Source organism: Epinephelus moara, chromosome 9 (genome assembly GCF_006386435.1).
Source record: "Epinephelus moara isolate mb chromosome 9, YSFRI_EMoa_1.0, whole genome shotgun sequence".
In the NCBI taxonomy this organism is placed as follows: domain Eukaryota; kingdom Metazoa; phylum Chordata; class Actinopteri; order Perciformes; family Serranidae; genus Epinephelus; species Epinephelus moara.
The window spans coordinates 11537155-11608889 of NC_065514.1; the positions used below are offsets into that span (position 1 = coordinate 11537155).

The 71735-nt window shown below is 41.9% G+C and overlaps 5 protein-coding genes across 5 annotated transcripts in view; 2 read left to right on the top strand and 3 right to left on the bottom strand.

Moving 5' to 3' along the window:
* Window positions 1–3971, bottom strand: part of ehmt1b (euchromatic histone-lysine N-methyltransferase 1b) — a 40304-nt gene extending 36333 nt beyond the window's left edge. Inside the window, exon 1 of the mRNA XM_050053136.1 lies at window positions 3935–3971. Coding sequence (XP_049909093.1) covers window positions 3935–3955 — 21 coding nt within the window. The 5' untranslated portion in view covers window positions 3956–3971. The remainder of the gene's footprint in view (window positions 1–3934) is intronic.
* Window positions 3972–9505: 5534 nt separating this feature from the next.
* On the top strand, window positions 9506–12546 carry ssna1 (Sjogren syndrome nuclear autoantigen 1). Its single transcript, XM_050053142.1, has 3 exons — window positions 9506–9851; window positions 11195–11394; window positions 12310–12546. Exons 1-3 carry the CDS (start codon window positions 9800–9802, stop codon window positions 12400–12402), a joined length of 345 nt encoding a protein of 114 aa, XP_049909099.1. The 5' UTR covers window positions 9506–9799; the 3' UTR covers window positions 12403–12546.
* Window positions 12547–15574: 3028 nt separating this feature from the next.
* tprn (taperin) lies at window positions 15575–52091 on the bottom strand. The gene is made up of 4 exons (XM_050053139.1): window positions 49722–52091; window positions 20296–20497; window positions 17484–17608; window positions 15575–17161 (listed from the first exon to the last, which is right to left on the bottom strand). Exons 1-4 carry the CDS (start codon window positions 51891–51893, stop codon window positions 17099–17101), a joined length of 2562 nt encoding a protein of 853 aa, XP_049909096.1. The 5' UTR covers window positions 51894–52091; the 3' UTR covers window positions 15575–17098.
* A 2467-nt stretch (window positions 52092–54558) lies between these two features.
* On the bottom strand, window positions 54559–57009 carry tmem203 (transmembrane protein 203). The gene is made up of 2 exons (XM_050053141.1): window positions 56878–57009; window positions 54559–56401 (listed from the first exon to the last, which is right to left on the bottom strand). Exon 2 carries the CDS (start codon window positions 56126–56128, stop codon window positions 55712–55714), a length of 417 nt encoding a protein of 138 aa, XP_049909098.1. The 5' UTR covers window positions 56129–56401; window positions 56878–57009; the 3' UTR covers window positions 54559–55711.
* Window positions 57010–58706: 1697 nt separating this feature from the next.
* On the top strand, window positions 58707–67067 carry alad (aminolevulinate dehydratase). Its single transcript, XM_050053140.1, has 12 exons — window positions 58707–58805; window positions 59520–59645; window positions 59865–59915; window positions 60452–60548; window positions 61302–61437; window positions 61547–61630; window positions 62206–62294; window positions 63304–63359; window positions 63449–63536; window positions 63629–63715; window positions 63886–64015; window positions 66517–67067. The coding sequence occupies exons 2-12, from the start codon at window positions 59527–59529 to the stop codon at window positions 66573–66575; spliced, it is 996 nt and encodes a 331-aa protein (XP_049909097.1). The 5' UTR covers window positions 58707–58805; window positions 59520–59526; the 3' UTR covers window positions 66576–67067.
* Window positions 67068–71735: the final 4668 nt, after the last annotated feature.

The following is a 71735-nucleotide window of genomic DNA, read 5'->3' on the forward strand; positions in this document are numbered from 1 at the left end:
GGATTTCATACCTTTAATCTTTCGTGCCAAGGTTGTCAACAGTGCAGTTGCTGAACAGGTTTTTCTGTTGTTGTTTTAAGACGAAGACCATGACATGAGTACAGTTGCGAGTATTTGTTGGTTATGGGACACTTGCCTCATTCGACTCTATGGCCTATGTTCATGTTTTCATCAGTTTTGTGACTATACTGATTGGGGATGTCCCCAATCCCAGTCTGAAGTCATTTAATATTAGGTATCTGCCAATGGCAATCCGATGCTTATATCTGGCACGGCTGTAGCCTACTTGAACCTTGTTTCTCACAACTTCCTTGATCCAAATAGCCCACTAAAGGTCCTGGATCAAATCTATAGTCGATAAGGTGAAATCAGTCAGTGCCAATGTAAATGAGTGGCTGCTACCTGAATTTTTAAACACAGAGCATACCAGTATTTCTGAATGTTTTGCTCATCCCAGACTGTGATGCACTGCCTTCCATATCATTCACTCACGCTTTTTAGTCCACTGAATTGCAATACCAAAGAATAACTGGTAAGTGGTAAGCTAAATGGTTCTTCATTTCCATCAGTATAACAATGTGAAACTATAACCTTAACAGTGACATACAAGTACTGATTTGTAGAAACTTCGAAAGAAACCTACATAGAAGATAACAAATACAATTCTAATGTGAACTGAAGTTTTTCCCTAACCCCTCGGGATCAAGCAAACTGCATCATATCAACCATTCTTCATGCATGGTTCTGCTTAGTGGGTGGCACATGGTCATCTACATGACAGTTTGCAATTACAGGAAAATATTTCTGATAGTTGTCGGTTTCTTTCAAGAAGTCATGTGTCAGTCAGCACCATCATACCCGTACAATACTCGGGAGACGCCTGAGAGGAAATGATATCAGATGAGTGGAATCTATCACAAGGCCAATAATGACCATTTCACCTCAACTACAGGAGCCCAAAGCCCTACTTGCACATTCAACCAAGCCTCTTCTCGTGCTATGTTTCCTGTCTCAATGCACTCATGATCTGAATGCTGAATGAAACACACACACACACACACTGTACGGTACACTGAGGGACCAGGAAATGAAAAACACCTGTCCTACATAGTGCAAAACTTTAAAGAACCCTGCATATTCTTTAAGTTAAAATATAAGTACTAGTACGGCAAATTGCTTCATATGCATGGTAGAGTGTTGTCAAACATTAAAGATAGTACTGTAAATTTACTGTGAAAGAACTTGCTGTTAATGTGCCGCTAATCAGGCTATGGGGAGCGGACTGCTATCTTTGTGGACAATGCAAATGAAGTCTGTTCAAACGGTCACACAGGAAAGCGTCTACCACTTTCTTTGTAGTTTCAAGAAGTGAAATAAACACTTAAACCTCAGTGGCTAGCAAACATTTTAACTTTTGTGATGGCTGATTAAAATAAACAGCACGCCTTGACACAAATTCTCTGCATCGAGCATTTGCCAGCAAGGGGCAGCAACGAAGTGAAGCATACTGCTCAAAGATAAGGCTGACATTGGTTCAGAGGCCTAATTGTATGCATGTATGCATTAAGAGGCAGGCAGACTGTTACAAGGGTAGATAGATAGATAGATAGATAGATAGATGTATTAACATGCTGGGCAATTCCTCCTCAGTCTACCATCTCATTAATTTACTGACCAATCAATTCAGCAGGACTCATCATCACACATTGTCAACAATTTGCATTGAGCTAATATTTTGGTAGAGAATAGTTCCAGTGAAAACTGATGACTGTGGGGTCTGTTTATTTCTGGGACAGGGTTACTAAGAACACATGTAGCTGCATTTTTTTAACGCTTAAGTGAAAATCCATTTGCTTCCATTGTGGTGGTAGAATGAGTCTTAAAACTGGGAAATGAGCTAGCATTTTCACACTTCCTCTTGCCTCATTTTGAAGTCAATGGGTTCTTTGAATTAGTTGTTGGTCAAATAAGGTCTGCGGTTAACACAAGCTTGAGAGATTTTTACATTTTGTTCTACGACATGAAATGCGTCAGTAAATACTCCTTACAAACTGAGGATGGTGAGCTCTGTTTATTTCAGGGACAGGGTTTCTAAAAACGCATCAGTGAAAATCCATTCGCCTCCATTGTGGTGGTGGAATGAGTCCTACAACCCAGAAATGAGTTAGCATTTTCGCACTTCCTCTTGCCTCATTTTGAAGTCAATGGGTTCTTTGAATTAGTTATTGGTTAAATACGGTCAGCGGTTAACACAAGACCTACAAACATCAGTAAATACCCCACTCATGAATCTGAATCTTTAAGCAGTTGCTAATAAGTGGCTAAATGAGACTACAGAACATTGTCACGCCCAACACGGCTTCACAGCCTCATTGTGGTGGTGATGCTGACGTCATACGACTATAGTGAAAGTCATTGATAGCCTAGTGTTAGCTTTTTTTCTTCTGGCGATTGCATGTATGCTTCAAAAATCATAAAAGTGGTGTTCAAATGACAGTCTTCAATAATCTTAAATCCAATGGATCCATTGGCTTTTGGTCAAGGGAACCAGGGTGGTGTTAACTTCCGAGCTGGCCTACAAATTAACGCCATCCCTGCAGCACTGTATTATCTAAAAATATCAACAGATAAAACCAAGGCTATCTACATGGCTAGAATACTACTAAAGGTGTGTGGGGAAATGGGGAAATGTGCTTTTTAATTGGGTGAACTGACCCTTTAAAACCACCTATTGCATCTATGTGCCAAAGTCATCAACATATCAAACAAGACAAAGTTGTGAATGCAAAAGGAAGTGGCTGCACAGCTCAGTGCCCCACACCTTTTCTTTTCCACTCTACTACACTTCATGATACTCCCAACACTGCTGAGCAGATAATCTCAACGCAGCTCGAGCGACCTCTGTCGACCAGGACCGGATGTTATCTCTCCAAAAGAAAAAAAAAAGAAAAAGAAACAAAGACTGGAGGACTGATAGATTTGCACACTTGTGTGTCATTGTAGCCAAGTGATCAGTTTATCTACTCCATCTTTACTGATGAAACCTCCATAAAACAACAATGCAACTTGATACAGCCTCCTCTGGACTGCTTTATACCGACTGAAAGCCATGATCACAACTGCAGATAGCTAACAAAGACATGCCTGCACCAGAGGAATAATTCCTGTGAAAAGTTTAATGTGTAGCAATGATAATGCAAAGAGCATCAAATCCGGTTTGAGACCTGGCGCCATATGTTTACAGTGGGAGGTTGTAGGCAGCAGTGCCACTGTTGCCTTCATTTGACTGCATCAATTATCATGTAGCTAACAGACTGCACAGCATAAAGGAGGATAACACAATCTGCCAACCGCTTATACGTGTTGTTACAAATAAGATAAAGACCAGCCTCTGTCGTTGAAAGAAGATTTTACCCTCGGGAATCAGTTTTTGTGGGGATATGAGAAAGTGTGCCCTGTCTGCTAACTAGCACGGTTGCTAACAGCTAGCTAAACAGCAGTGTACAAATTAGCCGCCAGTGAGCCGGTGACAGACAATACGGCTACAAACACGAATAACACGGGCTTCAAAGGTATGCATTATCTATCTGCAGTTTATTTTGAACCGCTAAAGCTGGGCAGAAGCAGGACACTGACGTGAGCCAGGACCATGGATAACTAAAGCCAGGATTAAGGAGACAACGCGCCAGAACTCATCATTCAGGTTCCGGGGCGCAGCATCTTCCTGCACATTCAGTTGCCCTCCGGTCCAGCACAAAAGCAAGAGACTGCGGGCTGGCAGCGGGCACTTTACGACAAAACGACACCCCGGCACCGACAATCCGCTCGTTAACAAGCGGGTTTCTGGCTGCCGGGCCGGAACACATTTTCCAAGGCCCGGAAAACAATGTGAAAGTAAAAACAAGCCTGGCGTAGATAACGCTCACACACTCACCTCGGGTCCAACCGAAGCCATGGTGCCTGGACGTAAACTCCGCCCACCCGCGGTTACGTCACATATATTGATTTGCAGACGGTGTACTAATACCACACCTGGGATTATCATTGTCAATAAAAATAACAATAATAACAACTCTTAGATAATAAAACTACAGATAAGAAAACTATGTGGTAAAAGCATCCAACACACTGAAAATGATTCATCTAAATATTAGATTTTAGCAATAAAACAAGTCAAAATGTCTGCTATTAACTCCCATTAATATAAATGCTAGCTGGGCTTTTCTGAGTAGGGACACACTTTATAGTCTTTCACTTCTATTTTACCACAATTATTTTTCTTTACTAGTAACCAAGCTATTACATTACACTCAAAACTGTGAAAAATATTTAACTAATTGTGGGCTGTGAAACCAAACAGTCAGTGTTGGGGAGTAAATCTGTTGTTTTTCTGTTGTGGTTCAAAGTGCGTCTCCACAAAAACCAAACTCCGCATTTTCATTTCAAACGTCAAGTCCGTCTTGTTTTATGGGGCAGAAACATGGAGGACCACAAAAGTCACCACCAACAAATTGCAAGCCTTTCTTTCTTTTTCTTTTGATGTTTTTTTTTTTTTTTTTTTTCAGGAACAAAGTTACAGTTACCAACTGACAAGACAAAATCAAATCAAGAAAAAAGTAAAATTGAAATGGACACTATGTACAATGACAGGACAATAGAAAGTGGAAAAGAAAATAATAATAATAAATGAATCAATAAAATACATAATGCAATAATCGGAGCTACAGAGAGAGACAAAGGGTAGCATCAAGGCTCATAAATCATGCCAAGTCAAGCTCCAATGCAGGGAAATTAGTCAACCTGGTGTGCTGGGAGATTTTCCATATAAAATAAAAATGGTTGCCATATTTTGTAAAAAGTCTTTCTTCTTTTCTGCATCCAGTAAGTTATTTTCTCAATGGGCACACAGCTATTGATTTCACAAAGCCACATTGTAATTGGAAGGGGGGCGTCTGATTTCCACTTTATCGCAATACATTTCTTAGCAATTGTCAAAAGGATTCCTGTAAGTTTCTTAGCATAATTTGTCTCAAGATTGGAATTAGTAAAGTTCCCTAGTAAATTGTATCAGCCTCCACCTATAGCGTTTAAAGTAGAGGTGACCCCATCTCTGCACACGTTCCTCCATAACTGCTCCTCAATACTTATTCCCAGGTCCTTCTCCCATTTAAGCCTTGATCTATCTATATCTGGTATTGATAAAGTCAACATAAGAGCTGTGTACACCCTTGAGATAATTCTAAATAATGGTTGGCCAGCATGACACAGATGCTCAACTGGAGACATGGGAGGTAAATTCCAATCTCCTTTTTGATTGGCTCTAATAAAGTCACGTAACTGGAGTGTTCTAGGCGGCGAATACCTTTCCACTGCAAGCCTTTCTAAACAGATGCTTAAGACACATCCTGGGAATATACCTGCCAAATACAATAACAAACAAAGAGCTCTGGCAAACCACACAACAAGAACCACTTGAAGCACAAGTCAAACGCAGGAAATGGGGCTGGACTGGGCACACCTTGAGGAAACCTCCCTCCAACACAACCAGACAGTCCTTATCCTGGAACCCACAGGGGAAAAGAAAGCCGGGAAGACCAAAGAACACCTGGAGAAGGTCTGTCGAGGCAGAACTCAAGGACTCAAGAACATCCTGGAAGGAAGCAGAGAAGATCGCCCAACACTGAACAAGCTGGAGAAAGTTCATGAATGACCTAAAGCCTAATTTGCAGACATTTTTCAGCTTTATTGCCCATTTAAAACATTAATTAGAGACATTACTCTGACGCAGATACATTACTTACTGTATTTCAATTAATAGCCTGGGCTGTTATTTGCTTAAATCACTGAAATCAACAGGCCTATATTTGGACAGGCGTCTGTTTGGGACAGGCCTTTGATTCCTTTCACACAAATCAGGGAGAGTGACAGTTTTGACACTTGAGAATACTGGCACGTTGCATACTGTCACAACACCACTTTATCCTGTTAAAACAATACTCACAACTTGAATTCATTTTTGTTAAAAAAATTCATTTGATCCAAGGACCATTATCAATCTAAGAATATGAATAAGTTACAGGGTAAATTACTCATACTATGGACACATAATTTGAGTTAGTCAACAACCTGCTTTTATACATCAGGAGAACGTCTTTATACTTCTATGACGATAAAGATCTGAGCCCTGCTTTTTAATCACCCTCCATTGTTCACATGTAAACCAGTTAAACCTGAGGTGCAGCTACCAACTGGCCTGAGATGAACCAAGCTCGTCTATGGGACAGATTTCCATGGTAATTTAAGTCCGGTTTATCTAAATCTGCTTCATAGAATTGGATCTCTTGATAAAAGGCCTGACCTCATGAGGTCAGTCAGGTTTAACTGGAAATCCTGCTCTCTGACGCTCTGCACTCTTTACTCAGCGCTGTGTCACACCAACATGTGTCCTCCTTTAGCCTTCACCCAATAACTGTTACACTCTCAAGATGTATGAATTCCTCTTTCTCACCTGTGGTTAGGCTTGATGACTGTTAATTCCCCTTTTTGTTCAAGTCTTCATGACTGGAATGAAACTAACCTGGTCTTGTTTCTTTACATGATTCAGTCCTTATCAATAGACAAATATTTCTTTATGTAGCAGCACACAGAAACTGTTCTGACAGATAGGTCAAACTTAAACACACAAAGTAGCCGACAGTATAACTCTAAATACTCAAATTAAATATAAAATATTAATTTGGACAAACTGGAAAGACAGAGGGAATAATTACACTGACAGCAGTATAGATTAGTAAAATAACTAGGACATCTTGTGAAAAATCAAAAGTAAAAAAAATGATGGCTCAAGCTGATCCAGAGAAACTGTTTCATGCATTCATATCACCTAGGGGACTGTAAGTATTGCTAGAACATTTTGGCTATAATACTAATGTAGGCCTACTTTGACTGGTACAGTTTGAAATACACATCTCAAGGCAATTGAATCGAACGCCACTGGATTTAGTTTTGTCAAAACTAAGTAAACTAAAATTGCCTTGAGATAACTATGACCTGGATAAATGAGAATATCCACAGGCATTTGAAATACACGACTTTTTCTTGTTACATCGTGGTATACTTTACACAAGTTAAGATGTTATAATTATGATAAGTTATTCTATGTGTTTGTCAGTGGATGTGATGTGATGCACATTTTGCTTGTGATTTAATGTGCTTTATACAGTGGAGGGAAAGCACGTAAGCTACATTTACTCAAGTTCTCCACTTAAGTACAATTTTGAGGTATTTGTACCTTACTTAAGTGTTTCCATTTTCTTGCACTCAAACTCAACAACAGCTCTAAGACAATATTGTCCTTTTTTTCTCTACACATATTTGCTTACTTAAGTGACGAGTTACTTTGAAGATTCAATATAAAATAAAATACAATCAACATATAAATCATAATAGAAAAACCTATGCAGTCTAATACAGTAAATCCAGGGGCGTAAATGTAGACAGTGCAGGCAGTGCGGTTGCACTGGGGCCCATGGGGTGGAGTGGCCCGACTGCCACCTGGAAATACGCCCGTGTTCAAAGAAGAACTCACATTAAAACAAAAATTGTGCTATTTTTCCATACATGCCCTAAATAAGGCAAACCCATCTCCATCATGGTTTTCTGGTTTTGTAAAACAGTGTCAATCTATAACAAATTATAAACTTATTCTACATAAACTATTTAAAAAACTATAATTTACCAATAAAAAACTATCAAGTGAAACTAATAATTTCCTATTTTCTTTTGTAGATTTGTCTTATACAGATATATGTAATGATGATTGCTGTATAATATGTCCAATATCAAGTATCTGCAAGTGGACGTAACGTAAAAGCGGCAGTAAGACACACTGTTGCTAAAATATATATACACCTAAAACTGTGTGTGTGTGTGTGCTTCATAACTTGTAACTAGGGCATAATAGGGCCCCTCATAATAAGCGTGCACTGGGGCCCATTGTAACTACCTCACACCACTGAGTAAATCCCCCTCATGAGGGCTCTAATGTTCAGTTTTATACTAACAGGTGTTTCAGTGATTTTGTTCACCCCAACAGGAACACCTCTCTATGTATAGCAACACAATGCAACAGCACAACAAACTATTTTCCAAATTGACCATAAAGTTAAACCAATGCCTTTCAAAAAAACAGTTTAAAAACCTAAACATTAAAACCTCCATGACGGCAGGGTTTATTACTGTTGTATTAGAGAGCATTAGTAGAAGCCAGGGCGACATCAGGTACCTCACAAGAAAACCACCAAAAACTTGGGAACTTCAAACACATCAAGAAGTGACATGTTCATCAATGTAACCTAGCCTATACTCACTACAAAAGGTAATTCAGCTTTTCTGCCGTGCTTTCCCTCTTCGTTTTGCTGCCTGTTTTTTTTTTATATTACAGGGTGGCACACAATCACATAAGGCATAATCTTATGGCACCCGTAAGCCTAAAACATGCTGGATTTACTTTAATTTTAGCTTTATTATTTTTTGTCCAATTTTGTCTGAATATTGTGACAATAAATGTTGAAATGCAAGTTAATAAAACACAACATCCTACAACCATTTTTTATTGTTAGACCCTTATTGTTTCAGCTGTAGGACTCTTACTACCAAATGGGAAGAGTCAACATGCAAGTTCTGAGACCTGTGGACTTTTGAATCTTTGGTGCGCCCATACCAGTTATCTCAGACCAATAAAAGTCATTGTTACATGTAAGCACATTTGTATTTACAGTGCAGTGTCTGGTGACTTCCTGCTCATATTTAAACAGCCCAAGATGTAACCTTATTTGTCCCATTTTACCTGATGTCACAAATTACCTGACTTTACCTTACATGTACCTAATAACAAGCTACATCAGTAGTATTTAGTATCACCTTCATCAGCTGCATGTTAAAGTAATGTACACATAAATGCATCAATAACTATCGTCTAATACTATAATTATTTATAAATGGGCCTGTTTAAGGAGTGTGATTAGTTTTGGCACGTTTTGATTTGATGCTCATACATTTGTACTTTTACGTTAGTAATATTTTAAATGCATGACTTTTTGTATTTAGTATTTTATTTTTAGCATTGCTACTTTTACTAAAACGACAGTGGTTCCTCCACCAGTGGCTAAATAAAATAAAATAAAATGACATAAAATGACATAAAATGAAATGAAATAAAATTAAATTAAATATAAAAATACCTCGCATTTTTCAGTCTCGACCCGAGACACTGTTCAGCAACTGTCAGAAGGGGGCGCAAGCATAGCAAACTAGATGTGAAGCACCTTGATACAAAAGAAGAAGCAGCAAGTTTGCCCCGCCCTACTCTCACTCTGATTGGCTAGTCGTCGTTGCATTCGTTAGTTGGATTGGTCAGGTTCAGGCACAAGGAGTGCGATTGGTCAGGATTAGGTAAGAATATTACAGCGAGCCAATCAGAGGGGGAGTACGGCAGAGTAGGGCGGGTCATACCTTCGCCATTCCCAAACTGTCCGTAACGTAACCGGTAGTATCTTGGTTCAGTTGTCCCGGGAAATCTGCCATGTACGAGTACTTTGTTTAAACACTTTTCTGTGGAGAGGCGCTTATATCTGTACATGTTTGATCCCTGAGGCGTTGAGCTTAGCTAGACAGATGACAAGCTAGCCGACCGCGAGTATTTAGATAACAAGTAACTAGCAACTAGCTAGCTTAAGCGGTAAATTATCTAGCCGCGGTTGAAGCTTAGCAGGTCGGCGGACATTAGTTAAAATCCAACATGACCCAACAAGCTGCTGCTCTGCAGACCTACAACAATGAACTTGTCAAGTGTAAGTGATCTTTATTTTATCTTGCCGGTAAACTCATTGTATAGCTTAGTAGTTACTGTAAAACGTGTAATGCAGGTAGTGATTAACTGCAGGTGACAGTTGTGGGGTCTGTAAAGGTCAGTATACGTCTGAATAGTCTCCCCTTAGACCACAAAGACTCACTGGGTAACTTAACTTAACCTACACTGTGATGTTACAAGTGTAGCTTCACTTACTGTGATGTTACAGCTCTCCTTGAACTGTTACTGAAGCTGCTTTTACCGGCAGGCAGGATAGTACAGTACAATCTGATTAACCTGTACAGATTATGCTCTCCATCACCTGGAAATCAGCCTTTAACCCTCTGCAGACCATACTAGTGATGCTAATGGCAAACAGCTATCATTATTTAATACCTGGAGTAGGTTTGACAAATGTGTTGGTCGTTTCCCACCAACAGAATGACCATACCTGACAGCCAAAGTGATTTTTGCTTCTGAGAAGGAAACATGAACAAAGGAGCACTTGACACCTGTCAGATCATGTGTGTCTGGTCTGTGGCAGGTTGCCAGACTCCATCTGAAGGTTGAATTCTACTTTATGAATGAAGTTCTTTTTAAAAAGCAATGAACCCTTGTGGTCATATATAAATATATGTACATAACATTGCGCAAAATATCAATCAGCAGCTTTAGTACAGGCATTTCTAGATAGAAGTATCAGACCTCTATCTAGAGATGCGGCTAACAATTATTTTCCCAATCAACTAATGTGCTGATTGTTATTTTGATTAACACTTTAAAACCTGGATCATTATCAGTTTTCTTGTGCAAATTGGTTTGAGCAGCTTTGCAAGAAATATGTTCTAGTATATGTTCAGCCATGCAAAAACATAAAAAGAACGAGATGTAGAACTTGGTAATTATTAAATAATGAACATAATAATAAAACACATTGTTGCAGCATGTCCTGATAATATTAAAAAAAATGTAATTAAAATTACAATAAAATCATTACTTTTTTACTTTTCTTTTTTGCATGTTTTCAGGCAATTTGCTTGTTATTCTTTTTTTTTTTCCTACCTTTTCTTTTTTGGTGCATTTTCAGGTAATTTCGTAGATACTGAAGTTACCACTTGTAACTTTTGACTAATAGTTTGCTAATTTTTGTGCTGTTACTTAAATGGCTCATTGTCTTCTCCCTGTGTTTTGGGAAAAAATCTAACCAATTTGCGCAGGTTTCAGCGGGTTAAACATGTAACCTGTTAAATCATAAATCCATCATCCCAGGCTCAGTATTATCCATCACTGACCTGAGCTGATCCAGTGTTGCTCCTTTGTAATAAACCTTTTTGTCTCCATCAGGTATTGAAGACCTGTGCTCCAAGCGGGAGGAGCTGAACCGACAGATCAAGCAGGAGGAAGAGGAGAAGGAACGGCTGCAGCATGACATCCGCATCCTCTCAGAGAAGCTGAGCAGAGTCAACGAGAGCCTGGCACAGAGACTCGCCGCCCGCGCCACTTTCGACCGCACCATCGCTGAGACCGAGGCTGCATACACCAAGGTGTGTGTCTTGTAATCGTTGAGCCACACTGAAATATGTCACTCACTGGACACTGAAGCTTTTGGGACCATTTTATAATTTATTTTATATTCTCTCAGTGTCATCTCGTAAATGAAAATCTGCTCGTTACCTGGTGACTCAATGACAGATAATTGTATTGCATAGCTGTTAAAAGACAATAATGAGATGAGAAGATAAACAGATACAGCGCTAGATGTGTTGTCATGTTTGATGAAGAACAAGTGTGAAGAAAGCTGCAGATTTCAGCTTCAAGGCTGGTTAGCTTTGCTTGGCTGTATTAATCAGATTGCTTAGCTGTGTAGGGTTGTGTTGAGTGTGTGGGTCCAGGTGAAGAGCGAGGTGACTCTGGGACACTACTGAGACACCAACATTCAAGTAGAAATTCTGACAACTGTGTAGGCTCTGTGCGTAGGCTCTGCTGCACAAGTATAAATCCCCCTTAAGCAAATGCAAAGTAGATAAAAGGCCAGGTCACACTACCAAGTGTCTGACAGCACAGTCTGATACTCACTACAGCCTCAGACATCGTACATACTGGGTGTCCATAGCAATGCTCACACAACATTTGGCACATTTCACCATGTGTATTAATGGACTGACTCTGCTGCCTCTTGGTACACCAGTATTTCCTCTCTGTGGTTTGTACTTTAGTCAGTGGTGCATCATGTTGTCCTCCTGCAGCAGTTTCATCTCACACAGGCACGTCCCACTTACTGATGCTGAACTCCCTGAGCACCCCCACTAATCACTGCAAACACTCCAAAGCTGCTCTTATTAAAGAACAACAGTCAGCTGAGCCTGGTCCCCTTTTTAAATTACGCTTACAGCGCATACCGCACCGTCAGCTCTACGTCCTTTAGCTCATGTTTTTACTTCTTCTCTCTCCGCCTACAGATCTTGGAGAGTTCCCAGTCTCTTCTGAGTGTCCTGAAGCAGGAGGCAGGAAACCTCAGTAAAGCCACAGAGCCTCGGAGGAAGGATCACTAATGGCAGGGAGAGGTCACTGAACTCTTGTTTTGACCACAACGGCGCACTTGACTCTGCACTTTTAACTGTTTATACTCCACGCTGGACCAGTTGTGATTGATTTATTGTGAGCTCCTTATTCTAATAAATGTGTTTCTAATCACTGCCATGACTCCTGCTTTTGGACACGACAGACAACAGTGTTGTAAATGACACATACAGTATTTACATTTGTTCAAGTCTTCTATTTATTGAGCTTTCATTTGTACAGGTATGACATCACTTTGTTTTTTTTTTTTGTTTGTTTTATTTGCCCCAATCATTGACAATAACTTTACAGTAAGCACATCTGCTGCGATGTAAGATTTACAGACGAGGGGGGGAAAGTAAAAGGGGGAACAAGATGGAGCTTCTACCACAGAGTCTCTACAGTGTGACCAACACAAACTGCTCACTTTGCAACAGGAGTAGGCAGATGGGAAAACACTGCGGCGAGAGACCGCGTGCACGCTTCAGAAGTCGTCTGTTTTACGTCCCACTAGTGGCCATCAGAAAAGTTTTCGCTGGTGTCTTTTAAGACAATTTGTGAGGATTCCCACAATCCACTCTGCCTTTTTTTTGGTCCTTCAGTTCACAGAAAGACAGAGAGCTAATGATTCCCACAAAGAGTGAATGTCCTCTTTGGGGTTTTGGACATTGAAGGCAGCGGTTACCACAGATGGATCCATGGGTGTGTCACGTGACTGTAGCCACAGCTTCACAGCAGGTCCAAGTCAGGCTTCAATGGGCCAAATATAAGAAGCAAACCAGTGTGTTCTGGGACTTTTAGCTCTTTAATTGCAAATCATGTGCACTTCTGTTTTTTTTCTGACTGTGTTGTTCCTACTGTGTCCAGCAGCCATTGGTTTCCATTCATTTCCTCATTGTATGCTAACTCTGAGTCAGCCCCTCCGGGTTGTTGCAGCTGCAACAATTAACATGAATTCAATCAATCCCCATGAATTCTGCACAACCTATCGTAATTTCCTGTGAGTTTCACTCAACATTTACCAACAGAAATTACTGCTAAAGACAGCGCAAGGCCATTTCCTGATGTTACGCATGCATGCAGTGTTGTGGAGGAACACACACTAAAGTCATCAGCTGACAAACAGTTTTCTACCCCAGAACATGCTCGGAGAATGGCTGAAACGTGTTGACAACGCACAAGACAAATTACCACGACAAATCCAGATCTAATGCACATGTAACGTTAGTGTTGTATCAGTCACAGACTTAGGACAGTGCAGTTTTATTCTCACTGGAACAAGTTGCCTTCAATTTTTAATGATTTTTTTTTTTAAAAATTGCAACTATTTTTGCAATTTTCACCTGCTTCCACAATTTCGTTGCAAAAAATGTTACATGCGTCGCACTTTTACAGACAAGCTGCTGTGAAATCAGGCGTTTGGGCCTCAGCAATCAAAAAAGAAAACAAAAAAAGCCTGCATTCTGGAGGGACTGTGACTTGTATAATTCATCACAGTTAACGTCAACTCTGCACTTATTTTTGTTAGTTACCCTACATCCTGATGATGTTTAGTAATATGGTTTACATGCAGCTTAAGGGCTAGATGTTACACATCAGCACTTTTTGGTACTGACCGAAACGTATCTGTAGCGCCGACAACAGAGTATGGAAAGCTGGCTCAGTTTCATAGTCTTGTTAACCTTTGTTTAATTGGACGATTTAAACTAAAGTTTTGCCATTTTTTACAATATCTTAAGAAATTTAGTCTTAAAAAGGTGTTTTGTTAGGGATTATCAAGATTTTTCACTTTGGTACGGAAACACTAATTGTGATGATTGCCAGTCTGACTGCAGGATGATGCAATGATAACTGGACCTTACACAAATCAAACGCGGGTTGTCTGGTAAGCACTGTTTCCGAAGACCAATCTGACTTCAAAATGTCAGCACACTACATCAGAGAGTCATTCATTCATTTTCCGTATCCTCTTAGGGGTCATGCGAGGGCTGGAGCCTATCCCAGCTGACATTTGAGCGAGAGGCAGGGTACACCCCTAAGAGTCACTGATTAACCTGCATGTCTTTGGACTGTGGGAGGAAGCTGGAGTACCTGGAGGAAACCCACGCTGACACAGGGTGAACATGCAAACTTCGCAGAGAAGGGCTCCCTGACCCTGGGTTCAAACCAGGAACACTCTTGCTGTGAGGCGACAGAGCTAACCACTGGTGAGTATCACTCAGACAATATCAGGACATTCAGATGTGGAATTTCAAAATAAAAGCCCATAAAATGTCATATATCAGCTGTGTTGTCTCCAAAATCAGATTAGACGTGGATTTTCATATCATATGAGATTAAGTGGAAACCAATGGACATCTGGAACTTCTCAACCACAGTAGCACAGTTTGAAAATGTGATTTGTACCAACACCAGCATAACCACTGATGCAGTCCTTCAAAAATAGTGTACATCACAGTGTGACACATCAGATCAACTTGCCAACAACGACAAAAAACAATGACTTTAAGGGGATTTTCATTTCAAAGATGAAGCCTTGGACCTGTGTGTGAAACTACACCTGGGCTACAGTTTGTGGTCACAGCGACAAGGCCGACAATCATAAGACTTTTGATGCAAGGCTGTGGCAGACAGAGTACAAAAAGTGGACATGGCATTCATCGGCAGTGCATTCATCATGTACGGCTGAAGAGTTCTGTTTCAAAAATGCTATTTTGTCATGTTGATTAAATAAAAAAAAATCCATACCTGCAGTCTGAAAAACTCCTCTATGTCTACTGTATCTGACGTACAATCAATGGTTGTTAACACTAGGTGTTAATAGTGGCTTCTATTCAAAACAAAACTCTTCAATTTGTTCTTTTAAGAGCACATATCCTCCGTCGCCTACTCTGTTCCTTCTCATGAGGTGCAAAACAAAGCTAAAAGCAAAGACAGTGCAAAGACATTAAACATCCAAGACTCCAGACGAAACGGAGAACTCCTAAATTCATCAGACAAAGACGAAACGTCTCCTAACAGCAACCTGGACTGAACAAACTTCATTTGATTGGTGAAAGGAAAAGAAACTGACAGGAGTAAGAAACAGAATCGTCATACGTATGAAAAATATGGTGGAAACTGTACAACAATACTGGCCGAAGGGGTCGAGAGAATGAGTGTGAGGCTGTTACAGCAACACTTTAATCACTTGGCATTATGAGTTTAAAAAAAAAAAAAAAGGAATCATCTGGAAACTTGGTGCATCCTTGTATATAAAACAAAATGAATTAAAAAAATCACAACATATTCCTTCACACGCACGCACAATCTTGCATTCGCTCTCACAAACACGCCATTTTATGGATGATCATAATCGTTGTTGCCTTCGTCACGGCCGATGGACCGGCTTCCTTCTCTGTGGAATGTGAAAGTACATGAGGTCCGACTGGAAAACAACGACGACGACAAAAGAAAAAAAAAAGGTCGGGCAGGGCTGTGTGCACCCCACGCCAGCAAATTTGTCTTTACAAAAATGTTATTTTTTGTACATGAGCAGGTCTCAGACATGCAAACTTCAACTTTAAGCAGGAATAAATACACGAAAAAAAGGTGTCAGGGAGGTCTAACAGCTTCTCATAAACGTGACACAGATACCTTGATAGGGAATATACAGAAACATTCTACAGTATGATGGTTCCTGTTTGTCACCAGCAATACGGACGTACAGACATTATTGGCCAAGGTCACTTTTTTCAAGCGTGTGATCAGAAATCTCGCTGCTGACTGACAGACATCGTCCCTGGGGTGCATATGTTCCCTCCCTTGTCACAAAGAAAGGGAAGTGTGTTGAAGTTTGCTCGCCTCTACTTGAACGTCCAGCAGCTTCCGTACAGCATAGTTTGCCAGAAAACGTACAAAAACTAAAAGGCATACAGAAGCTTTACAGTAAAGGAACCAACCGAGCTGTTGGCCGAAATCAAAACATGCATACAAAAACAAAAAAAAGACAAAAAACTACAATTGTGGCACCCTTTCACCTTTTTTTTTTTTTGTTTCTGTGTGTTTGACTGTGCCGGCGATTTACACAAGCAGACGCGTCCTCATGACACGTTTCCATGCTAACACTGAACTCTGTCACCGTGGCGTTACCTACACGTGGGCACTGGCGGCTTCCTGTTCGTTTTAAGGAGTTTGGTCACTCGCTTTCCTTCGCTTGTCTCCCAAAAACCTGAAATGTCCAAGACGTTGGAAGCAGAGAATCACAGGAGGGATGTGACGCCAGCGGACGTCTAGCAGAGTCTGGAGAGGAAGGCAGACGTCTGTCTAGATTCTGACAATTGATATGAGGATGAGGAGGGAGGCTGACAGATCAACTGTCCCAAAATCGTCAGGGAAACACAGTCCAGCTGCTTTTGGATTAAAGAAGGAAGGTGGGATTCGAACACCCCGCCACCCAGCTGATCTGCTCTGATATGCGGTTGAAGACGTGGCGTGTGGTGGTTCCGTGGCAGGAAATCAGCCCCAAACACAAACAAAGACACAAACAAAATACTATGTTTCCTGTGTGATCAGGAAGATGTGCTTAGAGACGGCTGGAGTGTAGAGCTGGAGGCAGTTGAGGCCCAGGTGTGACGGACCGCGCTGGGCTCCGGCTGCAGGCTGGTCCCACAGGTGTGATGCTACTGTGCAGCTGATTGGTCCGACGGGTCAGAAGTAAAGAGCGGGCTCGCTGCTGTAGTCAGACAGGGAGGAGCTGTCTGCCGGTGTGAGCTGGGGAGAAAAGGCAAAGGTTAAATGTGCTCTGAAACGTGAAGGTGACGTCATTATGAAGCAGATTTCTTGTCTGTCGTGTCCCTTGATAATTGTTTTTGCAGTGTACTCTACGTTCTGCAGGTTAAACAGGAGAGTTTGTGCTTAAAATGATAAATGTGCTGCTTTTCTCTGCTGTATATCACAGTGAATTAACTGTTGGTGCGGGCTGTTGATCTGACTTGTGAAGTTCAAATTAAAGGACACAGTGACTGGTACTCGACTCTAAAACAGAAAGAGTGTGAACATGATGCGTTTGAGGAACGCAGGAGTTCTCTCTCACCATAACTTCCTCTGTCATCTGTGTCTGCTGGGAAGTGGTGTCCTCCTGGTAAACGCTCTCATCGTGTTTGTGCTCTTGCCAGGCGCTGAAGTCCACAGAGTGCTTGGGAATGTAGCTGGAAAGGTCTGCAGGCGATAAAGAGACATAGGTGTTACTGAAATGTTAATAACCTTTTTAGCTTACAGCAGATGAGTGACTTAAATTCCTTTTTCCCCCGTCATAGAAGTGTTTATTGGTAACAGAAAGTAGGTTCAGACAGCGACAGCATGCTTATTAATACTGCATATGTTAAAATTTTATGCTCTGTTCAACAGCCAGCTACAGCTCACTGTGTGCATACATGAGCAAACTGCAGCATTTCTTCCATCGTGTTATTTAGCCTCCAGAATAATATCAATGTTTTAAAAAATGGCTGCTGTTCCTCTTTACACTGAGAGTTTCGCACAAAGACAGGAAGTTTCATCGATAAGGAGTTCATATACACAGACTCTGGCTTTGAGCTTCTTTGTCCTTCAGCATCCACAGAGGACTGTGTTTCCTTTATTCTTTTTGTTTCTTTCATACGTTTCTGTGTCTTTTAGGTGACTTTTTGTGTTTTGTTTTTTTATTCAGTTTGAAAATTTTAATCTGAACATTTCCTGTTTTTTTTCTGTCTTAGAGTGTGTTTGGTTATTTTTTTTAGTGACTCAGATATGTAGTGTTTGGGATTTTTTACAGTGTGAAAATAAACTTGTCAGCTCTCTGGTTGACAAACTGTACTGGAGACTAAACTCTAAATGAGCTCACATGTACACTGATACTAAAATATCTGTGAGGTTTTTTTAATCCACCATTCAGTTGTTACCATTTGTGGGACACCAGGTATTTTGTCTGGGGTCACTTAGACTTAAATTTGTTTGCATGGTCTGTGTCTCTGTGCTTTTAAAAAATGCATAATCTATAAGCGTATTCAGTATATGAATTATTGAAAAAAAAGTAAATTAATTTATCAAAATTAAATGCTATTAATTATATCTTGTTATCATTGAATACATAAAAATTAAAATGACAGGTAATAACAGATTATGATGGAATTTTTACGACCCTGGCGTCAAAATGACGGAAAATGAGTAAGTCTAATGCAGCCTTTGGTTGCTACTGTTGAAGTTTCATTCTTTGAGTTAGTAACACAATATTTCCACTCTCAGATATGTGGGAACTAAGGTGATAAAACATCCATGCAGAGGCATTTCAAAATGGAAACAAACTGCAGAGTGCATCACATTTTGTTAAATGTAGTTCACGCTTCGTCCAGTAGAGGTCTCTGTCATCATACTTAATGCTGTCTGTCTGTGTTACACTAGCACCATGCACATGAAGGTACTAATGTTGATATATAGTGATGAAGTCATGACCTGAGGAAACCTTGTTTGGCATTAATCAATAATTTCTTCCCTTCTTTCCCTCTCTATTACTCTCCTCATATCTCCTTATAAATTCCTTTCAGGCAAATGTTTTGTCAGATTATGTTTTATGTCCCTTTACATCCAGAACCATATTATTCAAATAGGACATTACACAGGCCCTTTATATTTAGTCTAACACCAACTGTTGTAGATCAGCTTTAAGGAGGGAGTTTTATGTGCATTTTCTATGGCTGTCCAACACAAAGCAGCAGAGAGGAGCAATAGCTCAACACTGCAGCTCAATAAAAAGGCTTCCACTGATTAGAAATTAATACAGTTAGATAGTCGTCCTCTCTTATCTCTGCTTCCTTCCTCCAAGATAAAGCGTCTACTGTAAAAACAATTTAGGAGCGGTGTCATTTACAACAAAATGGAGTCAAAACTTTTTCCACTCTCTCACTAATCTTTTTATTCGCTCATCATTGTGGAAAGTGCTGCAATGCAGAGTGAGATCTTCTCTTCATCCCCCAAAGATATGGAGGATATCTTTCTTGAGATATACAGACGATACCACTGGAGGCAAATCAATACGTCTTTGCATGTATGTTTTATAAACACAGTATGTGCATCGCTGCTCTTGCCCAAATAAAGTCCACTGTATGATGCTGTTTTGCTTTTTTCTTACATCAAGTTATTTCTTTTGATCCTGCTCTCTATTAACATTTTGTTTATTTATTAACATCACTGCATGACATTGCCCTCCTTTTAATGTTTGTTTGTTTTTTCATGCTAATGCTTCTGATTTTATTCCCTTATTAGGCTTCCTGCTAACTCTGCTTTTACATAAGCGCTACATAAGTACACTTAATTACACACTTTGTACATATTTCCATGCAAAAAGGAAAACTAATAGGGGGTCCAAAATGGAAAGGGTTCATCCTTGGAGGAGCATGAACGTGCTCAGTCAGAAAATCATGATATTTCTGGTACTAAAAGTAGAAAAGTTGATCTAATGGTTGCTTCAGAGCGAAGTTCAGAGGGTCACCAGCCAAAACCGTTATAAGGGATTCACCCTCTGGGGAGCATGATTATCAAAAGGGACACTAAAGGGACACCAGGCCAATAGATTTTAAGATACCTTGTTGTGGATAAGCAGACATTTTCGTTTTGATTTACGCTTCAGAGGAAAGCTCAAAGGACCAAAAACATGATTTGGGATCATCCTTTGGGGACCAAGAATATCTGCAGAAAATGTGACAGCAACGTGGCCAATAGCTCTTGAGATATATCAACCAAAGCGTGGGACAGAGAACAGACATTTTAATGGTGCTACAGGGGTTCAAACTGGACATCTAACCTGCATGTTCACCCCAAAACCACAAAATAAACCGTGTATCTCCCCTCTGTTACATTCCATGTTGTCTCACCGTTACTGTTGGTCGTGTGTGTGGGCGAGCTGTTGAAACTGGGTCGAGGGATGTGGATGCGTCCCACCATGCTTGGCTGTTCGTCCGCCACCTTCCTGTCTTGTTTCTCCTCCTCATCCTCCTCCCCGCTGTCCCACACGCTGCTCTCTGACGGATACTCGTATGTACTGTGGAGGCTGGACTCGTTGAATGAGATCTTGAGCTGCAAAAGACACAGAGACAGAAAATTTGAAATGACAATGACAATACTGTTTTGTTTTTCTGTCCTGATAAAGTGTTTTTACTTATTAAATAACTATAAAAAGAAAAAAACACAGAAAGAAACAAATAAAAACAACAACAGTACCAATGAGTAAATTACATCATTATTTTCATACGTATTGTAGATACCTAGTGACACCGATTTCCCCTGCCTCCATATTTTATCTCCACTCCACTGGCACCCTGATAAAGAAAATACAACCTGCCAAACTAAATTTGGGCTGGTGCCTGTTCACGATTTGGAGCGAGTATTTGATTTGTTTTTTTTCTTTAATGTATCTGGCTGAAAAACAAGAAAAAATAAAATAAGGTACAGTTTTTCCTCATAGGAAATATTGTTTTTACAAAATTTATTTCACCCCCAAAGGTTACTGTTCAGCCACAGCCACCATGGTCAGTTTAATCAGGGTTGGATCAAGCATTTTTGGGGCCCCATGACCCTCCCTCTACTCAACCACAGTTGCATAGCAACATTGAACTGAAAACTATCCCTTCAAATGCCCAAACTTGGTACACTGACTCCAAAATCCACCTCAAAATGATCTGTTTGACATAATAATCTTAAGTCTTTCTCAGTTTTCTTGCGCTTTCAGTAGTTTTCAAGCACATCTTAATGGCTCGGTTGTACATTCAGTACATATAACTATAAATACACTAATATGTACCCATGTACAAGCAACTGTTATCACATGATGACAACTGAGTAAACTTCTTCAGCTGATGAAGGCCATAAAATGCAGTCGAAAACCCAAGAACAGCTTGAAGGTAGGGCTGCACCATGTATCAGTTCAGCATTCACACTGCGACATGCGCAACAGTCGCAATCGCAGGACGTGCACTGTCAAGTAAGGCAAATTAACTCAAACACGTAAGGTTCTTATTTTCCAAGATTTTCTGAAGCTGCTGTCGTCAGAGGAAAGTGTCTCGATTAAACTCAGGTTCCAATATAATGACTCTAAAAAGGGCTGTGTTTGTGTTTGCTGCATAGACAAAATAAAGCATCTGTTTAATGAAACATCATTATGATGTCTCCCAATCATTCCTCACTACAGAGTTGCCGGACTGTAAAAGCCAGTTATTTGCTATGAGTCAGGCTAAAGCTACTGAGTTAGCCTGAGTTCTCCAAACTTCGGGTCAGAGCCGCAAGGCTGAAAAGGAAGACGTTAACACTAATGTCTGATAAACAACCAAAGCATGTCTACCACTAGAAATGAGCTAGTACGCTGTTGTCTGTATCTGTATTTGTAACTGTTTAACTAACAAAATTATCTGTATCTCTATCTGTACTCTGAATGGGCGGAAGCAGGGGAGCCCATGTCGGAAATGGGAGGAGCCTAACCTGAAGCTGTTGTTTTAAGCCTGAAATTGATATGGGTTCATCAGAAGTTGCCATATTCATCATACAACTATACAGAAACAACTCCAAGTACAGATATTGACAAATTTTTCTCAGGTGATGCTCGTAAAAAGTACCAGATACTTGTTTCATCCAAGTATTCAGCTCAACCCTATCAACCACAACCTGGAAGCCGCCTTATTTTAGGGAAAGCAACGCGCATTGACTTTAGCCTTGATGAAAAGAAGAGTTTTATATGAATACAGTGGTGTCATGGTGAGTCAGCCAGTGTATTAAACAACTTAACTTCACCTTCCTCTCCCTTCATAAATGTCCTCAGAGTAAAAAGTCATTTTTCTGCTTTCATTATTTTCATTTTCTATGCAGATGCACCCTCCTAAAAAAATCACACCAATTATTCTAGACTGATAAATTATGTAATTACGTAGCAAACTTAAAAGGAACAAAGCATGAAATCCAATCCCAATCCCCCCATTCCACTAACCCCAAATAACAGCCGCAATATTGCCAATAGGATGGTTCTCCATCTTCTGAATAGTACAGAAAAACGACAGATGATCTGAAAGTCAGGCCATACATATATATACATCATCCTCTTTGGTGGTACCAAAGAGGGCGACCAGAAGGTTAGGATGCAGGTCAGAGTTGAAGATTGATGACCATCTCGCAATTTATATCGCAAAAAAATAAATAAATAAATTGCAATGTTCGTTTTTTTCCAATATCGTCCAGCTCTACTTGCAGGTGGATTTTAATGTATCATTTCACAATCAGCCCAGATAAGTTTAAAAAAAAAATTAAATCCCAAAATTTGTTATTGTGCCACTATAGTGCATCCCACAGTGCCCCTCATTTCCATGTTCTGGTGTTTAGGAGCACTGAAATAAAAACAAAGCATCCATCTTTAAATGTGTAAATGATATGTATCATTCTTAATTACAGAAAAATAACTGCAAAGGTAAAGAGGCCAAACTTCATCAGATACCTTCACGTTCCAAACCACAGCTTCTAGCACATCGCTGACATCACCCTTCTCTGCATTTTATGAGCTCAGTAATCATTAACAGGGTACTTCCTTATTGCTCTGTAATTAAACCGTCTATACTGAACGTTATCACGTGTCTCAGCCCTTTGCTCGCACTGCAGCCTCGACATCAACCGACTACCTCATCACTTATTCAACAGGGCTTTTTATTGGGATTCTTGGAGAGCCAGGTGCAGTTTGTTTAGGCACGTCTGCGGCTGCATGTACTGTACTTTACGTGTCCTTTAAGTGGGACAGGTGGCAGCCTTGCAGGAGCTTGGGGCCTGTGATTGATCGTCTCGGAGCGTTCGCAGTAAGACATGTCTGTTTGGCAATGCTTCAGTGGTCTGCAAACATGGATCCGCAGGGTGAGACCGCCCCTCGCACTTTGCTGCACCGTGTAATCCAACATGAATGGCAACTCAGCCACCAGAGACTTCAGTGGTTTTAGCTGTCAGCGAGCACAGCGGCTGGCATTTATTCCCAAAGGAGACATCTCGTCCCTTTAGAGGAAGAATGTGACGGGTTCTCTGAGAAGTTACTGCTGCGATAACATTTTCAAGATATCATTTAAATTGCTGTTGTAACATTCAAAGGGAATTAATGCTATTTGAAATCCTGATTAATCAACATCTGTCAGTTTGTATAAAACTCATTCTGCACATCAGATAACAGGCGATTCACACACATATAACAGCATGTTTGTCCATGTCTTCCACCACGACCGTCAGCTGACTGCTCTTAATGTATTGTACCTGGCTCCATCTACTCTGCAGGCCATGATCTAAATCTGCCCTAATCTCCATCACAAGGCCACGAGCCAGCAACGCCTCCTCCGACTGGAAACCAGTCAGGGTTCACACTCAACCTCAATTTCAAGCTGTCATGCTTGTTTCGTATCCTTTATGACTTCTTAATGGCCTGTCTCTGTGAGTGTGGTGAGGTCGGTGATGGTGGAGAAATAGTTTTTTTGCAACGCAGTATGTGTGTCAATGAGTCTGCACGTAAAAGAGATGTGAGAACACATGGAAGCGCAATTTTTTACCCAATACTTCCTACTCTGTAACCTGGGAATTAAACACATAAACTCACTTCTACAGACGTCAGAGAAACCCTCTGACGTCCTCAAAACTTGCACAAAGTACAGGTACTTTTCAAGTCTTATCACTGGGGTAGCAACTGACACAACACCTACAGCAACAGCAATTTTCTGGTATCTAAGTGTAGCAGAAGTAGATTTAGCACGAGGGTCTATAGATTCAGAACATAGTCTGTAGATAAAACAAGCATCTACAGATTTAGGACAAGAGTCTATAAACTGAAGACGATGGTCATAGTTTGAGGACGAGAATTTATAGATTGACGATGAGATTCTCAAGATTTAGAATCTATAGTTTGAAGATGAGTGTCTACAGATTCCGCATGAGGATGTAGAGCATAAGGACAGGAGTCCATGGCAAATGAAGGTCAACAAATTAAGAACAGAGGTCTTTATAGTCAGGATAAGGGTGTAGAGATCATGGACAAGGGTCTCTAGATTACAAATGAGGGTCTACAGGTTCCACATGCAAATCTATAGACTAAATACAAAGGTCTATAGACTCAAAATGAGGGTCCAAATTCCAGATGAGGGTCTCTGCTAGTCTATGAATTACTGTAACAACAAGGGCCAACAGATTTGGCACGAGAATCTATAGAATTACGACAACTGTCGACAGAGTAAGGACATGGGTCTACAGATTCTAGATGAGGGTTTTTATGTTCCACACACTGGTCTATAGGTAAAACTAGGCTAGCAGTATAGACTCAGGGTGAGAGTCTTGAGGCTCAGGACTAAAGATTAAAACAGGAGTCTTTAGATTCCAGATGAGGATCTATGGATTATAGAAAAAAAGTCTATAGATTCAGATAATGGCCCATAGATTTAGGAAGATGGTCTAAACATTGAGGGTGAGTACCTATAAATGAAGGCTGCAGGTTTATAGATTCAGGATGACAGTCTATAGATTTAAGATGATGGTCTATACATTAAGGACAACAGCCTGTTGATTCAGGACAAGGATACTTAGGTTCAGGACTAGGGATGTCACGAGAACCAAGATCTTTGGTACCAAGTTGATGCCAGAATTCTAATAAAAACTGACTGCACTTGATTTGCTCCAGTACTGTAGGTACGAGGGATGCAATTCTTCAGGGCTTGATGGGGCAGCATATATACCTACAAGTGTTCTAGTCTGTTGTTCAGTGCCAAAGGAAGAAGAACGCCTACCAGCACACAGAACAACAACATTAGTTGGAAGATGGCGACAAGTGCAGCTGCAGCGACAGTGCCACCTCAACTCATCGAAATAAAAGTTGTTGTTTTTTAAGGTCAGCATATTTTTTAATTCTTTGCGATGGGAGCGCCATGTACTTATACTATGCTACGAACGCCAGCAGCGTGACAAGGCGCTGAGAATCTATTCTGAGCTGAGTTGTGCACGTTTGGCTTTTTTCCTGGTCGCTGAGAGTTGGAAAATTGTTCAACTTTAGCTAAATTGCTGCTCTTGTCACTGTCACTTCTTACCCAGCTGTTGAATTACAGTGGAGAAAGGGGCGGGACAAATAGCCTACCAGAAAGACTGACCTGATTGTCCAATCTTACATGTACAAGTGTTGAACAACAACAACAATGGAGGAGAAACATGTTAATATACTGTAGGCTTCATATCAATAAATGTTTACTTGTCCACAAATTCTCATGAACCCATATAGACTAGTTCTTTGCATTTGAGGCGGATCAACAGGGATTCATATTTAGACTAATAATAAAATTGAAATTAGATTAAATTAATTTTTTTAGATGGGGAATATATGTTTACATACAGGGGATTCATTGTTTTGTATCTGTTGTTTTTACAGTGGTATCGAATAGGCTAATGAAAAATCACCCTTCCTACCTGGTATTGACTAATACATTTCTGGTATTGTGATGTGCCTATTCAGGACTATACATTAAGGAAAAGGGTTCTTAGAAGGCTAATTACGGATCTAAAGATTGAAGACAAACACCCACAGATTCAGGACAAGGATCTATGAAACAACCTTTGATCAATCACACATTTCTCTCCTTACACCAGCTGGAACATTTGAGGTTTCATGACAAGATACCTTTCCTCCACTTCTCTCCCCTGGAGCCTCCTAATCATGTTTTGATTATTTAATAGTTGCTGATATCTGATTAAGGCAAATAAAGACGTGCATAATAATAACATCTGTTGAGATAATGATATCAGTAAGGAGGCCCTACGGTTTTGCTTTCACACTGGTTGTCACGTCATGTCAGGATGGGGATAACTGCACAGCACATCACCAGGATAGAGCTACCATCCATGGCGGACCTCTACACCCGGCGACGCAGGAAGAAGGCCAACAGGATTATCAGAGACCCCCGCCACAAACTGTTCTGCCTGCTGCCGTGTGGCATCAAGTCCTGCACCACCATCCCACAGGCCATGACACTGTTGGACCCCTGAGTCAACACTGTCACTTTACCTTTATATACTTTTACTTACTGCTTTTACATCTGTGTATGTATATAGGTGTATTTATTACCTCATACCTGTGTATTACATCCCTGTTTATGTTACAGTTTATTCATTTTGCAATTATTGGGTATATTTAATCCTTATATTTTACCTTTTTTTTATTTGCATGGTTTTTTTCTAGATGTATTTAATGAGTCTTGTTGAAGGGAGCCTGTATTTCAGTGTTTCTCTAATTATTTTGCATATGACAATAAATAAGTTGACTCTTGAGGAGGCAGTGTGAAGCAGGACGAGGGTTCAGAGAACAGTCTGTGAACCCTGTGAACTCAACAAGGAGCCTTTACAACTGTCACCTTTCAACCAATTACTCACTAATGCTACCTGTTGGTAAGTACTTTAAAGGGATAGTTTGGATGTTTTGGAGTGGAGTTGTAAGGGATAACTCATCCATAGTCAGTGTATTACATACAGTAAGAGGTGGTTGAGGCTAAGCTATGTACTGCTGTGGACAAAATCAGCAAGAAATTGTATTTTAGACAACTAAAAAATCAATTTCAGTTTAAGTGTACACTATATTTAGAATATTTTCACCACTTTACCTTGACGTCAGACAGCCCTTTCTGGCGCCAGAAAGGGCCATAAACAGCTTCAGTTCCTCCATCTATGCTCTTGTCAAAGCCGCCAGACTCCATAGAGAAAATCAGTAATTTAAGCTTGCTGAACACAGGAGCTGCTGGTCTACTGCTGCCTCAAATAAGTTAATTTGTTTGTGTTATTGGGTGACTTTGGTGAATCCGAACTAACTGCTTTAAACCCCAAGTCACACAATAACACAAACAAACCAACTGATTGAGGCAGTGACAGACCAACAGCTCCTTTGATCAGTGATGTTAAATTAGTGTTTTTCTCAATAGAGTCTGGCTTTGAAGATAGCGATATAGCGTCAATAGTTCCCCATACGAAATCTCTGTCCTACGGCAAGGTAAAGCGGTGAAAATATCCCAAATATAGCATACACAAAATCCTGTCACAGTACATTGCTTAACTTCCAAGTCAGTAGTTAAGTCAGTACTCCTGCCTGCTTCTCCAATCTGGGAGCATGCCAACTGACATCTAAAGTAGGTAATACACTGACTATGGATAAGAACCTCATACATCCCCATTTCAAAAGATCTGAACTACGCAATTTATGTTTACTCAGTGATTTCTGGGTTTTTACCCACCTTGCACATGTTCAGATTCATCAGTTGTTTTCTGCATTAAGTTTCTTAATGTTTCAAGGTGAGGTATTTTAAAAAATACTGTCAATCTCTTCTGCTAGTCGGAAAATTAAGATGGCAGACATATAAAAGTTCAGATATAAAGGCTTGTTCTACAAGAGGTTAAAAAGGGAAGATAAATGTGATGCTTTGGGGAGGTAAGCTGTCAAAGTTCCCTCCGTTCACTTTTATTTTCATTAACAAATATTCAAGGTAAGTATGACCCCTGAGCTTTTGGTAATGGCCAAACTAAAAGTAATAACAATTCTGCTTCACGCTGACAGATATCACTTCTCACTCTCTGGATGCTCAACAAAACAAAAGCCTCCTTTCTTTCCCTTTCCCTCCCGACAGCCAGAGAAGTTTTCTCCATTAGTATTCAGCCACAGTAACAGTACAATCCACAAAACAAATCAAATACTGTGTATAGATATAGACACTACATTACCATCTCTAAAAGGGCCCTCAGTCCCAGGTGTCATCTATTTTTAGCCCCCAAAACCTCCTTTTTTAGTTCCTTCCACCACAAAAAGTGTTTCCTTGCTAAACTGGCATCCTGTCTTAGAGGAAGTCTCCGGATGCCACATGCGAGTCTATCAATAAATCAGGCTAGCCGCTGGGCTCGCTTCCTCTTTCACTGTCTTTCACTTTCCTTTTTGTCTGGTCTACGAGCACTCTTCTCACATGAGACTCCTGTTAGATGAGACTCCTCTCTCTGCAATGCCTCCGTCGATTGTCCTCTCTCTGACTTTACGTTTTAGCTGCAGCATTGATGCAACTTAGAGGAAAAGAAAGAGGAATAAAAAATTGGGGGTAACAGACGAGCGATCTCTGCATATCCCAGCCTGCTGCTGCTCCTGTCTGAGCTTCAGTTGTGGGTGTTTTTCATCTCTGTGATAAAAGCCGGCATCATGGAGGCAGAAGTGATTCGTCTTCTGTCCTCAGGCTGTGGGACGGGCCAACAGGGGCCCGACTCAGTCCTGCTGTCCTTCTCATTCACCACGGGGTGCTCAGACAGGATGCTGCGGCTTTGACAGAGCACCAACAACTGACTAATTATTCTGGTTTTGTTTTGTATGTATCAAAGACTGACTGTGTATCACAGTAAGAAGCTGATGCTTTGTGTCAGCTTGTGTTAAAATAAAGTTACTTTTTTCTAGTGCAACTTGTAAATGCAAATCCCATTTAGGAGGCAACTTCCAACTCCTTAAAGATAAAGCCTGTATTTTCTTCTTTTCTTCTTATGCTGCCGTGTTCGGGATGTTCTTGGGCATATGGTGCAGGTGAGGTTGGGAACCAGACCATAAGCAGCAGGCATCCAAGAGCAGATACAGCGCCAAAGAAATGCAGACATACCAGAGCAAAACACTAAGTGGACAAACCTTGTTCCAAACTGAGAATTAATCTGCAGTTAGCTCTCCCTTTCACTTTTGCGGGAGGGCATGTTAACAAACAATAACCACAACTCCTGCAAAGTATACCTTTAACCTTTTGGAAAAACCTTACTTTATTAGACACTGCATTGTTTTTGCACGTTATTTTTACATTGGTGTTATAATTAAAACTGTTTATTTAATGTAGCGTATCTTTCACTATGACCAATATTTAAAATTGTGTCTTGCAAATATGGCTATGGATTTAGTTTAAAGGTCCATTGTGCAAGATTTAGGGGGATTTAGTGGCATCTAGTGGTGGATATTGCAGATTGCAACCAGCTGAAACTCTAAACTCCTGGTTAGAATTTCTTGTGTTTACAGTTCAGGAGGTTTTTACCTTGAGCCAAGTTATCCACTGAGGTCTCTTCCTCTCCAAAACAAACAATCCCTGTGATTATATCCAGCAGAAAACATTGAATAAAGCAGTTTCAAACAGTTTTTGTCAGAAACTAGCCGCTAGCTCAGCACTAGCTAATATGTGCTCACCATTTTCTGCTGAGGACTTAAAGGTGCCGTATGTAAGAATGTGGCCAAAACGGTTACTGCACTCAAATTCAAAATACTGCCGTGAGTCGTGTCCACCCCCCCTTCCCTACAGATTTGAGGTTGCTGCACAGCGGCATGCTGGAGACTGATTTGTTTGCCCATGGGCGGCTGCTGTGGCAGGGCCGCGTCGCCGCGTCCTTGATCTTCGGTTTTCCAGCGGACCGTTCGAGCAAGTCCGGCTTCTCTGCTGCTAACGCTGCTGCCAGGATACAGCGGAGGAGGAACCCGGCTGCTAATGCTATGTACCGGGACACTGCTAACGCTGCTGCCGGGATACAGCTGAGGAGGAGCCGGCTGCTAATGCTGTGTACCGGGACACTGCTAATGCTGCTTGCCGTGCGGCTAACATTTGTTTCTCAAAAACATCAGTCGGGTCGATGACCCACCTGCACATGGGCTACAATGTATGATCGAAAATGAATAACAGTTGAAAGTATTCGAAATGTCCATCCCCGTCTAGCTATGATGCTAGTTAGCCAACTTTGGCTAAAGCTTACCTGTCGAGGAGAAGAGTAGCCACTTCGACATCCAATTTCAAATTCTTCTCTGCTTTAAACCGTCTCCACCGTTCAAAGGCATCTCCTATATAGACCCTTGCTTTGCCTCGAGTTTTGTCGTGGTGTTTTAGGGAATCACAACGAGGTCGTTTGGGTTTAGTCGCACCGTCAGCCATTGTAGCTCAGTCGTAACTGTAACTGATGCTGAGACTCTACTGACTGCGTGACTGGTAAACGGCGGTGGGCGGCGCAACAGGCCAAAACACAAATTCAAAACATAAACATGATTTGCGGACCGTAAAATTTCTTTTTAAATGCGAATATTCTGGCTATACTATTGTTGTCGGTGAGATCAGTATGTTATATGAACATTATTCCTTAGTCTCTGTGACATATTAGGAGGATTTTACGACTATTTGCTTTAGATTTCTTACATATACGTAGCTCCTTTAAGATGCAGAGGTTCAGAGTTGTTTTCTGGGAGACAAATTATCCACAGAGGTCTTTTCCTCTCCAAAACAAACAGACCCGCTGATTTACACAGTGTAAATACACCAAATAAAGCAGTTTCATGTTTCAAATCAGTGTTTCTCTCTGACACTGTTTATCCTATTGGAGCCAGGCCTCAGGCTGTTAGCCTAGCACCTGCTAATGTGTGCGCACCTTTGTTCTCTGATAACTTAGGATTCAGACGTTCAGCAGGTTTTTACCAGGAGCGGAGTGATTTGCAGAGGTATTTTCCTCTCCAAAACAAACGGACCAGGTGATTTAAACCGGAAAAAAACACCAAATAAAGCAACTTCATGTTACAAAATTCACTGTTTTTCCGACACTTGTCACAAGGGGCTGCTTAGTACCGTGGCTGCCTTGAAAAACACTATCTAGGTTTGTACGAACTGGTCTGCTGTAGAAACATGGCGGTGCAACATGGCAATCTCCACGTAAGAGGACCCAACCCCAGTGTAGATGTAAATGTCTCATATTAGGGTAATTAAAACCCCCTTATATCCCCTTTAATCCTACACTGGACCTTGAAATAAACAGACAACACCTTCATCTGCAACATATCACTCATCATTTCAATATATATATTTGATTTGTGTGTGTTGTCGCATAAGTAAAGACAATCTTGTGTCTGTAATAACATAAAAGAGTTTTGCACAGAGGTGATTAATAAAGTGCAAGAAATCTTGACTGTTAATTTTCCCTGAATCTGAGGTACGTCTCTTCACTTAAAGCCTCCAGATCCTAAGCTGAGAGCAAAGAGTTCATGACGTATAGATTGCATGCAAAGTTACTGAGTGAAACGAACTAAAAATAAAAGCATTACATTGGTGTCAGGGTTAAAATTACTTTTCAAATGTAGTTTCTATATCGTGCGTAATGCATAAAACCCCAAGTTCCAAAAAAGGGAGAAATGAAGGAAATGAAAGAAATTCTTGCGACATATTTAAACAGTTCAGGAAGCTGGTAGAATCATTTCAGCTCTGTGGTAGATATTTCTGCTTGCTCTGAAAAACAAGCGGGGTTTTGAAGCTGAATAGAAAATGAAAAGGACTTGTTAAGACTGTGGTTGTCTGCAGAGTCAGGAGCCGCTGCAGCAGACTGAGACAAGACGCCGAGCTGAGCAAATAATATTTATCCCACAGGTTACTTTTTCACCAAAGTTTCATCAGCTCTGTTTTTGCTGTTTGTATGTTGTGTGTGAGGCACAAAGGCACACGGGGAGAACAGACAAAAGAAGAAGTGAGGGAGAGAGGAAGAAGAGAGTCGGCAGATGAGATTATGTCTTCATGAATGTGCCTCGGCCAATAGGCGAGATGGGAGTGGTGCCAGGAAATTTTTCCAGGCCACCCAGCATGGCGTGTCCTCGTTTGGTGAAAAGTGGTTCCTACTGAATGGACACACACACACACACACACACACACACAGAGGGCGAGATCCCTGGCAGCGCCCTGATGGGGTTGGACTCTAAAGCTGCTGAGTTACAGTAGAGCTGCGACACAATAGCGCAGCTCTTTCTAACAGCTGAGGGTGCAGCAGTGTGTTGCGTTTAGTACATGATGTGAGTCTGAGTGGGTGTGCATCTTTTCAAAATGTGTTTCTATATTTATCTCGGTGTGGCCAGGTGGTGAAGGGCGTGGTGTGGACGGTCATGTCAGGGTTGGGTGTGCACCTGCTCATATACAGGAAAAAGCACTGGATGCCTCTGGTGCATTCAAAAACTCCAACACTACAACATAATAAGGCAAGTTCAAGTCCTCTGAAAGGACTACTGGCGAGTTACTCCTCGGAGAAGACTGACCAGATGATTAGAGCTAATCTCCAGCCAGGTAGATAATATTAGAACAGCACCACAATGAACCGGCTGAGGAGTTTAGCTGCAGCTGCATTAGTGCCTGAAGAGAGGGATAACAGAGCCTACACGTACTCAAACAAAGCCTGCGGTGTACCTCTCCACTGTGCTGGCAAATTGGGATTAACTAGTGTGAGCCAGAGGACCTCATTTGTGGAGACAAAGTGGCAGGCGCATCATTAATGATCAGACGGAGGAGAAATTCACGTCACTTTTCAAAAGTCTGTTCTTTTATCCATTTTTTATTTTGCCCTACATTTAAGACATGAGGAGAAACTCTTCCACCGAAGTACTTAGATATGTTGGGTGATATGTGACTGTATGCTTTCTTAATAAGAGTTCGAATAGGCCCAACATGTGTCTAGCCTAGCTTAGCATAAACATAGCAAACAAAGGGGAAACTGCTCAAGTAGCTTCATCAGAGATGCCTTCCAACAACGCCAAATAATCAATGACTTATTGTGGTTTAATGTGTTTTACCATGTATGAGGCTGATGTCAGCAGAAGTGTTTCTGAGTCACTACCACTGAGCTAATAGTTGTCGCATTACAGAAGAAAAGCATGCTATCACACGGAGCTTCAAATGGATGATATAATCAAGTCAGAGGCTTTTGCTATTGTGGTTGGCGATGTAAAAAAAGAGATGAAGGACTGATGTCATCCAGTGTTCCAGTCCCTTCGAATGCACCAATCATAGAGCACCACGTGTTTCTCATCACCCTTTCACACATGCACACACTCTGAGGGGAGGAAAGACTGATCTGACACATCACAACAAAAAGACCCAGTCCCATTAATACATAATGACCAGGGGTCATAACACATGTTGACATCTTACTACTATTTATGTCGTCACCCCAAAAACAACAGAGCCCTGAGTAACATATGTAGATATTCCTTTCAGGCTGCGTACAACCCCAGCCTTCACTGAAGGCTGAATCCAAATGTCCACCCTCTGGGCCCGCAGACTGAGCCATGGCAGACTTCAGTTGTACGTACTGTGATGAGTTCACTGTCATCACGTAAAGTCTGCGAGGGCAGAGACTGCAAGCCGCTGATAGACAGCACTCGAGACTGTTTTTACTTATTGCCATGAAAACATTTGGGCGACAATTACGAGCATTGTAACTGCTGTCATATTCTGTCTGCTCATCTGTCCGTGTAAATAACAAGATATGAATCTCATGTACAGGCTTGTTTTGTGAGTGAACAAAATACATTTCTGTATAACATACAGACTGCAGACATTCAAATACAGAGAGATTTGTAGATAAGGACGGGGCTATGACTAAATAAATTGGGTAGGCTTATTAGTTGTATCAGAAGAACTTTTTTTGTTGTTTCTCTGCCACTTTTCTAGCCTTTATATTTGGCATCACCCTGCACAACCTATGTGTAGGATGCAATAATACAATGTATTTGATTCCCCTCTACAGCCTACTGGAAAATACGCCAAGTCTGTATTTTAATGAATTGTGAGCAATTAAATCAGTGAAGTCTGCATCCTCTGGAAGTCTGCTGAAAGTCTGCTTTAGGCCCCTTGTCAGCTGGAGGAACTGTGGAGTTGGACAACCCTCAGCACTCGCAGACTTCCCAAGAACGCACCTGCAAAGTCCACAAGTCTGCAAGAGCAGTGAAGTCCAGACTTTTGGGGCCTGTCCCATTTCTACCCCTTAAATCTTCCACTTGGTATTGAGTGCCCTCGTCTGTGAGATAACCCTTGATGAGGGAAGTGAGAAATATTAGGGTAGAGATCTTTCCCTAAGAAATGGGACTCCACTTCACGCAAATCAGCGTGGCCGACGTGCAGACATGTGGCGCGTGCTATGTTTATTCTTCTCCGTCTGATGAATCAACGGAGAAGAAATGCTGAAAACAGGAGGCGCCTACGGCGTCTTCCAGTTCTGACCGATTTTGTTCGGGTAAGTCGATTAGTTTAAATATTTTGACGCTGTGTTCAACTGAGTTGCTGATGAGTTTACGCTAGTCCAACCATCTGTTGTTTGTGTAGCCTACATTCCGATCGTACAGTAACAAATTGGTTTCCAAAGCTTGCAGAAGTTGCTGACTTTGCAAGGCGGTCTGGGATATTTCATCTTCCGCTTCGTTGAAAGTGTGGGTCGGGGCTCCCTTGGAATCTAGGGCGGGTTTTAAGTGTTGGAAACCACTTCCACTACCTCAATTCTGTTTTGGGACACCAGTAGCCTAAACGTGAACGCGCACAACCAAGTGCAAGTGGGTATTTCTAGGGGAAGTAGGCCCTTGGATTCAGCCTTGGATTCACCCAGTAAGGTAAAGAAGCCTGTGTGTAAGCTGAAAGATGAACCCAAGTGTACAATACCCCCCAAGAAACAAAAAAAAGGATCAAGTACTTGCTGCACTTACTGCTGCTGCTTGTTAAGCTTATTGCTCAGAGTTCATGATTATAACCGAGGGCGAGTCAGATAAGTGGACTCCTCTCTTGTCTCATCTGGACTATGATGGCAGGACATTAAGAAAACATGGTTCAGAGAGACTTGAATTAGACAATCATCCTGAACCAATACCACTTGGGTGTACAAAGGGGGACATGTAGAGGCAGAAATCTCAAACACAGAAATCTCAGAACTTGGACACTATTGAAACTATCTGCTCGGCGCTTTAAATACGGACCAAGAAGAGAGAGGCCTGGATGTATATGAGGAAAAAAGTCACCTCTGTGAAGCACCTTTAAGTCGTAAAACACAATCATGCATCACCACAAACAGCCTGTCACTGACACATGATGGTTCAACAAACTTTGAAGTTCCTGTCCACTTGTAATGACTGAGATACTTGTGCGATGCAGCGACACCAACAGCAACTTACAGCCCCATAAAATGTGCTTTTCGTTGTTATGAACTGTAAAGATTACTCTTCAGTGTGGACGATAATATAATAACTATCAACACTACAACCACACATCATTTAAAAATAAACCTCTCCTGCTGTATATGAGAAGAATGAAGTTCTGCCTGCCAGATTATTTTTAAACCACTCTCTTCTGTTGGTTGTAACACAGCGATCACACCTGTAAGCACATTCTTTACAGTCATTATGAGTAATTTGCTGAGTGTCGACAGCACCCACACGTTCGCAGCAGATTGCCTTCAATGAGCTCACAACAGAGACAGCAAACAAAATAAATGAGTGGATGGAAGAGTCAATCCTGCGATGACCAGCTCCAACCCAAATATCAGACCTTCAGGCTATTGGTGACCCAAAATGTTTCAGTGAAAGGTCAGGAGCTAAACCCACAGTACACCTACTGAAACCCCTGCAGCTGCAATCCATGCAGTGGATTCAGGTCACAAGCGTACACGCTCCTGTGTAGGTGTTGCCTCTCATCGCATATGAGGTTAAATCGCTTCAACGTTCATGTGGAAATGCTTCAACCATCAACCATCACAACGCTGACAGAACTATGGAAACTCTGGTGTAGGTGGTTGCTGCGCAGCGTGGGCTGCATGCAGAGCAAAATGTGAAAATCTGTGTTTACACTGCCGTGTCTCAAGACTGCGTGAGTCACTGCTGTAATAGTATGCCCTTTGTAGCCGCGTGCCGCTGCCAGTGTGTGTGTTTAAGTCTCCCTGTGCTATCAGGGCTGGATTATCTGACTGATAACAAATAGATGGGAGAGGAGACACATTTTCAAAACTTGTTTGTATCAACGAGCCCCCAAACAGATTTGCTTCAGACTAGTGGAGCTGATTTCACAATATTTTATCCCACCTAAGAATATTTCTGCTGATAAGACGAAGCTGGCACGGACCAATATGCACACATTGTAAGGCGATACCAGCAGGGCGGAGATCGAAACCTATCAGCAATCCACACGCTGTCATTGTGGGAGCGTTTAGGCCGTTTAATAAAGAAAAGCTCACTTCTGGACTGCTGAATAAAAGTGTAGATAGTCAGGCGTGTCTGAAAAGCCACAATCAAGACAAAGGATGGGACAGGATCCCACACTGGATCAGGATTAGGGATATTCTCTGGGGTCTGTGATCTATGTTGGATCAGACCTTCATTGTTAACATAACGATTTTTCCATTAATTTCTTTTTTATCGTCTATTTCTTAACCTTTAGGAAGTGAAAAGAGAATGGGTGTGCCGCACATCGCTCCTCAATTCAGCTGGTGAATGGCTGCACTGTCAATTGGATTTCTTGCAGTGATAAGGCCATTGTTTCAGTGAACTTTGGGACGGAGATGAGTCAATGATCGACACAGTTTCGAGGCATCACATGGTGAAGATGTCGCATACCAAACAGGGTGGATTGTGAGCACATCCAGGAGAAAAGCAGCGTGAAGAAGCCCTCAGAATGCTGCAAGGGTAATGACGTTTTAGGGGGTGCTTTGCAATATTCACCATGTGGACTGTATCTCTTTTCCTTTGGGTGATATCACATGAAGATCATCTTCTAGGAGTGAGGAATATGCACCTGTAGCTGCAGTTGCAATAGCTGCATTTTTTGTTTGCATTTTCATTTGGGGAAATACATGTTTGATGTTGTTCCAGGAGCAAGATAGGAGGAACAATGTAAGTTCTTTGAAAACCATTCAAGTATCCTCAAAAACGTTTGTGTTTGGCTATTTGCTAGCAACCCTGGATAGCGAAGTAGGTGAGTCGATCCACCACTTTGGTTAGACTGAAATACTGAGAGCAAATGTTATTGGAACGTGTGTGGATGGGGCACGAACAGATGACGGCACGAAAATGACGATTTACAGCATTTATTCACTCCTGCAGAAGACAATACGGCACATTAATTGCCTTCTACACCTATTTCTGCACCTCTGCTCCACCAGAAATTGGATGTTAAAAACTGCAGTACTACGTTGATCATGTGACACAAGACGGCTCGCTGTATTACAAAAGGCGGTAAAAAGTTAAATGAAAAAAAAAAAAGTCTGCAAAACTTGTATTCGTGGTCAAAAAAACACAAAACAGCTGGCTAACGCAACAGTAAAAACAGTTAACGATATGCACCAAAGATTACACCATAAACTGCTCAATTTACAGAGTAAATATTAAAATAGGGCAGCAGCATTTTTCAATGCGACTTGCCCCCAGCAATGCAAAGGGGCAGACAAGAGGAGCTACAGAAACCCAAAGGGAACGGCAGAGGCGACATGCAACAAGTTAGTTTCCACAGGACGCATTAGAAATAACAGTGAATAAAAATAACTGAGATAAAATTCACAAATACTCAACAGAAATCTTAAATGATAACTAAAATTTACAAATAGCCTATAGTTTAGCAACAAGTATAATTAAGTGCACTTTTAACTGTGTAACACTAGCATGCTAACACAGTAAGCTAACACTGCGTTTTGTTAGAAGTTCCACCTCCTCTCAGCCCTTGGTATTATGTGACAGCATTTGTCCTACGGGGGCCACTTGGAAAGCAGAGGAGAAGCAGGTGGGGGAGGAGCGGGGAATATAAACTGAACACACCTACTCTTGTTCACTTCAGCCCAAACTATAATGGATCAACCGCCAGTTGTAGCCTTAGCGCTATACTGCATTTTACAAATCATCAGAAACACCTGCATGTTCATTTCAATGGGGCAAAGCTGTCTTCTGCGGATAATTACAATACATCAGCAGGAACTTAGCCATTTATTTATTCATTTTCTTTAACTGCTTATCTTCTTGAGGGTCGCGGAGGGGGGGCTGGAGCCTATCCCAGCTGACACTGGGCGAGAGGCGGGGTACACCCTGGACAGGTCGCCAGACTATCACAGGGCTGACACATAGAGACAGACAACCATTCACACTCACATTCACACCTACGGACAATTTAGAGTCACCAATTAACCTGCATGTCTTTGGACTGTGGGAGGAAGCTGGAGTACCTGGAGAAAACCCACGCTGACACGGGGAGAGCATGCAAACTCCGCACAGAAGGGCTCCCCCACCCTTGGGATTGAACCAGAAACCCTTTTGCTGTGAGTCTACAATGCTAACCGATCATGCTAACCCTGATCTGTATCATGATTATCATAAATATTATTGCAACAGGTTTATGATATCCTGCAGAACAGCAATTTCCCATGCGATTACAGATAATGTTGGAAATAAAGAAATCCTACAAGCTGAACAGTACAACAATCTTAGTAAATATTAACTACAATTAATTATACACTATTTTTCAATAAAATATCAAGTTATCAATGAGACGTTCTCGGGAAACTATCTGCTAACTAGTAAATATACACACATATAAGTCCAAATACACAGACCTATAAGATATATTAGAAAAAGCAAAGAGCATTTCAGATAGGGAATTTATATTTTATTTCATTTATTTTCCAATATATTTATCTTCTACTTTGGAGGTAAGCAACCAGTTTTACGCACATTACTGCAACCCAACTAGGGATGTATTTTCTTGCACCAAATGCATAACTGCAATGCATTGTGGGTGATTTACACCTCTGGAGTGACCATCAGATGGATGATCTCACCAAGATGACTTCAGCTTTTTTCAGACAAATGGAACAACACTTGTGATGGCGGTGGGGATTACACCGTTGGCAAGTGCAGAGGGAAGGTCAACAAGGCCATGTTCAACAACATGCTGCCATGCTAGCATTAGCATTTAGCTTAGGTAATGCTGTCTGTGCTTAAGTACAGCTTTAAAGGATCACTTCATGTGTTTATGTAAGAAAAATAGTCATACAGATCCAAATGTCCATATTGGTATCAATCTCATACATTCAGCATCTGTCAGGCTCTGATAAAAACATGCTAGACACAATATGATGGTACAAGTAAGTTAAGTTATGAAAACAGAAACATGTTTGGAGACTTTTTCCAACCCTGCACTGAAATAACTGACCTTGGCTTCACACTGGGCCTCATGAAAACACACCAGTCCTCTCTGAAACATCAGAGGGCACTTTTGGTCTCCACCCACATAAAGACTGTTTTAGGTTTGCTGATTACAGAACATGCTCACCAGGAAACCCATTCAAACATCTTCATTAGACTTCGATTTCACGTGGGTCCGCTCACAACACTCCTCATGACATCTACATATCCCCCAATTACAAAACCTACAACATCAGCACTGATGTAACAACGTATGTGTGTGTCAGACAGAGACTGTGTGTCCTTATCCTGGAATCCTAATGACAGGATAGAATGGCCGCGACTCGTGTTGCCCCAGCGACAGGCACCATGGATATGTGACAAAGGGAAACGGGAGAGTGGAGGTGGAGGCAGACAGTCAGAGAGAGGCAAATACGGCACTAAGACAGACGGCTTCTGATCATGTAAACAGGAAAACAAATTATTAAAGGGCATCACACAATGACAGAGCGCGCAAATCAAAAACACAAGTATCATTTACATGTGGCGCATTTCAGGCCCGGGACAAGGACTTGTTAACCACCAAAACAGTTGAGCACTGTAGATTACAGAGGGCCTCCATGGACAGAGTATTTGAATAAAATTTACATTACGCACAAAAAGCACCACATACGGCCCCAGATTCCCAACAGTGTTTTGCATTTCTAATTGAGGAGGGAGAACTGGATGTATTCTTCTGTCATCAAGGCAGCTGGGCTGGTTTCACTAAAGATTTTGCCTTTTAATTATCAATACAAACAAACTAATCAATCCAGGGAAGATGTGTGTCACAGCAGATGGTGGGGAACAAAAAAAAAACCCACACCACAGCTACTGAAACTCAGTGGCTTCTACCTGCCTCCGTCACTCACCCACTCTGTTTCTTTTTATAAACTTTGAAAAAGCCCCGTCTGTTAACATCCTCCGCTTTTAGTCTCTTCATCTTCTTACTCATGCACTCTAAAGACACACACACACACACACACACACACACTGAATTAAACATGACTATGATAGTGGGGCTTTGCTGGCTGAATTCTAATTACACTGACTTTGCAGGGTTTGCACATGAGCCTGAGGCCTGTGTGGGAAACCTGCGAGTGTGCATATGTACGGGGGTGTTTATGCAGAAATTAGGCATGGTTGCGCTTGTGTGAGTGTGCATGTGAGCGAGTGCGTCCACGTCCTGCAGCCACAGAGCCCTCAGAAGAAATGACAAGCTTGTTAAGAGGAAACCATATTTGCTCCGCTCGTGATATCAGTCTTAAAAGAGAACCGGTACCTCTCTCCACATAAGAACGAAAGCAACTTTAACTTTAAACCACAAGAAGATCCAGGGCCTGTATAGGTAGCTTCTTGTGAGAAGAATGGTGCATGTGAAAAACATTTTGAGACTTGAAAAGCTGAATTTAGAGCTGCACTAATTGATCTTTTCAAATTACAAGTGGATCTGATGTGAGTGTAATGTGAAAGGGTTTTCTTGTAACAGACCAGCTCTGCTTTAAAGAGCGTTTTAGTGTCTTTTAGCTCCGTGTGTTGGTTTTTCGGCTGCAACATGACTGCTTTGGTTGAGTTTTTCTGCTCTCAGCAACTTTATTTTTAGCTGCAACAGCTAGCTGTTTTCAACAACAAAAGAAAAAGCTCTAATAAACCCACAGGAAACGACCTGCTGAGCACCAAATGTAGACAGACGAAAGCTCCTTTCAAACATGCATTGCAACCCTGAACATATCGAGACATTACCCAGAGGAGCTGGATGTGAGGACGCAAATGTCTGAATCAGTTCAACCGAACATTTAACGGAGCCCACTGTCCGATAGAGCCCATATGTGAATACAGCAGGTAACTGTCCACAGTATTCAAGAGTGTTTTGATGATGTATCTATGATGCAACTGGTGTAAAACTGGAAGAATACAAACATCCAAGGGAGAAGAATAATTGTCATTTCACAAGAAGACGCTTGATAGCGAGATCCTGGACCCTTTGTCTGAAAGGACCAACGCTGAATAATCAGACATGCTCAAGGAACGGCAAGAGACTTGGTTGTTTCTGACCAAATTATGAACCAGCTATGGAAGCAAAAAAATGCAATTTCTGTAGCGTACTTTTTGCGTCATCTCCTGCCTCCCGCACCCCTTGCCTAAACCAAAGAAAGTATTTCCAGTACATGAGAACCTTTCTGACACTGACAATCTCCTGTTGTGTGCTACATGTATGAAATGGCAACTCCAGACAATGATTAGAGTTCATTTGGGAATGGCTAAAGCTAATGAGCAGCTGGTGAAACATAAGCCCCATTTCCACCGAGAACTTTCGATATAGTACCTTTAAAACCAAAAACTAACTCCTATGGACATGTATCGAGACCCTGGTTCAGTTTAGTGTTTCCACCGCAGACAACACTCTTGTGTGCTGGGTTGTTGTCACTCACTGCTCTGTCCAGCTTTCTCTGTATTTCCTTGTCACAGGTGATGCAAAGGGAAGTCTCCAATTTGTTTATCATCCACAGAACGGGGTTGGCATGCCGACATTTTCATAACAAAAAAGAACAGGAGTGAGAGTCTCTCTCGATGGGATATTCAAAAATTGCGGGTTTGTGCATTTAGTCCTTCTCAGGCAACAGCAGCGGTTCAGTGCTGCCGGAGTGCACCAGAATGATGCTCCATGATACTGGATGATGAGAATATATGCAGTTCAAATAATCTGGTCAAAATTAATATATAATTTTAAACGCATGAAGATCCACTCATTACTAAAAGTGTATGTCATCCAAGAGAGACAATAGAAACAAATAAATGGTCAAAGTCGCCATATTAAAAGTCAGGATGTGCTGATGGATGGATGGTGACCTTAAAAGTTGCCGGCAGTCGGCCCAGTGAATTAAACTATGTATGAAATAAAATAACAATGTATGAACAGTGGTTACATGAGCCTCAAAACCAGCCACAACTCAGCCCTGAGCAGAGTGACCGTCCTCTATTGACCAATCAGACTGCAGTGTTCACAGCGCCACCTTTTAGTACCAGATCTGTGTGCTATGTACCCCAACAGAGGGGGGGCCAAAAATGGGGACGGTGCGGAACGGTGCTAATGGTACCATCCAAGATTCTTTCACAATGGAAACCAAATTAAAGTGTACTGAACTGAACTAAAATGAGCCAGACTGCTTGGTGGAAACTGCTATAGTAGATCCTTTAGCAGCTTAAACGCTATATATTTTTGTCTGGAGTTGGTGAAGACCAAAACATAGTTAATAGGAGAGTAAATTTCATTCATCACTAAGTCAGAAACGCGACTACAGATGACAGCTAACTCTGGATGTCTAAATGGGAACCTGTTTCATAAGCCATAACTTGTTTATAAGGTGACACAATGTCAATGTTGTGTTTAAGACTTGTTCTGCTGCCAAGCTGTCAAATCAAACTGTAAAATCAATTAATGTAGCTTTAAGATATAAAAAAAATAAACTGAACTGTGTCCAAAACCAATTTAAAACACCATAAAGCTGTGTCAGGCGCCTGCAAAGTTAAATAGCAACTTGTTCCTGCTTGAACACAGCTTTCAAACCCAGAATATGGTTTTCTTTACAAATTTCAGACTTTGGACTCTCCATGTCACCAGGGAAGTTGATTTGTGTATTATATGTCTTGATTTGAGGGCGTTGTCCGGATGAAAATTAGCATGACGCTGCACTGGACTTTGAGAATGTGATGTACAAGCAAACAACACAGATTTGTTTATATTATTGTAGTATAATAAAACAGCTGTACATATAATTTACTAACTCAAAACAGCACAGTTATACTTTAAAAATGCACTGTCCCAAAAGTGCATTTTTTAAAAAGTGAATATTTTGGAGATACAACTCATAGACACACTTCTAATCTGAAGTATGTCTCCTGTCATTTCACCTCAGCTACAATAAAGGGAAAAAAAGCACTCAGGATAGTGGGCGGCCCTTGCTTTGGAAAAAAACTTTTTTAAAAAAGGCGAGGGGGTGGGGTGAGTCAGGAAGTGTAAGGGAGGAGAGATGGGGAATGTCTGCCGGGTGGTAAATAATTAAACACAATGGACTTTCACACCTGTAGCTCAGGCGCACAATGTAAATGAAGGAGTGTGCCCTTTCATTGGCCTTCCTGTGTTACAGGGAGCTTTTAACCATTTAGGTTTGGGTATTTTTAACCTGCTGTGTGCATGACATTTCACCACAAGGAAAAAATGTGACAGAGGAAGGTAACGTCCCTTCACATGCACTCACAATGTAGGAGTGCACTCAATGCCTCAACAACGTGACTTTGATATGACTGGGAGAGAAGTATTATTTCACCATAAAGCACTTTTAAAAAATGTTCGCAGGTTTCATTGATGCAGAAGCAGCTAGCTTATAACTTACAGTGTACAGTATATTTTAAATATAATCTGCTGTCACACCTGTCACACTGACTTCCCACAGACAAACCAACATGAAGTCATATGACGTGCCAGGTTGCTCAATGATTGGGCAGCTTCCGTGACATCATCAGGGCTTCATGACCCACACGAGGAAATTCACTGAATTCCAGTGGCAGATTTTACTGTGTGTGTCATAAAGAGCTCAAAAAGTAATAAGATGATTATGAGCATTTATTAGCTGAGACTGCAACTGGACTCACTTTCAGAAGTTATTAGGGAAAATGCCTGCACCCATGTGCTGACACCTATTATGTGTTACCCTGGTTACCAAATAATCTTGAATAATAGAGTGGTGAAGGAATGAGTCCTCAAACCTGGGAATGAGTTAGCATTTTAACACTCCCTGTTCCCACGTCTCAAAGTCAATGGGGTTTTTAAACGTGTTTGGTCTGTGGTTCACACGAACTCAAGATACTTTCACATTTTGTTTTGGGACATAAAATAAGCCAGTAAATACCCTACTTGGAAATTCTGAAGCCTTTACGTGTCTTAAAAAAGACCGATGCTAACAAGTGGCTAAATGAGACAACAGAACGTCATCACACCGAGCACAGCTTTGAAGCCTCATTATGGTGGTGACGTTGAAGTCATGCAACCGTGTTGTAGTTTGATTATAACCTAATGTTAACTTTTTACCTCTGGCAATTGTATTTACGCTTCACAAATCATACAAATAGTATTAATTTGTGGACATTACCTTGCTGAACAAAACCTTTGAGAATCATAAACATCTGTTAGCCACAGAGCTTTTTGCAACGATGATCCAAAATCCAAAAATCCCATTGGCTTTTTGTTGAGGGAACCAGGATGAGGCTAACTTCTGTGTTGGCCTGTACATAAACATCATCCCTGCACCAAACTATATAATAGTTATACCAGTGGTTCCCAAATGGTGGATTGCGTTTCAAAAGTGGGTTGCAGATCCATTCTGAATGGACTGCAAGTAACTCACAAAGATGTCAAGTTTGTAAAAATCACAACTTATTTCAAGTAAAGTGAATTTCCAGCACAGAGCTTTTATTTTGAAGTGTCATTTCCCACTATAGAGTGAGTGAATAATTAGCCCTTTTTAAACAGGAATTGTGCAAATTTGCAGGAAAGCCCAATCAGTCTTCTTTCAGCATTGGCAGTATAAAAACAAATCGGGGAGTGCGACAAAATGCCGCCTGCCTACTTTTGTTTATACAGAATGCACTTTTTTCGGGGCAATAGGGGCGTGAGCAAGTAACAAAACGTGTAGCTCAGCGTGTGACGTAAACAGTGACGTGGGAGGGAAGCCACGGCTGCTCAGTCCTTCAGAGATTCTCTTGTAAGTCGGCCCGTTCTTCACCGTTCCCGTCATCTGGCGGTTAATGGCCTCTTCGTTTGCGAGGGCAAGGAGGGCGCGCAAAACTAAATGCTACTCTGACAAACTGTGACTTTCTTGACTTACAAAATTAACTTTTAAATTGACAAACATCATATGTGTAATTCATAACTCAATCAAACATGATTTGTCTCTCGTCATTGACTGCTGCACATATTTTGGGGGGACAACGGAGGAGTGTGAGGGACTTTGCCTCTCTATAGTATTTCACTGTGAGAGAACACACTGGCTGTGGTGGGTCTTAGCAGAGAAACAAAAGAGATGGATGTTTAACCAAATCCCAAAGTGTATTAGACTAACAGCATCTGAATAAATATCCCTTTCAGTAACAATCGCACAATCCTCTTCACCCAACCTAATCATTAGCTCGACAGAATGGTCATAATTACACATAAATATGCTGCAGCACTTTAAACAATTAGTCATCTGAGTGGTTTCTGTGTACGAACACACAGAAGCTGGAAAAAAGGCGGGTAAGCTCATAAAATCTCTTCCTCTCTCTCGCTCCGTCTCTCTGGATGTTGTGCTGACAAACACATGGGCCTGTCTCCCTTTTCCCATAATAACCGGTCAGAGGGAGCAGAGACTTCAAAAACAAACCACTCCACCCCCTCCCGTGTCTTGTTGCCAGCTGTATCTCTCCTTGACAGAGAGCGGCGGCGTCTAGCACGAGGAAACAAAATATTAAAAAAAAAAGTCAAGAGAGCCCAATCCAATCAAACTGCAGATGAAAAAACAGAGTCAATCCTGCCCTGTGTGTTTCACTAGAAAGCCCGAGTCGATTTTATGCAAATGCAGGAGTGATGCGGTACAAGAAGCTGCACTTGACCTACATAGCTCTTCCACAATTCCTTCCCCAATAGAGAGGAGGAGATCACAGGAAGCTGGAAGCAAAGGGACAGGCCTTATTAACCACCATCGCACAGGAATAAAGCACTGCACTGTGGGTAGACGGGGAGAGAAAAACACAAAGCAGAGAGGTGCTTGTGGAGCGATAAAGACAAGAGTACATGAGACTGTGCTGGATGTGGTCCAGCGCTCAGCACTCATACAAGTCTTGAGAGGGTTCACAAATCAGAACGTGCAGCAGGAGAGCGTGGAGAGAGTAAAATATTTTTGGAAAATCTAGAGGAAGAGTTGATGATCTGCTTCGGTGAAGTTCTCAAGTACTGACGTGCATGTGGAACATTCTTCTCCAGCCAAGTTCCTCGTTAAAAATGGTTTGGGTTAGCTGGAAAAAAAGAGCTCTCTCTCTCTCTCTCTCTCTCTCTCTCTCTCTCTCAAAAAAAAGCCAGATCCCCGACCAGAACGCTGAGCGGAGGCCATTCTCGGAGGCTGCTCTCACACAGAAGCGGCACTGAACAAAAAATTCCGCACAAATTATACAGGCCAGGCCAAGCCTCGATGCTTTTGTAATTGCCTGCGCGGCCCTGCCCAGAAAAGAAAAGAAGACAAAAAAAAAAATCTGGGCCTTGATGATGACCAAGAAGAGCAGACAGATGACAAAAGGAGAAAGTGTTTGGTTTGTGAGTGACAAGGACAAAAGACAGGATGTGCTCATGTCTCACGGCCGCAGTCACTGGTAGCCTGCATGCACAAGTAATAAAAACACACAGACCACAATCAGGTTGCGTGGGTTAGTCACACACGTCAGCAGCCTAAATATCTGTCATTATAAAGTCATGATCTGCAGGGGAAACCCACAGGACTTTATTTTAAATTCCTGTCATGATCCCAGAGTCTCCGCTCATACCAAAAATACAATGCTGAATTTGAAGGAAGTGTGAGTAAAAGACACCTACAGATTCCCTTTTAAAGTAACGGTGCAGCAATAAAAATGACAGCATTCGGAGTTAGAGTGTTTACTCAGTCCTGAGGCCGGGTACTGTTTGAAATGCTTTGATACATCTGCCATATGAAGGCGTTGCGTTTGTGATGTCTCCACTTAAGCCTTGCTAACATGTCCAGTTGCTTCGGCCACTTTGTCTGAAAGGTATCCCAGTTCTCTTCAGTTTCCATGAAGACCCAAAAGTCGCACATGAGCAGAGATGTTCTGATACCAATTCCAATTTCTAGACTTGCGTATCGGCTCAGACCCTCCAAAAACATTACATTAGATAGGTATGTTCTTGAAAATAAATGCTTAAATTCTTATTGTTAACTTGCATTCTCTTAAAAATACACATCCAAATCTTGAAGGTTTTCTTGGAGGGTATGTGTAGGATTGTCACGAAGCAACTCTTTGTTTTTATACTGCCCTTATTGTAAAGCACTTTACGTGGCATTTCGTGTGTGAAAGGTGCTATATAAATAAAGTTTGTCAATATATCATTATTATTATCATCATTATAATAAGCACCATGTTGTAGCAATATCTTTTTGCCATGTGCATGAAACGTCTGTACAGCACCATACCTGACTTAAGTTATTTATTCTGTACTCTAGCACAGAAATGATAGTAAATATAAACATAACCTTAGCATAGTACACTTCTATATGCTATTCAAAATATACAGAAACTGTTGTGCGAACTTAAATAATATTTGAACCTATATAGGCTAATATGTCATACCACACAGACATTTGTACCAAACATAAATATAGGCTTAAGTGGTTCTGACATTTCCAGCCCCTAATTATAAGGCAGGAGGGAGTTTCAGGCCCAAAACAAAACATTTCTGATACTTTACTTTGAGAAACTGCAACTGGCTTTTCTATCTTTCAAGCATCAAATGTTGCCTAAATAAAATTATAAAACTACCAAGACATACTGAAGTTCAATATCCAGTCCTGCACAGTACAAATGTGATATGCTTTCAATATTGTGACTGCAGACTCTCTGCACTTGCTAGTCACTGTTTCCACTTGATAAAATCTTGAGTAGCCTGAGTTTCATGCCCCAGTTGTAAGAGGTAGTTGGATTTACTTGGAGAGCGGAGGATTACAGCAGACCAGGTCAAGGAAACAGGCCTGCAGGCCAACGTCTGAGAGGCTGAGACACCGGCCTAGTTTGAAGAGCTGCCAAAGGGCTCAAAATATTTAGCATTAGAGGCGATGTGGTGCTTTGTGAATCACAAATAGAAGGGCTGTGATGTAACTGAATGCGCAAAACATTTCCTCTTTGGCAGACGGGAGTACGGTAGGGCTAAAGAGGAAGGGTGAGGGATGACATACGCCCTGGCTGTGCCCAAACCCAGGATGCTGTGGTTATAGTCCACACCCTGAGCATCTGAACCACAACGATGCTCCTAATGTGCTGTAATGTAAAACCAGGAGATCTCTGACTGTTAAGAGCAACATAAATACCACCATGCTGAAAACAATGCTCAACACTCTGATCCGGAGCAGAATGTGAAAGCAGCCTGCAGCGACTCTCAAAATTAATTAGAAACGTTCTCTGATATCTAATTAATCCCTAATACAGATGAAACAGAAGCAATTTGAGGCGAGACCTTCGCCAAGCAAACATCAGATATCTGATTATGATTGGAAGATAATGGTGATGCCCAAAACATAAACTTAGTTATCATTTAATTATAATTACGGACCAGGTCTCAGCTTTAGGCTAAAAAACACAGATGAATTCAGCTGCGAAAGAAGCAATAAATTTGTTCGTAAGAGTCTGGAACAGGTCAGAGCTGGCCCGAATCCCCAAGCCAAATCCTAAGAACTGAATACAGCCTTGATGAGATTGTTCAGTCAATAGGCTTGGAGGGCCACCTAACCCAATAATGCGCTCTGTGACAAATAACATGCCTTTGTGGGGCTGCGATCCGAAGGAAAAAGGCTCCGCGTGTTGTTCCAAGTGGCTGTGTAAACACACGCTTTTAATCCACTTAGGCATCAAGGCCTGAGAGCAGGTCAAGTGATGGGACGTGGAGATTTAGAGTGGCAGACTACACTCGCTCGACACAACACATGAAAATAAATGTGGGGATTAAACCAGGAGGAGGTTGGAGGAAATGCTGCTTGGATCCGTACAGAGGCACACAGGTGACTGGGGTGCACTGGCTTGGTTACAGAACAATAAAATGACAGATGCACTGAGATAAAAAGATAACACACAAACAGAGCCTTTCCCGTGTGGCACTCGGCTACTAAATTTAGATCAGAGGAAACTTTCATGATCCTCCTGGGAAGATTTGGCACATGTGATACATAAGATTGTAAGGACACAATAATATTCCTGTGCTTGGGTGCTGCAGTGTTTTCATTATTGACTAATCTGTCAAAATAAAATGCCAATTACAAACTCCCAGAGACTAAGGTTGTGTCTTTACTTGGCTTGTTTTGTCTGCTAAACAGTCGAAGACCCAAAGATGTTCAGTTAACAGCTACAAATCCTCACATATGTGAAGCTGAATCTGTTTTGTGTGCATCTTTGCTTGATAAAAAACATTAATTGATAATCAAAATGGTTGGCTGATCAATTAATCAACTGTCAACAAACCCACAAAGTTTGTTCTCTCACCTTCTTCCCCATGGAGCCCGACTTGGAGAGGCAGGACTTAGCGAGGGACAGGTACCCACCGATGACCTCGATCTCCTCCACAGCTGGGTACCGTTTCTTCAGCAGGGAGCCCAGCTGAGCGTACGGGGCCTGTGGCGGCGTGGACCCCGGTGGAGCCTCACTTGGGGCTTCCTGCTGAGGCTCAGGTGAGCTCGGCTGGCCCTCGGGCTCCACCCTACGTTTGGGGACCACAGTGAAGGTGTTCCCCTTCCTCCTCCCCGCCACAGGGCTGGGAGCAGGGACACGCTGCTGAGGCTCCACCTCAATGTCATCTATGTTTGTTACTGGCAGCTGATCCACGGGAGGTTGCTCTGGAGCTGGGGAGGGGGTGGAAGGGACAGGAGACGGGGCTGGAGAGTCGGAGGGAACTGGAGAGAAGGAGGGTGAAGATGGGACAGCCGGAGAAGAGGGGGGTGAAGACAGAGCAGGTGGAGAGGAGGGAGCTGGAGGTGGAGACGAGGGTTCTGAGGTCGTCGGAGGCGCTGGAGTTGTGGCAACAGAAGGAGGTGGTTCAGGCTTGGATTGCCTCACCGGCCTCTCGACCTCCTTCTCCTCAATTCTCTTTGTCAAGGTGGGCGTAGGGGGGTGGGAGGTTGGCACTCCTGGAGTGGGCACCTCTGCCACTCTGTGGGAAGGGGAAGACCTGACTGGGCTGGATGGTGTTGGGCTGCCTGTTCCAGAGGAGGCACCAACACGCCGCTTGGGGATCACTGTGAAGGAGTTGCGGGACTGCAGGCGCAGGTTTGCAAGGGCCCGTGCCTGGGTGTCCGAGTCAGGAATTCGGGTGAGGTCTGGCTTTGGAGAGGGACGGATCTCGAAGTCGGATGAGGAGCGCGACACCTTGAATGAGATGGGGCTTGAGGGGGACTCGGCACGGACACGACGGGTCTCTGGAGAGCATGGCACCTTGGGTTTGGGTGGCACCTCAGAGCCCTCCCAGTCTCTCTCTCGGACGGGCTTGGTTTGCCCCCTGTCTGGCTCATCTGCACCACGGCCTCCGCTCTCCTCAAACCGCTGACGGAAGGAAGACACAGGCTGAGGGGGCCCGGCAAGGCGCTGGGGGCTGCCCACCTCAGAGACAGCAGGCTGCGACTTTGGTTTGGAAGACAAGGGGCCCTGGAAGACAGGCGACGATGGCTGGCTGCTGCCCGGGCTGCTGACCGATGGGCCCGGCCTGGCCTTTGGCACCAGATCTGGCTGTGGCTTGGACCAGAGTCGTGGCCTGCTGCTGGCACTACAGTCCAGGTCCAGCAGGTTCTCTGTGCTGTGGGACTTCTTCTGCAGCTTCCCGTAGTTGCTGTCAAACTTCTGCAGCATCCGGCTCACCCTGCCCTGACCCTCACCTGTCTCATATGATGGGGCCTCATGATCAGGGCGGCCCAGGGTGCTCAAGTTCTCCTCACTCTTGCTTAACGTGGTGTCATAAATTACCACTTCCTTGGCTCTTATCTCGGTAACAGCACTCCCTCTCCGGTCCAGGAGGTCGTTCAGAGAGCTGTAACTACTGACACCGTTCTGCTGCCATTTGGACCCGCTTTTGAGCCCTCCAGCTTCCGGGAAATAATCCGGATCCGACTCAATTATGATAATATTCTCCGCGCGGATAGTCCGTATGCCGGGTACACTGCCATACAGCTCCAGGATGTGCTGGACCGGACGAGCGGCGTTTTCTCGGTCCTGTCGCCTCCTCCGCTCCTTCTCCAGCTTGATAAAGGGGTTCTCCTCCAGCGGGCCCAGGCTTTCCTGCAGCACCAGGCTCTCCTGTCCGTCGCCCTCCCTCGGTGCCGTCCTCTCCGCGTCCATCGGCCGTGGCTCTTTGTTGTTCGCGAAGTGTTGACTGGCTGTGGTGATGGTGTAGCTCCGCCCGGACCCGCCGCTCGGTCCGCTGTCTCTCTTGGGTCCGCCGCCGCTGCTGCTGCTGCCGCCGCTGCTGCCGTTCACATTTCCCGTCAGCTCTCCGTTAACCCGCTGCGACCCCGCACCGCCGGGGCTCGTCTCCGCTGAACCGGCTCCTCCAGACCCGCCGCCCTTCGCCTTCCTCCTCTCCAAGATCTCTCTCTTCCAGGCCGGCATCCTCGGGCTCTCTTGCCCGGGCTCTTGGCGGAGGACGCGTACCTCTCCTCCGCCCGACATCGCGGAGGGTCGTTATGAGGGGATGAGGAGGAGAGAGGCAGGCTCTGAGGCGGTTCTGCCGCGGTCCGGTGCGGCTGTAAGACCTGTATCCGGCTCTGACTGTACCTGCAGCACCGTTCACCGCACACACACACACATCCCCACCGTCTGTTTTTTCTCTCTCCTCTCCTCTCTGCTCCCTCTGCTCTCTCACTGCCTCTCTACACAGCTCCTGAACGCGGCCCCGCCCATCCGCAGCAGCACGAGCGGCTTCGGCAGTCCCACGCGCTTCGTGATTGGTCGTCATTGCTCGTAGGCACGCCCCCTCCTCAGAACGCCACACACTGACGTAAACCACTCCCGTTTCTATTGTTGACTGGGCAACGAAGGCCTGTCAATCAAAGTGTTGCGTTCAGGTTCAACCCGCCCCTCCCTTTTTTTGTTCTGTATTTAATAACATCAGAGGATTTATCTTTTGATTAATGATTAAATATAGATTTGTTGTCGATGTTTTTTGTATTATAATGCCTCAGTTAATGTTTTATTTATTTATTTATTTATTTATTCAATTACAATCCTAACAATGCCATTTGACTTGCAAGAATATGGTTTATGTAGCGCCTTAGAAATGTAGGGGAGACTGGGGACAGTTGCAACATGTTAAAAATACATCAGATTTCGATTATTAACTTCTAATTTTTACCTCAGTGACCACAGTTTGCTGAATATATGCATTGTTATACACTAATATTGCAGTATAATTAATTTATTTGGTATTAATTGTCAAATAACAGTTACTGAGTTTAGTATGTAGGGAGCCCCTCAGTTAGTGACCCTGTCCCTCACTCTTGGCATACTGAAAACATTCATTTCTGTGACTGTTTATCGTGTTGGGTGTAGCAGGGGGGCTGGAGCCTATCCCAGCCGACATTGGGTGAGAGGCAGGGTACACCCTGGACAGGTCACCAGACTATCACAGGGCTGACACATAGAAACAGACAACCATTCACACTCACATTCACACCTACGGACAATTTAGAGTCACCAATTAACCTGCATGTCTTTGGACTGTGGGAGGAAGCTGGAGCACTCAGGGAACATGCAAACTCCCCAGGCTCGAACCAGGAATGCTCTTGCTGTGAGGCGACAATGCTAACCACTGCACCACTTTGTGCTAAAAACATAAAAATTAAACATTAGGCACAGTGCGCTCACTCATGAGTGCACCTTTAAGGCAGGGTGCTGCATCCTCAGTGTAAGTTATACTTAAATAAAGATTAGGACAGCGCTCCAATTTGAATTTTTAAAATTGCCACATGGACATTTCAGATAAGAAAGTGTGTATTCTGGAGATGTCACAAACAATATACACAGGTAGGGTTAATTATAGCTGACCATGAATACAACAAATGCATCCCAGCAGCGGGAACCACTATATTTCATGGCACATAATCATAAAGTTTAAAGCATCAAAATATGTAACAACACAAATATATTCACTACATAAAGAATTCAAATATATTCACAAAAACAAGCAAATAAAATCTCCTCATTTATACCATATGGGGATGAGGACATCAAGAAAATGGATGCTGACTTTATTACCACCTCTCCATGACATCTTCACTGTCTCATTGCCCATGTACTGGCTCTGACTGTTGAAGTGCCTAATCACAGATGATTTATTATCATGATTACGAATAGAACACTTATGTTTACAGATCCTGGGCCTACATGAACATGTGCAATATGAGTATCATCACTGTAGCAGGTTTCTGATTAGAGGAATAGGGGCTGTTGCATCCCCAGCCTCCCCTACTAAATATTTGTATTATTGCTTAGATCCTGTAAGAGCTAAATTATATTCCATTGTATTAATGTAGCCTACTGAATAGTGACTTATTTAAGCTTTTTTTTATTTTCTTATTTTACTTTACTACCTGTTGTTTCTCAATAATGTTCCAATGTCTTTATTTTTGTGGTCTTTGTGTAGTTTTCCTTTATAACAAGCAAAGAGTAGGCTGTTGCAGTGCAGCCCTCCATTGTTATTGTTCCTGTGTGATAAGTAGGGGATATCCAGCGCCGACTGTTCATTCAGCATTTGCCGGTGATGCCACCTGTCGATAATCCGGCTGCAGTAGTAGCCTGCTGCTCATGAATCAGCACTAAGAGGGCTATTCTTGGGTACTACAAGCGATCACTGTACCTCATCAAACATTTATCACAGAACCATAATTAAGAACAAGGATAAGAGAGCACGGGAGGAGAACATAATAAAAACGTACCATCTCATGCTCGTCAAAATGTACTTGACTGAGACTAAAGAACAGCTGGTGTAGCTAGAAGTCACACTTTTTTCACTCTATCACAGGTACGCTTTTTTTTCGCTTATTTTTTATTTTTATTATTATTATTACAGTTATTGGTCTTGTTATATTATTTCCTTCGGTCTGTTTTTTTTATTATATTTTTGACTATTTTAATCTGTCATATTACATAAGCAAGACAGGTTAAAATTAAAATTAAAAAAAAAAAAATCTGTATGGTTCTTTGCGCGGTGTACACGCCCATTTAAAAGGCCAGTAGCACCACCTTGTGGCCAGGGGGACCAAGGTCCAGTGACACACTAGATATATCTCTGCTCACACCCACTACCAGACTTCAACATTCATTAGACGACATTAGATAAATGTTGATGGTTTATTTACACGTATATACAGATGACAATAAGGGTGCCATACAACAACATAATATAAATAAGGTGAATTTCTTTCCAAAAATCAACATATACATAATACACAGAATTTCACATCTGGAATTACCTTAAAATGAGTCCATAAATACATGCAGCACATACATAAGGAAGGATCAAACTCAGATCAAATACATCACATATTGTACAAATAAACAGCGATATTCAGGGAAGACGTGTGCACACAACGGACTGCTTGTGGAAATCACATTCAGTTCTTCAGGGGGAGGGGGGGGGCTGTGTGAGCAACACTCCCTGCAACAGGCAACAAAGTGAGACACATGATAATAAATCAAATCCTGTGGGCAAGCAATGTCTTTTTCTCCGGGAAAAAGCAACAGCACTGCAGCAGCTCCTTGAGCTCTGTTGCCCCTAAAAGGTGCCTGGGACATTACAGCTTTTCAGTTTCACCTGTTTATAACATTTACATGTGTTGCGTGTACATGTGCGTTAAAACACAACTCTGGTATACATTTTCCTCATGGCTCGTTCTCTGCCATTGATTGCACAATGTAAAGGCACTCCTTGTCCCAAATGCACATATACTTATCTGACTCTTTATTCCTAAAAGTACCAGTATATAAAACTTACAGCCATAATCCAAGCTGATGAAAAGGGGGCTCGGGACTACCAGGACAAACAATGAATTCATTATCTAGTTACAATTACTTCCATTTGGTCTTCAGAATTAACTTAAGGTTTACTATAACAATGGGTGCCATAAAGTATGTTCACACTACACTGCTATAAGTATGTGGTCACCCTGTTCTCATTCCAAAACCATGGTGCTGCTGTAAGAGCCTCCAGGCTTTTGGGAAGAGAAATACTGCATTATAACTTAAGCAAGCAATGAATTCTGTTAATTTTGAAGCTATTAGAAACATCAATGTATAGAAATTCTACTCTGGACCTGGGAGCATGTCTATGAAAAACTGTCAGGGCTATTTTTCCTTGTTTAAAAAAGTAGCAAAGAGCCAAAAGAAAAATGACACCATTGTTATGTTTTAAATCTCTTATGGCAGATGAAGATTGCTCTCTGTTCCTGTGTTCTCGGTGATGTGAAAGCACAACCACAAACTGCCTCTCCTCAGTTGACGCGGCACGCTCGTATCATCAGCAGCTGCAGCAGGATGAACAGCGGGGAGACGATGAGGCCATACCACAGGTCTCTGGCTTGCTCCTGCTCCGCCAGCTTCTGGCACAGCAGCACCTCGCACACCAGCTTCAGGCTGAGCACCGTCAGCACCCAGAGGAGCCGCAGCACTGCCAGGCGCTTCTCATTCTCCTGGTAAAGACGGATGGACACGATGGCCGTGAAGTAGGTGCTGAGGCCGTCAGCAGCGAACAGCGGGACGAACACCAGCCACCAGCTCAGCGTGGGGGTGAACATGTCAGCTCGCAGAGCCACCAGCATGCTGAAGACCAGCAAAGCTAGCAGGTGGAGGAAGAGTTCAAAGGTTGCAAAGCCCAGCCACTGGACCAGTTCCCTCAGGGAGAACAGCATAGCTGAGGACTGCAGGGTCTTCAACCAGGGACGGACTGACTGAGGATGGCCGAGTCACGCACTAGGCAGCCCTGGTATGGGGCCAAAGTGCTCCACAGTTAGCTGGCAAAGGGTGGAGATAAGAGGTCACCAATTACGCCTGGGCACTGGCAGAAATGGTGACGTACTGCAGAGATAAACCACTTCACTTTTTGCTACATCTTCAAATCCACCCTGAGGTGGATGGTTGTGGAGGTGACTACAGGAAGTGCTCCCAGTGTCTGGAAACCCCTCCTAATGTATGATAAAGAAAGCACAATATCAGAAAAGAGGGTACAGGGTGCTCCATCTGACAGAGCCGATGGAGAAATCAACTAGACACACACCCACACACTCACTGTAACGTAGAGTAGTCAGGGCCCAAATCACATCTCACTAAATCAGTAAACAGCTAACGTTGGTAAAGATAGGCAGTGATTCCAGCTATCTATAATTTTATCACACTGTCAGCTCAATATTCAGACTGCTTAACCTCAGCTACACACCGGCTGATACTGGTAGACAGTTTAAATTGACACGTAGTATAATATTAACGTTACAGAGCAAGTCAAGCTGCAGTTACATCGATGATACAGACTGTAGCCGATGCGAGCAGTACAATGTTAGCTAACCACAGACACTCAGAGATGATACAGACCGTCTAAATACCAGCACAACGCACGTATATGCTTATATAAAATGTATTTTAATGTAACTACACATCAATTTACCTTAATAACACTCAGGCGTTTTCTCCTCCATCTAACTGGATGCGAAACTGTCAGTACACAAAGCTAACAGACGGTTAGCATCGCTGCCTTTTTTTTCTTCTCGTCGCCTTCTGTGAATTATCGCGAGAAGACTAAACCCGGATTGTACGGTGGCCGAAATAGCGTTTTTAAAAACAGGACATGATAAGTGAAATTAAGGACGCTTTCTTTGAAGGGACCTCCATATTATCCTGTACAGAGCACGAGTTGAAGTCCACTAAGTTTTTTTTGTTTGATCATTCTGTTATTACATTCTTTCCCCATCAAATTAATGTCACCAACTTTTAGAGAGGGCAAGAAAGGTGCGAGAAAACTGCATGCTGCTTTGTATCACAGCCTACTTTTCAGATTTGGTCACACCCTTTTGTTGAAACAGCAATGTCAAACTTTCTGGAAAAATCTCCAAAGGATAACAAGTTTCCATCTGAACTTACATACAAATGTTAAACCCTTGTTTTACCAATCAGTTTTAAAACTGATTTTATATGAAGGAAGCTTTACGGGAATTTTAGACAACTCAAAATCACATTTAAGCAAGAATTCGAACCCTCTAACCTTGTTAAGTAATTTGTTCACATAGATTGAGGGTGAGAAACGCATTCTTTTAACCATTTGATTCTAAAAGCCACATCTACAGATTCAAATCTCTTGAACCCCCGTTATCATAATCCCTAACTAAGTGTGATTTTCATAGGAAAGAGTTTTATTTTTCCATATGAACTCAAATATTATGGAGTTAGAATGACGCTTTTGGTGAAGTGTATGAAGAGGGGCAGAAAGAAATAAGTCTCGCGTGAGCCAATTGTATAGTGATTTCTGTACAGCTTTCAGTCTAAGAAAAACATTCACTCTTTTCCACTATGCACATTTTTGATAATATTAAACTAAGGTGTTTTACCTCATCTGAGCAAATCTTCTGCCATTTTTGTTTCCGGTTTGTTTTCTGGAAAATTCCACCTGTTATAATCACCCAACCCTATGATTTCTGTTATATGTTGATGTAATAAAAACACAATAATTTTCATTTGGGTGGTGTCTTTATATCAGTGATACTAAACTTTGAATTTTGAAATTGATTCATACTGAGATTCATTCATTCATCTTCTAACCGCTTCATCCTCTTGAGGGTCGCGGGGGGGCTGGAGCCTATCCCAGCTGACATCGGGCAAGAGGCAGGGTACACCCTGGACAGGTCGCCAGACTATCGCAGGGCTGACACATAGAGACTAACAACCATTCACACTCACATTCACACCTACGGACAATTTAGAGTTATCAATTAACCTGCATGTCTTTGGACTGTGGGAGGAAGCCGGAGTGCCCGGAGAGAACCCACGCTGACACAGGGAGAACATGCAAACTCCACACAGAAGGGCGACAGTGCTAACCACCACACCACTGTGCCACCTTCATACTGAGATTTTTTATTTTATTTATTTATTTATTTTTTAATGTAAATAAGGTGCCACAGTACATTAAAACCTATTAAAAATAGAGCTTGCTTATCAAAAAAAAGTACCAGGGGAGGATCCGGGGTCCAGCCTGAGCCTCAAATATCTTAAAATCTTAGAATTGCCCCTGCTGACCTGTTTGTGGCTGCTGAGACTGAATTTGCCTCATTTATTAATTTCAAATGATAAATATTATTAATGTTTGTTTATTAAATGGCCCTTGGCCTCCTATCATTTTGCAAAAGTGGCCCCAAGGCTAAGCAAGTTGAGTATCCCTGCTTTACAGCTAGCTTATTGTAAGAAAGCCTCCAGCCAGTAGGTGGCGGTAGTGCGCCATCACGTCGCCGCACGTCGCCCGCGAACCGTCGGATTCAACCGAAGAAGAAACACTGGTAGTTGACTGAAGTGTGGAGAAGTAGCAGACTCTCGTACTCACAGGTAAGTATACTGTGTTCATGTAGCAGTTATGCGGTATTTATAGATATTTTCGGATTGTAATATCACAGATATGAGTCGTTAGTCGCCGTGGGTCGTGGCTTTAACAGTCTCTGTACATTTTATAGTTAGTATGAAGGTGTTTTCCCAGCCAAGGTGACAATGACATGTTATAATAGCAACTTAGCCTCTCCTTTAGTTTAATGGCACACGAACTGTCAAAAAAACACACGTGTGCCTGTTAAAAGGCAGCCACAGCGGCCACTAGTAGTGTGTGTCAAGCTATAGAGCTCACAGAAATGGCTTGACATGTTTAAGGTGCAGTTTGGCATTTCCTTCTGCCACAGTGCTTCATATCCGAGGTCAGAAGGTAGTGGAAGGTACATTAATACAGCAAGAGTAAGATCAGATCATGTAAGCATTACAGTTTCTATAATTACAACACGGAATAAATGCTGTTTGTGGTTACTGCTTATCTTTATGCCCCCTACGAGAAGTCCATTTGAAAGCCTGCAGCCTGCTCTCTCTGCAGTGAGACAGAGCCAAGCTGCTGTTTAGAGAAGCAGCATCACGCATGCCTGGTCAGTTTTACTGGTGACTGAGCTGAGATAAAGCACAGAAGTGTGAGAGCGCTTTTCTGACTCAAGTCCAACCAGAACCTGACCTCCTCCCTGTGTCACGCTCTGTCTTCTATCACTAATGGTCTCTCTGTCTCAGGGTAAAGATGCAGACACCAGCGGAGTCCATCCTCCACAGCGGCTACTTCCACCCAACACTAAGATACTGGCAGACCTGTGCCACTGATTTAAGACCTGACAATCTCATCTACCCCATCTTCATCACGTAAGTGAGATTTAAATCACATGGAAGGGCAAAAAATATAAGTACAGGATACTGACTCCTTGATGTGACAGAGATCAGGGGTCGGCAACTATGAAGTGACTTTGGACTCCAATAATTCGGTGTTTTCATCACGAGGAGTCAAGTGTAGTACAATATTTTTGACTTTAAGCTAAAATAGACTTGGTCTCAATCTTTGTTCTTTGTCCCTCTTTCCCACAGAGACAGTGCAGATGCAGTGGAGCCCATTGGCAGCCTGCCGGGTCAGGCCAGGTAAGAGTCATCGTAACAAATCCTATCACACTCATTCCATAACTGTGAACCATTAACATTAAAGCACCTGTTTTTCTCTGAGCAATTGCAAAAACACAGTTTTAATTGCCCTGTGTTGACTGGGGGGATTCAAGTGTCCATTTAAACAAAAACTGCATGACCTGCAGCTGTGCACCCACTGAGGGTGTTGTCTTCAGATAAAAGCAGTCAGGCAGGGTGGACCCAGAGCCAAACACTGGACCTGGACTAAGATAAGAAGAGAATCCGTTAGACCTCTATTGCCCACCACAAAACCAAAATGCAAACTGGCTCTTACATTTCATGTTCTTCTGAATTACAAGACACATGGACTGAACTGCACTCAGTTGTTGTAGTTCCTGTTTGAAAAGTGAAATGTTTTGCCAATATTTGTAAAGATATCTAGTTTCTATTTTTTTTTTTAATAAAACTTGATAAGGGTGATCATTGTTATTGCAATTTCAGGCATTGTGTGAAAGGCCCTTTTGTGTTTGTGTTGCATGTTTTCCCATCCATAGATATGGGGTGAACAAGCTGGAGGGAATGTTGCGGCCGCTTGTGGAGAACGGTTTGAAGTGTGTGCTGATTTTTGGTGTCCCTGCAAAAATAGAAAAGGTATGTAAGACCAAAAGAGGGGGAAAAAGACACGACAAAGGGACAACTCACCCCCAAATCAAAAATAAATATTTTTCCTCTTACCGTAATGCTTTTTATCAGTCTTAATTGTTTTGGTGTGATGTGCTGAGTGTTGGATATTAGCCGTAGAGATGGTTGCTTTATCTCAAATATGATGGAACTAGATGGCACTCGGATTGTGGTGCTCAAAGTGTCTCTTTTCTAGGAACTGTTTTCTTTCTACTGAACTACACTCATCAACTGTATCACTGCGCAGAAGGAAGTATGCATCTACTCATGGATAAGAGGCTTGTGTTCTAGCAGCGCAAGATTTAAGCATTATGGCCTCCTCCTGGGTTGAGCTGTAACGTTAGCTAGCTCAGTGGTGCTAGGTGAGCTAGCAGTAGTGATGTGGTCGGTGGGTGTTGTTCAGTAGAAAGGAAATAGTACCTGCATGAAACTGTTCACAAAAAGGCCTGTGGATTAAAGTGAGTAACTAGGTCATGAATTTCTAGTTCCATTATATTGGAGAGAAGGCAGACATCTCTACGGCCAATATCTCCAGCACTCAGCAAATCACACCAAAACAATCTAGATTGATAAATAGCACTACAGGTAAGAGGAATAATATTTACTTTTGATTTGGGGGTGAACTGTCCCTTTAAAGGCAGAAGAGTGGAAACAGTTGCAGCATCAGATTAATGCCCACAGTTGTTGAATGAAATGTTCTGAGTGGCAAACCTTTCGTGTTAGGACGACAGAGGTTCTGGTGCCGACACAGACGACACGCCGGCTGTACTGGCAGTGAAGAAGATCCGATCTCTGTTCCCGGAGCTGCTGGTGGCGTGCGATGTCTGCTTGTGTCCCTACACATCACATGGACACTGTGGTCAGTGTCCTCTCTTCATTTAACCTAAACAGCAGCATAAAGAGATCGTGCCCATGTTTGGATTTTATTACTAGCATTTTGTTTTGTTTTTTCAATTTTATTCCCACAGGTATTCTGAACGATGACGGTACTCTGAACAATGACGCCAGCTGCCTGCGTTTGGCGGAAGTGGCGCTGGCCTATGCCCGAGCTGGTAAATCCTGTTTCCCGTTTTTTAAAGTTTTTCCACTTTAGAAAACAAACAACCTCTCAGTGAGCCTCTGTACTTGATTTGAATGATCTATGAAAGTCAGGGATGCATCAGTGTGTTCATTTATTTATTTATTTATTGAGCCTTTATCATCATATTTTCACCTGTTTCAGTTGTAGAGATGCTGAGAGGTCTACATCTGTCATGTTTCCTTACAAACGTTGTGCAAATGCAAGTGGAAAACAAGCTTTTCAAACATTCTTTCTGTAATAAATTGGATATTAAGAAGGAAAATATGCTGGTTTAATTGTATTGGCATTTGAAAGTTGTTTTCACGAACAGCCTCACAGAGCCAGGGCAGCCATGTCGTTTGCATTCTGAGAGTTTGGGCAAGTTTCACAATTAGGCAGAGTTACATTCTACAGTAAAAGATCAATTTAAAAAAAATCTTTATTTTGAGACCACATATTTCAAAGTTCACTAATTTAAAACCAACTAAACTGACATAGGTTTTGTCATCCAGTAATGACAATGTGTTGTTGCATTCCCAATCATGTTGTCTTGGTGTTGCTCTGCAGGCTGTCACATCATCGCTCCCTCTGATATGATGGATGGAAGAGTCAGAGCCATCAAACAAGCCCTGATATCCAATGGTTTGGGGAACAAGGTAAAGGAATGAAAATCCCTGCAGTTTGAAGAAAGATAGATGTGCAAAGTAAAATCAATCATAACCTCAAAGGAAGTTTTACAAAAGTTCACTTTATTCTCTATTTTTCTTTAAAGTCAATAAATCTCATCAAAAGACCAAAACGTATTCAGTATTGTGATTTCAGGAATGATATATTTTATTGACATTTTAGATTTGTTTATTGAGTTTATATTGTGACTTTGCTGTTTTGATATTACTGGTGCTGCTCTAGAAACATTTAGTTAATAGTTAACATTCAGTTTTATTCCTGGTATTGTAATGGAAATACCCCCAATCGAATCGATATCGAACCGAAAATCGAATCGAGTCGGGACCATGTGAATGGAAATCGAATCAGTTCAGGAAATCAGTGGTGATACCCAGCCATAATATTCCCATACTGTGTGCAGCAAACACGAACTCAAACAGGAATATATCAGCAGCGCAGCAGCATACGATGGTGCATGTGATTTATACAGTGAGTAATAACATGAAAGGCACAATGTTTTACAGCATCCTTCTACTTTGGGCACTGGTCAGGTACAGTCATAAAAAGCAGCTCACTGTCATCCAGTTAGGGTAAAAAAAGTTGCTGAAAGCAAATGCTTCTTTGCTTGGAGGAAAAAGTGCATTTGTTGGACTATTTTCAACCGCAGATTAATTCATATTTGGTCCTCTGGTGGATATTTACAGCAGCAGGATGGTGTTTGAGGCATTGACTTGAAATGGTAATGAAGGAACATGTCACCCAGTTATACTGTGTGGATCACTAATGTATTGTTAATAGTTTTCGGACGAAAACAGAGCTCTGTGGCACAGAGGAATAAGATAACAGGGTTGGATACACACAGTACTTGTTAGCAGATTCAATTCCTCGTTGGTTTGGTCTTTTCATGGGGTTTGTTGACAGAAAGAAAATCATAAAGGACGCGACAAGATGTTTCAGAAAAGCAGTTTTTAGCATTTTCTTCTCTTTGCTCTCCTCCAGGCTTCAGTGCTGAGCTACAGTGCAAAGTTTGCCTCTTGTTATTATGGACCTTTCAGGTAAGCATGCACTTTAGGATGAGGTTTAAACAGACAAGTGAAATAGCACTTTGAAGTGAGAACAAACTTTCTGCTGTTTTAATGTACAGAGATGCTGCTCAGTCCAAACCTGCGTTTGGGGACAGACGCTGCTACCAGCTGCCTCCTGGAGCGAGAGGACTCGCCATTCGGGCTGTGGTAAGTTGATTTGTGTGTGTGTGTGTACATTTGGTTTACAGGTGTTATGATGAAGCAGTCGCAGGAGATCTCACCATTGTTCTGTGCTGCAGGATCGAGATGTGAGAGAAGGAGCTGATATGCTGATGGTGAAACCAGGTCTGCCTTATCTGGACATCGTGAGAGAAGTCAAGGACAAGGTGTGTAACTGAATCATTGAATCATTGTATTTCGGAGAAATCCCAGAAGCATATTTACTGTACAAAAATGTCAGAGATTTCCTTTAAAATATTTTGATATATCAGTGTGCCTTTTGGAGGAAGTGTCCACATTGTGATTAATCTTTACTTTTCCTCATGTGCCTCTTCAGTTCCCCACTCACCCCCTGGCGGTGTACAACGTGTCGGGGGAGTTTGCCATGATGTGGCACGGAGCGCAGGCCGGAGCGTTTGACCTGCGAGCTGCTGTGATGGAGGCCATGACTGCATTCCGCAGGGCAGGTGAGAGGAGAGGACTTTATGTGACACGACGCTCAGACCCCCTAAACAAAGACCGTGTACATACTACATTGGCTAAATTTGTTAATGTATCTTTGGCCCTCCCTCCACACTGAGCCAGTATTTTTATCACTCAGAAAGAGAGACTGTATTAATTAAAAAAAAACAGGTTTTGTTTTCAGGTGTAACTGCTGTTATAGGTTTAGTCAGTCTAAGGTTTCAGAGTGAAATGATGGACCTCCATTTCTCATGCGTCTTTGTCAGAAAGCTGTGTCACCAGTGTAGCTACATAGTCTAAAAGATCTGATTTGAGAAACAATGTAATTTCCCCGAAGTCTGAAAGTAGCCTTAAATGTTCTGTTTGTGACATTCAGAGCATTAATACAGCAGCAAACCACTGTCTGCTATGTAGAGATATAGTGGAGTAATGGTGTCCTGAGCAGAGACTGAAGTCATGCTCCCTCTGTGTGTGTGTTGTAAGCCGAGCTTCTCTGTGGTTTGTTGTGGTAAGCTGGTCCGGCTGTCCTTGCATGTTAGTACATGAGTGCGTCCAACTGGCTAGCTCATCACTGCCGATTTGCACTGAGCTCATACTGCGGTTACAGCTGATTTCGAGACAGCGTTGTTGCATAAACTTAGCACTCACGCTCTGGTTCCCCTGTGGTTAGCAACATTAGCTCTGTCAACACTGTTGCCATTATTTAGCGCTGTTTATGGAGTTAGCATCGTTAGCTGCTAGCCGCTGGCTCCACCACCTCCATGTTGAGAACCATGTCCAGACACATACAATCTGAAGTAGGCATCGGGCCTCTTTAAAGGGAAATTTCGGTTTATTTCACCCTGTCTCCTATCGTCCTAAATTTGTTTCAAGTGACTAGTGACATAAAAATAATAGTTAGCATGTTAGCCATTAGCCTAGATACAGCCGGGGCGCATAGTAGCATCGGTTAAAACGTAAGTGAACGGGCAACCTTCAAGTGCAAAGTTAGTCCACTAAACAAGCTTTTTTTCCACAAAGACCGCCTCATATCGTTAGGATAAATGTCAGAGAACATACAGAAAACGACATGTAAACGTGTTGTCTTACCTTAACGGTGTGCTGCCATGTTTGTTTACCATTTAGCTCTGCTTTCCAAAGCACGGCCGAAATATCGCGAGAACAAGCAGCGATCTCATACCGTGCCTGAAATCTCGCGAGAACAAGCAGCAACAGCTGGAAGGCAGAACCGGACAGTAGCCTGAAAAGTTCATTCATTTATTTTATGAAAGATTTATAGAATAATGGCTGACTTTTTGCCAGACTTCGACTTTGTGGAGGAGGAATTTGATTTTGCAGAGTTTGATGGCCGCCCTTATTTATTTGAGCCAGAATACACTGACGAAGAGCTTCGTGAAATTGAAGAACGGAGGAGGAGAGAGAGAGAGGCGCAACAGGTAGAGGACGAGAGAGGAGGAATGGCTGCTGCAAGGCTGCGTAGCTCTGGAGATTGGTGGTGTACCTGTGAATGCTGTGCCCCAGTGCCCACAGAAGAGGAATGCCTCTGTTGCAAGGAATGGGACCGGTTGCAGCCTTATTTTCAAGGTCTGGATGTGACCGAGGACGAGACACCTCCACCTGGAGTAGTATCCAGCTGGGCTTTATCTAGAGCTCGCGAGATTTCAGGCACGGTATGAGATCGCTGCTTGTTCTCGCGATATTTCGGCCGCGCTTTGGAAAGCAGAGCTAAATGGTAAACAAACATGGCAGCACACCGTTAAGGTAAGACAACACGTTTACATGTCGTTTTCTATATGTTCTCTGACATTTATCCTAATGATATGATGCGGCCTTTGTGGAAAAAAAAAAGCTTGTTTAGTGGACTAACTTTGCACCTGAAGTATGCCCGTTCACTTACGTTTTAACAGGTCTGATGCTACTAAGCGCCCCGGCTGTATCTAGGCTAACGGCTAACATGCTAACTATTATTTTTATGTCACTAGTCACTTGAAACAAATTTAGGATGATAGGAGACAGGTTGAAATAAACCGTAATTTCCCTTTAAGCCTCAGCTCTGCTTTCAGCATGGACATGAGCTGACGCAGAAAAGTTCGGATCTTTTATACTCCTTGCAGGTTTCTCCTCACGACAAACTGATATTCTCCCAAACTGCATGAGGCAGCGTATAGAAAAGTCACATCTACAGCATGATTTCTCACCCACACACGCTCACAGACGCGTCAATCATCAATCAAGCATTAGACAATCCAACAAGCACTGCCTTAGAAGCACACTGAAGCCCTCAGTGAGCGTACACGTACTGTGTGTGTTCATTATTTCCTCAAAAAAAATGAATTAGCGTGTTTGTCTTGGTTCACATTTGCACATTGAATGTAATTGTCTGTGTATACTTGTATATGTATTAAAGTTCAAAATATGAATGTTGCTGTAACATAGATCTGTGTCAGTTCAGCTCTCGATGTCATCAGACTTGATGGTAATAGTGTTTCCACACTCTGTGATGCAGGTGCTGACATCATCATCACCTATTACACACCGCAGCTGCTCACCTGGCTGAAGGAGTAAAGAGCCAAATATCTGAGGCCAAAGAATGCACGGACCTAGAGACGGACCTAGAGACAGACCCCTTTAAAAAGTGCAAACCTGCTGTTGACTCAATCTAATAAGAAACCAGTTTATTTTTAGACCTTTATTTTTCTGTTCAGTTTTGAGATAATATCAGGTCGATAGCAGCACTTATCATTTTTAAAGAGTTCTTTATCCAAGGTATATTTTTCTGTTGAAGCTTTAAAGGGCTAACAGGGAACTGAACACAGAATGTAAACGCTGACAATCTCATTAGTTGTCGTCAAGCAAAAAGTGTCTCCTGTGTGACACTGGGAACAGCATTAAATGAAGTTAGTCATCTCTCTTTACTAATGTGATTATGGTATGTATATTTGTATGAATCGTGGCCATAAAAATGTCTCATATCTATGTTACTGCTGCCTCGGCTTTAGCACTGTTGTCCTCTAACAAGCTCTTATTGACCAGAGGGAATAAAACCATTTAATCAGAGAGACGTGTTTTTCTTTTTAAAGATGATGCATTTTATTTATTTATTTGTTTATTTTGATGGGGTATTTTCTCCTCTATGCTGCAGATCTCTGAACTTCTTCACTCCTGGAATATTTCCATGATGTCGACAGTAAAATGACTCATCACTAAACTAAAGAAGTTATAAGGTGGATGTTTTAGAAGTGTAAAGCCCTTGACTGTTGACATCTGAAACTTCTAGAAAAGCGCTAATAGGATGAGTCATTATCATCGGGTAATTCAAGGTGTTGCTGTGTGGGCGGAGGCAATTACAGCTGGACAGGACAAAAACATGCATAAGCAGCAATCAGCAGCATCCAGGCCTATGGTGCTGTTTTAATTGGCCAGAATACTGCAGGATGTGTCCTTTCACAAACACACTTCAGTATCTTTTGCCAACAAGGATGAGTGTGATGTTTCAGCTGTCAAGTTACAGTCGGTTCAAACTTTAAAAGGGCAGCAGGAAGAGGTAATGGCAAACCAACCTCTGAGCTCCCTGAGGACATGCATGTGCACAGACCTGCTCACCAAAAATATAATTATCCTGTAATGTGCCACAGAAGTTAGATGATAAATTAGTTTGTGGCTTGTTATCTCTGAAAATGAGGCATTGTCTACTTACGACCAGTTGTCACAGCCTTGACTTGAGAAATGTTTGCTTTGTCACATTTGAATAAGTTTTATTAGCAGCACAGTTCTAAGGATGGTAATGTTGGTAGGCTGGTCCACCACTTTGGTCCAGGTACAGTCAAAAAATGTGTCAAACTTTTGCAACTAATTATAATAGATAAATTATCGCTGCTGCGCAGCGATGGGTCGAGTCCGGGCATTTTTAGGCAATTCTGAGCAACAAGCAGAAGAATTGGAAGACATTTAGGAATTTAGCAACACAATCTGCCTTTTGCATCAGCTGAGGTTTGAACTCACAACCTCTGAGACTAAGAATCAATTTCTACCTCACGGAGCTAATTAGTCAGTGACAATTCATGTGTAGCTTCACAAATTGACTAAGCCAGACGTGCAGAAAAAAAGAAAGAAAGCAGATTTCAAACCACTGTAAAAAATTCAGTTATCGAAACAAAAATACACATATTGCATCTAGACAGCATGGAGATGTTGGTAATTTGTTTGTAACAATGATTGATTTGTTCCATAAGTGAAAAACTGATGTTTGAAATTGCCATTTTTACATTGACTCCAATTGATCACATTACAGCAAAATTCAAAATGCTGTCAAAAATTCAGTTTTTGAGATAAAATTCTGAAATTTGCCACACATCATCTACGATGACTCGAGAATTTTTTCATTTTTTTCCTGAACATTGAAGATTTATTTAGCAAGAATTTGCATGTATATGTTTACAGTACCGTTTACAGTCAAAGATTTTGATGCACTGTAGGCTCAATTTTTGATAAATCAAAAAATCTGAGAAGCGTAGTTTTTGTAGGACAGTCTGAAGATGCTCTGTAGCAAGTTTGGTGTCAATTGAGCGTGTGGCTGTTAATTTTGACTGGAGGTCTGCATTGCTCTTTGCGAGACCATCCAGTGAAGCCTCAGCAGTAGCTTTATCATTTCTTAACTTCAACCAGTCTCTCATTACATGAAGTCTTTCCTTTATGTATTCAGCCATGTCCCTTTCAATCTTCTGAATTATTCTGTCCTTGTCTTTGACAGTCTCCCGTAAGTCGAATACCTCCTCTGTCAATTCCTTTTGACGACTGATAGTCCTCTTTAATTCCCAGTTTTGCTCTTTCAGCTCCATGAGTTGATCTTTAATCCTCTTTTGTTCTGACCTCTCTGCTCTCAGTGCACTGGCAAAGTCCTGTTTTTGTTCTTGAAGCTTTGCCTCTAGACTAGCCAGTTGTTGTTTGTAGTCGTTCACCTCAATGATATGACTATCATTGAGTTGTTTCACCTCAGCAGCATGTGTTTCGTCATCTGTTCTTTGCTCCTTCTTTAGTGCAGCGACACTGTCGTGGCTGTCGCTAAGCTCCTTTTCCAATGCCTCTACAGCACACTTACGTTGTATTTGCAAATCCAGGATTCTTTTGTTGAGGTCAAAGGTTTCGACAGCTAGTTCTCTATTGTCAGTGTCACTCTCCTCGCATTGTTTTTGCAGGTCCTGGATTTTGACTTCGGCAGTTTTTAAATCTGCCTCAGGAGCCTGAAGTTGAAATGTTTTTTTCACATTCATTTTTATCACTTCATCTCTCTCAAATTCCAGGCAATCTATTCACCATTGCTCATGGCTGTTTGTCACTTTTTTAGCTGTTGACATTAACCAGGGAAGGTGTAGGGCTTGTGTGATACAGAGCTCGTTAAAGGGACCACCTAAAAAGTTTGTATTTCATCTGGATTGGCGTGGTTCTGCAGGATGTAGCAGGGTCATTATACGAAAACGTGCCATTTTGTGTCTCTCGAACAAAACTGTGCTGTAAATGTCAATAAACAATAAATACACTATAATCATTTTAGAATTTATTTTCCATGATATCTCTTGTAACATTAAAACAATGTAAAATTTTATTTATTTTGTTTTCAAAGAGTTTTAAACACCTTTTTGTATGAAGCATCATTCAAAAACTGTAAAAATGGCCTGTCGCTCAACATCATTGTTCTACTTTTACTAGCTATTAAGGCCCAAAAAAGTCAAACTATCATAAAAACATAAACTTATATATAAAGCCTCAAGTGTCCTTTCATTATTCATGAATGGGTTTTAATCTTAATATATGTAAAATGTTGTAAAAAACATCAATTTAGTCGGGTCGCCAGGTAGTCTTCAACCCTGTTACTTTTAATGAAAACACCCCTTCTGAGATAATGGACTGCTCGGAAAGTTGCATCATCAGTGAGTGAAATCAGCTTCCGTTTGTGAACATGCTGGTGAAAAGACAAATAAGTGTCCTCTTCTTTTCATGATTTTTCTTAGAGTTATATAATGTTTGACAGAGGGGGATGAGCTTATTGTGTCAGCCGTTTCCACAAAAGGACACGTTAAAAAGATATTTGTTCGAAATTTTTAATGTACATAAATAACATGATTTAAGCCTCTAATGAATGCACACCATGTGGTCTCATGACCTTCACCACATGGCTAGTAATGGCTGCCAAGAACATTTTTCGTCAACCCTGTTACCGTCAACCCTGTTACCGTCAACCCTGTTACCATTCTAGTGTAAAGGGTTGATGGTAAAAGGGTTGACAAAAGTATGATTTTACATGATATACATGGTTTTACAAGTTTCATCGCTAGCTGAGAGGGAAATTGAAAAAAAATTGTGCACTTGGTGACAAGTTTTTGAAATTTAGCATGTTGTTAAACTTGGTGGAGAGGTATAACATGGTCCAACATGGAACCCATTACAATTTGAAGCAGATCCAAATCTCCGGTGAGGGCCATTTACAATTTGAAGCAGATCCAAATCTCCGGTGAGGGCCATATTGAAATTTGTGGCTATCCCAACTTCGTTTTTGAAAACCTTATACCCATACCTTACACTATGCCAAATTTCAAAAACTTGTCACCAAGTGCACAATTTTTTCAATTTCCCTCTCAGCTAGCGATGAAACTTGTAAAACCATAATGTAAATGCTATTGGTAAGGAAAGTATATTTTCATGTACTTGCAAAACCATACTTTTGTTAACTCTGTTATGTCAACCCTGTTACGCTAGAATGGTAACAGGGTTGACGAAAAATGTTCTTGGCAGCCATTACTAGCCATGTGGTGAAGGTCATGAGACCACATGATGTGTATTCATTAGAGGCTTACATTATTACATTAAAAATGTTTAACAACTATGTTTTTAACGTGTCCTTTCGTGAAAACAGGGCTGACACAATAAGCTTGTCCCCCTCTGTCAAACATTATATAACTATAAGAAAAATCGAATAAAAAGAAGAGGACACTTACTTGTATTTTCACCAGCATGTTCACAAAAGGAAGCTGATTTCACTCCCAGGAAATGATGCAACTTTCGAAGCAGGCCAAACATGTTCAATGGATCAAATTCATTGTGACTGTCCTTTTAATATCCTTCATGTTTTGAAAAATGCTAAAACCTCTCAATAAATATGTCTCCAAAATATTCTTTGATTAGTCATGTTGAATTAAAGGTTTATGAATGTCCCATTATCTCCATTAGACCCAAAGCTGCAACTTAAACTAGCAGTATGGTAACTGTTATCAACCCTGTTACTGAGGTGTCAGCCCTGTTACTTGTATAATATTCTAGTATAATTAAAAAAATGAAAAGACAAATGTCAAATCAACTCATTTTATATGTTACGTAAAAGAAACCAGTAATCTACAGAATGAAATGTGGGTATTATTGTTTTGTTTCCATATTCTGTTCTTAAAAAGAAAGATGCTGTGAAAGTGTCAATTGCAAATGAGCATATTCATCCATGGATAAAACATAAACACCTCAATATTCCCACTGTACAAACACACTCAGTGTAACAAGGGGAGATTTATCCTTCAAAGTATATCAGATTTGTTGTAAATATGCATTTAAAACATTTTCAAACACTAATTGGTGTAACGTAACAGGGTTGACAAAACACACATATGCATGTTGATTAAATGTGGAAAAAAATAAAAAATAAGATAGCCTGAGATGGCACAGCACCTATTTCTGATAGGT

What these genes read in the sequence shown, in the direction of transcription:
- alad (XM_050053140.1), top strand. Translation starts at nt 59,527, where the DNA reads ATGCAGACACCAGCGGAGTCCATCCTCCACAGCGGCTACTTCCACCCA. An exon ending in ATCTACCCCATCTTCATCAC is followed by an intron (nt 59,646 to 59,864) that starts GTAAGTGAGATT and finishes TCTTTCCCACAG; the next exon opens with AGACAGTGCAGATGCAGTGG. An exon ending in GACTGCATTCCGCAGGGCAG is followed by an intron (nt 64,016 to 66,516) that starts GTGAGAGGAGAG and finishes TCTGTGATGCAG; the next exon opens with GTGCTGACATCATCATCACC.
- tprn (XM_050053139.1), bottom strand. Translation starts at nt 51,893, where the DNA reads ATGTCGGGCGGAGGAGAGGTACGCGTCCTCCGCCAAGAGCCCGGGCAA. An exon ending in ACACACGACCAACAGTAACG is followed by an intron (nt 17,609 to 20,295) that starts GTGAGACAACAT and finishes TATCGCCTGCAG; the next exon opens with ACCTTTCCAGCTACATTCCC. An exon ending in AGATGACAGAGGAAGTTATG is followed by an intron (nt 17,162 to 17,483) that starts GTGAGAGAGAAC and finishes TTTTCTCCCCAG; the next exon opens with CTCACACCGGCAGACAGCTC.
- ssna1 (XM_050053142.1), top strand. Translation starts at nt 9,800, where the DNA reads ATGACCCAACAAGCTGCTGCTCTGCAGACCTACAACAATGAACTTGTC. An exon ending in CAACAATGAACTTGTCAAGT is followed by an intron (nt 9,852 to 11,194) that starts GTAAGTGATCTT and finishes TGTCTCCATCAG; the next exon opens with GTATTGAAGACCTGTGCTCC. An exon ending in CCGAGGCTGCATACACCAAG is followed by an intron (nt 11,395 to 12,309) that starts GTGTGTGTCTTG and finishes CTCCGCCTACAG; the next exon opens with ATCTTGGAGAGTTCCCAGTC.
- tmem203 (XM_050053141.1), bottom strand. Translation starts at nt 56,128, where the DNA reads ATGCTGTTCTCCCTGAGGGAACTGGTCCAGTGGCTGGGCTTTGCAACC.